The following is a 70553-nucleotide window of genomic DNA, read 5'->3' on the forward strand; positions in this document are numbered from 1 at the left end:
TGAGATTATTGCAAACAAAATGTTTTAGAAAACTGCAAAAAAAATATATATATATAGATATATAAATAAAATAAAATAAAATAAAATAAAAGCTCCTAATTTTATTCTACATTAATTTAAGTGAAAAGGTCAGCATTACCTTTTAACTAACAATGTGTGACCAGTCAGTGGTGAAAGGAATATGGAAGAATGGTACACTCTGAGGAAGTGAGAGCTGAAACTGCCGGTGAAAAAGGGTAACAACTTTGCTAGTCTGTGTATCATTAGGAACACAAACAGAGATAAACAATAAAGTTAATTCTATTGATGCCTATTCTCACCATTCAGATAAAAATAAAATAAAAAATATCTCATAATTATGATACTTTTTTTTTATCTGAGTGGCAGGAATGGGCTTCCGTATATTTCAGCAGGACTGTCAGCGCGCTGCTGAGAGGAACGGAGCTGAGATGAGGATCCAACGCGGAGCAGGAAAACAGGCAGACAGGTGAGCACATTCAAAGGGTTTTAATACTGAAGCACGCTGGACAATGAAACAATGATCCGACACAGTACAAAGAACAGACAGGGTTTAAATACAGGAGGGTTGGGAGCTAAGGTGATTGGGAAACGAGAGGCAGGTGGGTGTAATCAACGAGACACAAGGCTGAACTAAACGGGGAGACATGACCGGGTGTGACAGTACCCCCCCCTCAAGGGGCGGATCCCAGACGCCCACAGGAACGAGGAGCAGGGTGGGAGGAGGGGAACCAGGAGGAAGGGCCCAGAGGAACAGAGGGACCAGCAGAGGGGCAGAGGAGGAGGCGACGATAGGCTCTTGGAGGCCGGCGTCTGAGGCAGAGGAGGAGACGACGAGCTCTGGGGGCCGGCGTCTGAGGCAGAGGAGGAGACGACGAGCACTGGAAGGCCGGCGTCTGAGGCAGAGGAGGAGACGACGGGCCCTTGGAGGCCGGCGCCTGCGGCAGATGAGGAGGCGACGGGCCCTTGGAGGCCGGCGCCTGCGGCAGATGAGGAGGCGACGGGCCCTTGGAGGCCGGCGCCTGCGGCAGATGAGGAGGCGACGGGCCCTTGGAGGCCGGCGCCTGCGGCAGATGAGGAGGCGACGGGCCCTTGGAGGCCGGCGCCTGCGGCAGATGAGGAGGCGACGGGCCCTTCGAGGCCGGCGCCTGCGGCAGATGAGGAGGCGACGGGCCCTTCGAGGCCAGCGCCTGCGGCAGATGAGGAGGCGACGGGCCCTTCGAGGCCGGCGCCTGCGGCAGATGAGGAGGCGACGGGCCCTTCGAGGCCGGCGCCTGCGGCAGATGAGGAGGCGACGGGCCCTTCGAGGCCGGCGCCTGCGGCAGGAGAGGAGCTCTGCAGGTTGGGCCAGCGACAAAGTCACTGCAGGCTGGGCCGGCGACAAAGTCACTGCAGGCTGGGCCGGCGACAAAGTCACTGCAGGCTGGGCCGGCGACAAAGTCACTGCAGGCTGGGCCGGCGACAAAGTCACTGCAGGCTGGGCCGGCGTTGCCCTCAAAACCACCATCGGAACCGGAGACCGTGGAGACGCCGGGCTGGATGGAGCGTCGGCCTCTTGAGTGCAAAGAGCATCCCCAGACGAGGCAGCGGCGATGTCATCGGACGAGCCGACTTCAGAGGACGAGGCAGCGGCGATGTCATCAGACGAGCCGACTTCAGAGGACGAGGCAGCGGCGATGTCATCAGACGAGCCGACTTCAGAGGACGAGGCAGCGGCGATGTCATCAGACGAGCCGACTTCAGAGGACGAGGCAGCGGCGATGTCATCAGACGAGCTGACTTCAGAGGACGAGGCAGCGGCGATGTCATCAGACGAGCTGACTTCGGGGACGTCATCAGAGGAGGCGGCGACGTCATCAGACGAGCCGACTTCGGGGACGTCATCAGAGGAGGCGGCGACGTCGTCAGACGAGCCGACTTCGGGGACGTCATCAGAGGAGGCGGCGACGTCGTCAGACGAGCCGACTTCGGGGACGTCATCAGAGGAGGAGGCGATGTCGTCAGACGAGCCGACTTCGGGGACGTCGTCAGACGGGGCGTCATCGGACGTGGCGGCGACGTCATCAGACGGGACGTCATCAGACGTGGCGGCGACGTCATCAGACGGGACGTCATCAGAGGAGGAGGCGACGTCATCAGATGGGACGTCATCAGAGGAGGAGGCGACGTCATCAGAGGAGGAGGCGTCGTCATCAGAGGAGGAGGCGACGACTTCGGACACGTCGTCATCAGAGGAGGAGGCGACGACTTCGGACACGTCGTCATCAGAGGAGGAGGCGACGACTTCAGACACGTCGTCATCAGGGGCGACGACTTCGGACACGTCGTCATCAGGGGCGACGACTTCGGACACGACGTCATCAGAGGCGTCGACTTCTGGACAGGCGACGTCATCAGAGGCGTCGACTTCTGGACAGGCGACGTCATCAGAGGCGTCGACTTCTGGACAGGCGACGTCATCAGAGGCGTCGACTTCAGAACACGAGGAAGAGGCGTCAACTTCAGAACACGAGGAAGAGGCGTCGACCTCAGAACACGAGGAAGAGGCGTCAACCTCAGAACACGAGGAAGAGGCGTCGACCTCAGAACACGAGGAAGAGGCGTCGACCTCAGAACACGAGGAAGAGGCGTCGACCTCAGAACACGAGGAAGAGGCGTCGACCTCAGAACACGAGGAAGAGGCATCGACCTCAGAACACGAGGAAGAGGCGTCGACTTCAGAACACGAGGAAGAGGCGTCGGCCACAGGACTGGCAGGGGCGTCGGCCACAGGACTGGCAGGGGCGTCGGCCACAGGACTGGCAGGGGCGTCGGCCACAGGACTGGCAGGGGCGTCGGCCACAGGACTGGCAGGGGCGTCGGCCACAGGACCCTGGACCGTCGACCTCTGGACCATCGACTTCTGGACCGTCGACTTCTGGACCGTCGACTTCTGGACCGTCGACTTCTGGACCGTCGACTTCTGGTCAGTCGACTTCTGGTCCGTCGACTTCTGTTCCGTCGACTTCTGGTCCGGGGGCGTCGACTTCTGGTCCGGGGGCGTCGACTGCTGGACCGCCGACTGCTGGGGCCGACCCGTCCGCTTCGGGGCCAGAACCGGAACCGTCTGCTTCTGGGCCCATCCCTTCTGCTTCTGAGCCCGTCCCTTCTGCTTCTGGGCCCTCTGGAGTGGAGGCGAGGCAGCTGCAGGAGGGGCTGCCTGGACAGGCTGGACTGGAAGTGGTGGAACTGGTAGGGCTGGAAGCCGTGAGAGCAGGGGGGACAGCCCGTCCAGCTGAAGCTCCTGGAGGTTGAGGGTTCAATGGAGCTGGGCCAGGTCAGCCCGGAGACCAGCGAGCTCCGCTGGGTGGACGGGCTCACTCCTCTCCTGGCGGTTCGGGGAGGATAGAGTGTCCAGGTGACTCTCCTGGAGGCTGACGAGCTGGCGGATCCGGTCAAGCTCCGCCTGGAGCTCCATCAGCTGGGCTGTGGGCGTGGTTCCTCCGCCTGCAGATGACGAAGGCGCTAGTTGGACCGGAGACGGGACTGCTGGTCTGACTGGGGGCGTGTCCAAGTTGGCGCACTGAGCCAGAACTGCAGCGAGCTCGCGGCTCCGTCCAGGGACCAGCCGCTGCGGTGGAGCCCGGCATGCCTCCCCACGCCGTGGGCCAACTCCCGGGGAGCACACAGCCAGGCGGGTGCCCACGAAGCTGGAGCGATCTGGAAGCGGCTCCCGGTCCGACCCCTCGTCCGGTTCCGGGAGAGCAGCGAGGATTGCTGCGGCTGATGGCCGAGGACGGCGTTTTCGGCGAGGCAGAACTGAAGCAGGGGAAGGCGATGGAGAAGCTGGGTGGTGGCTCGGAGTGAGCCACTGAAGCAGGTGCTCCCACGGGAGAATCTCCTCGCTGGATCTCACAACGGGTTTGGGTCGGATCATTCTGTCAGCGCGCTGCTGAGAGGAACGGAGCTGAGATGAGGATCCAACGCGGAGCAGGAAAACAGGCAGACAGGTGAGCACATTCAAAGGGTTTTAATACTGAAGCACGCTGGACAATGAAACAATGATCTGACACAGTACAAAGAACAGACAGGGTTTAAATACAGGAGGGTTGGGAGCTAAGGTGATTGGGAAACGAGAGGCAGGTGGGTATAATCAACGAGACACAAGGCTGAACTAAACGGGGAGACATGACCGGGTGTGACAAGGACTAAGAGAGAAAACAATGAACTTGGTGATTTCACAACTATTTGGTGTACACATGAGTTCAGTTTCTAAAAACACGACCAGAGCCAACTAAGCTACCATAGCAAGCGTTACCATGACAACGAACAGCTTTCTGGCTCGTGCACTCATCGGGACAAACTCAAAGATGAAACCAGTTTCTATGCAGCTGTTTTTCTGCACAATAGTCATTTTTGTGCAGAGCTGATTTGAGACAAAAAGAAAGTCACAAAAGCACCGTCGCGTAGCCAGGAATGTCGTCCAAATATAAAAAACTGGACACATTTTTCTGAGTAATCCTCTGCCTCCCTGGAGCTGAAGTGCCCCATAAAGTCGCCGATGCTGAAAGTGAAAAGAAGAGCTGTTTCTTTGGGTATTAATATCACCCCTAGGAGGTAGGGAGCACTAAACGGGAGACGATGTTTCTGTGGAGGGAGTCTTCATTCAGCAGAGGGCAGTAAATCAACTCATGCTGGAGGCAGAATCCAGAGAGACTGTTGCATCTCCTCTTAACTCTTGGTCGTAACCTGTCACTCTCAGCTCAGTCCGTCTACCTGTCACCACCTTTAATTCACCTGTCTCCCTTTTTATTCAAGCAGCCTAGCTGCAGCCTTTTTTTCTTCTTCTCATATCATCACAAGGCTTCCAGCTCAAGCATTAGTTATCTCATATCTTCCTTCAAAAACCCTTATTTTTGTATTTTGTCATCACCAGCTGCTTTCCTCCAACATCCACAGCTCCCTCAAGTTCAGTCTTCTCTTCTCGCCTCCTGCATGTGAGCTCACTCACTGGAGATACAGAAAAGGAGGTCAGCTTTGTCACACAGCACAGAGTTGAGGCTTTCAGGGTTTGGGATGGATGTTTGAGGGTTTTTTGTGGCAGAAATAATTATTGTGAACATGTTCACAAGAAAGGCAAAGACAGTCAGGTAAAAGATAAACGTCAATCTGTTCAAATAATGACAGTACATTTTAGTATTATTCTATCTTCCTTATCACTACAGATCTAGTATTTACTCTATTTAAGGTTTATTCTAATCTCCTGAAGAGATAATTGGACCATTTAAGTTGCTAAAAGCTTCACTGCCTCATCGCTGTAGCTTGTTGTTTGGAAGGGAACATTTTATGGAAAATGGTTTATTGGGTCTATCAAAGAAACAATGTCAGGACAATGTCTTGATCTTTTTCATGAAGGGGGCAGAACCTGTTGCTTCCATGACCCAACTTTTAATAATCAGAAAGAAATGGATGGATTGATGATGAGTGGGTGGATAGGTGTATGGGTGTATGGGTGTATGGTTGGATGGATGGATGAATGGGTGGGTGGGTGGGTTGGTGGGTTGTGGGATTGATTGATGGATAGATGGATGGCTGGATGCATGCATGTATGGATGGCTAGAAGGATGGATGGATGGATGGATGGATGGGTGGGTAGGTGGGTGTATGGATGGCTGGATGGATGTAAGGATGGATGGGTGGGTGGGTTGTATGGATGGCTGGATGGATGTAAGGATGGGTGGGTGGGTGGGTGGGTTGTGGGATGGATAGATGGATGGCTAGATGCATGCATGAATGGATGGCTAGAAAAATGGATGGATGGATGATGGATGGATGGATGGATGGATGGGTGGGTGGGTGGGTTGGTGGGATGGATGGATGGATAGATGGATGGCTGGATGCATGCATGTATGGATGGCTAGAAGGATGAATATATGGATGGATGGATGGATGCTTGCTTGAATCGATGGCTAGATGAATGGACTCCGTAATTTTCTCTGGCCCCCTACCTGATCGGACCAGTGACAACACGTTTAGCCGCATGCTGTCCTTCAACTGCTGGTTGTCTCGGACGTGTCCTGAAAACAACGTGGGCTACATTGATAATTGGAAAACCTTTGGGGGAAAATCTGGTCCGATGCAAAGAGACAGCATCCATCCCTCTTTGGATGGAGCAGCTCTTCTTTCGAGGAACATGGCCAATTTTATTAGTCCTCCATGACAACCCAGGGTCCAGACCAGGAAGCAGAGTCGCAGTTTAATACACCCCTCCGCAGCTTCTGTACTGTTACCCACCCACTACCCCACTGAGACAGTGTCCTGCCCACTGTCCAAACCACACAGATTAAATATCAGGCTTAATACAGCAAGTCATGGAAATCTCATAAATATTTGAACAAATGTAACTGAGCAGAAAACTAGAAAAAATAAATGTGGGTTATTGAACATTAGGTATATTTTTTCTAAGACTTTGCTAGTTAATGACTTGATTTGTGATCATCAGATTTCTTTGCTCTCTCTCACAGAATCCTGGTTGCAGCAAGATGACTATGTTAGTTTAAACGAGTTGACTTCTTCTAATTATTTAGATCATCATATTGCTCCAAGTACAGGGCGAGGAGGAGGAGTAGCAACCATTTTTCATTCAGACCTACTAATCAATCCCTTACCAATTAATAGTTACAGTTCTTTTGAACATCTTATTCTTAGTTTTCCTATTCCAGATTGCAAAACTGTAAAACCACTCGTTTGTAGTTTTGTATTGTCCACCAGGCCCTTACTCTGATACTCTGAGTTTTTGGATCATATCTCTGATTTTTTTTTATCTAATTTGGTGCTAAATACTGATAAGGTCATTGTAGTGGGGGATTTTGACATTCATGTGGACATTGAAAATGATAGCCTCAATGTAGCCTTTAGTAATATCTTAGACTCAATTGGTTTTACCCAAAGAATACATAGCTCCACCCACTCCTGGCATTATAAATTAGACCTTGTGCTGACTTAAAGCATAGAGTGTGAGGAAATAACAATATTTCCACATAATCCAGTCCTCTCGGACCACTTTTTGATAACCTTTCAGATTTTTATAACAGAGTTTTCGAGACATGAAAATAAATTTCACTATAGTCGGTCTCTATCTGACAATGTTGTTGCATCTTTTAAATCAACTGTTCCATCTTTACTATCTTCAGCATCTCAGAGGAATGTAGCAGAAGGCAATATTTTTATGTCTAGCCTCTCACAAATTGATGCTTTAGTTCATCATGTTACATCCTCTTTACGTATGGCATTAGATGATGTTACCCCTTTTAAAAAGAAGGTAATTAGGGACAGGAAGTTGGCTCCCTGGTTTAATTGTCATTTATGAACTTCAAAACAAAACTCTAGGAAATTGGAGAGAACATGGCGCTCTACACACCAGGAGGAGCCCTACTTATCATGGAAAAATAGTCTTGTGCTTTATAAAAATAAGCTTCAACAAGCTAGAACTGCTTATTTGTCGTTGCTAATTGAAGAGTATAAGAATAATCCCAAATTTCTTTTCAGTACAGTTGCCAAACTTACACAGAATCATAGCTCTGAACCATCCATTCCCTTAGCCCTCAGCAGCAACGACTTTATGGAATTTTTCACAAGTAAAATTAATTCTGTTAGAAAGAAAATCATTAGCATCCTCCCTAATGCAATTTCTTCTTCCTCAGAAAGTGAGGCAGCATCTGAGGTAACTGCAGAACCTCATCTGTGTTTGAACCGATTTGATCCAGTTGAGCTTTCAGAGTTATCAAAAATATAAGCTTAATCCAAACCTTCAACTTGCATTTTAGATCCAATCCCAACCAAATTACTTAAAGATGCATTTCCTTTGGTTACTCACCCCATTGTAGATATAATCAATCCATCCTTGGTAAATGGATACCTACCACAGGATTTTAAGGTTGCTGTAATCAAACCTTTACTTGAGAAGCCTACTCTGGATCCAGATGACCCAAATGAATTATAGGCCAACATCTAACCTTCCATTTTTATCCAAAGTCCTGGAGAAAATAGTGGCCATCCAAGTATGTGAGCATTTAAACATTAATGATCTGTTTGAGGAATTTCATTCTGGTTTTAGAGAGTATCACAGCACTGAAACTGCATTAGTGAGAGTTACAAATGATATCCTCATGGCCTCAGATAAGAATCTTGTGTCTGTTCGAGTCTTGTTAGATCTCAGTGCTCCTTTTGACACAGTTGACCACAATGTTCTTTTAGAACATGTTGTAGGGATCAAAGGAACAGCACTAGGCTGGTTTAAATCCTACCTGTCTGAGAGATACCATTTTGTAAATGTACATGACTAATCTTCTTCATACTCCAGGGCTACTTGTGGAGTACCACAGGGTTCAGTGCTTGGACCAATTATTTTTACTATATATGCTCCCAATTGGTTAAATTATTAGACAGCATGGGATAAACTTCCACTGTTATGCTGATGATACTCAGTTATATCTATCCATTACCCCTGATGAACCTAATTGGTTAGTTAGATTACAGGCTTGTTTTGAAGACATAAAAAATTGGATGACTCAAAACTTTTTGATTTTAAATCAAGACAAGACAGAAGTTCTCATCGTTGGACCTTAAATTCAGAAAAAGAAATTGCTTAGTCAATCACCTGACCTGAATGGCATTACATTAATCTCCGAGAAAAAAGTAAGGAACCTTGGTGTTATCTTTGACCAGGACATGTAATTTAAATCCCACGTTAAATATATTTGTAGGATTTCCCTTTTCTACCTTCGGAATATTGCTAAGATTAGATGCATCCTTTCCAGGAGTGATGCTAAAAAACTAGTTCATGCATTTATTACATCAAGACTGGATTACTGTAATTCATTACTCTCAGGAAGTCCACAGAATGTAGTTAAAAGTCTTCAGCTTGTCCAAAATGCTGCAGCTAGAGTTCTGATGAGAAAAAAAGAGAGATCATATCTCTTCTGTCTTAGCTTCCCTACATTGACTACCTGTTAAATTCAGAATAGTTTTTAAGATCCTCCTTCTCACATCTAAAGCTCTTAATAATCAAGCTCCATCATACATCAGTGACCTGATTGTTCCATATGTTCCTAACCGAGCACATCGCTCTCAGACTGCAGGTTTACTGGTGGTTCCCAGAATATCTAAAAATAGGATGGGAGGCAGATCTTTTAGTTATCAGGCTCCTCTCTTGTGGAACCAACTCCCAGCTTTAGTCTGTGAGGAAGACACCTTGTCTACTTTTAATACTAGGCTTAAAACATTTTTATTTGATAGGGCTTATGGTTAAAAGTTGATGTTAGCCTAGATCTGGACAAGTGGGGGAGTAGAGGGAGATGAAGTGTACAGTCGGTAAAGACGACTCTCCCTTGCCCTGCCTCCAACATGCCTCCATCTAAAAGGCTACTGTAACCTATAGGTTATCCAGAGTTATCTCTGTAGTTCTGCTGCTATTGGCTTCGACTGCTGGAGGACACACTGACCACTTTCCACACTCTACTACTTTCTTCTACAATCTGCTCTTTAACTGTACTATTTCCTGCAATTTCAGCTGTTAACTTTATTTTTTCTCTGTTTTTTCTCCCCAGAAGAAGCTAAAATGATGTTCTGCTGAGCTGTGGTAGCCTAATGGAAGGGCCATCGTCTTGAACACTGTTGCAAACCACTTAATCATTCTCCCTCTCCATATAATAACACTTTTCTTTACTTGACATTGAATGTGCCACCACTAGTTTACCCGTTTAATTATAGATTCACTAGGATGAGTACAATAAAGTTTATCTCTCACCAAACAGAATATTTACTAAGAAATCGCAATGTAACCATAGAAACATGACTTGGTGTGTGTGTGTGTGTGTGTGTGTGTGTGTGTGTGTGTGTGTGTGTGTGTGTGTGTGTGTGTGTGTGTGTCTGCTCTGTCTTCTCAATCCCCAGTGAGTCGTGGAGGATGGCTGCTTATACTGAGCCAGGATTATCTGGAGGTTTCTTCCTGTTAAAAGGGAGTTTTCCTCTCCACTGTCACTTCATGCTTTCTTAGTATGAGGATTGCTGTAAAGTCACTGACACTAGTCAGTGACTCGATGCAATTTGCTGGGTTCCTTATTTAGGAAACTTTTTTCTGATTGGCATAATGAATTGACCTGTATTGGAATGTTTATTATGTGAAGTGCCTAGAGACTCTTGTTGTGATTTGGCGCTATATAAATAAACTTGAAAAAACTTGGATGGATGGATGGATGCTTGTGTGAATGGATGGCTAGATGAATGGATGCATGGATAAATGGGTGGATGGATGGATGCATGGGTGGGTGGATGCATGGATGGATGGATGGATGAACAGGTGGATGAATGATTGGATGGATGGAGGTTTAGCAGAATTCATAAGCTTATTATACAGCACCCATCAGCTTTAACCCTGACATTTCTCTCACTTCCTGTCCTGATTTTTTACCAGAATGTTTAGAGCTGACACAAATAAATAATCTGAGTTCTTTGGTGCTTTTAAGGAGTCATAATGATGCAGATGAATCTTACATAATAATACATGTGACACCCAACTGTCAGACTCAGCAGCTTTAGCTAAATCAGTCTCTAGACCTAAAAACATCCAACAAAAAGACACCAACAGCTTTTGCTGCTGTAGTTTAACCACTAATCAGGTCATCTATGTGCTTGTCGAACGTTGAGCAACAGTGTGAGGCTTTCTGACCGCCACACTTCAGCTGCAGCCAGGGAGAGAGAAGTGTCGGTAATGCACTTACAAACACGAAGATGATTGGCCGGGTGGGCGGAGACCCTCAGTGTTCTCACTGTCTCAGTCACTGCCTGCTGTAGACACAACAGAGCAGTGATGGGAGTAATGCCGTTTAAAATAACCGCGTTACTAAAAAAAATATTTTTTTCAGTAATGAGCAATCTAATTAATTACCGTCTTCCTTTATCAAAAGAAAATGTGTGCATTAAGCAGCGTGGTGTGTTGAAGCTGTCATCAACTGATCAGGAGCTAAAGAGGCAGATGTTTTCATCCAAACGCATCAAGAACGAGGAAGATGTGATGAATATTCTACGGCTACTTGTGTGTGTTTACCACCCAGCTTCAGCTCTTCTGTGGTTGGGTCTGACCCAAGTTAGTAAATGTGAATCCTCCATCAGGCTTGTGCCTCTTCTAGTGTTATTTTAGAGGATTTTATTTATTTATTTAACCATTACTAGATTAGCAGAAACAGAAATGCTACTAAAACACACAATTATGTGAAGCTGTAAAAGTTAAAATACTGTGCAAAATTACATTTACTTCTGTAATTTAACTAGACTGAGAGACCATTTAAAGGCTCAGGAACCTTTACAGGTGTTTCTATTAGCAATTTTAAATTTTAGCTGATTGGGGTCTTGTTAAACATTACACAGTGACCTTTTAATGGATGTAAATTCAAAGAGTCTGAGTACCCGGCCCGGAGGGTTACGGGGTCCCACCCTGGAGCCAGGCCTGGGGTTGGGGCCCGTGAGTGAGCACCTGGTGGCCGGGCTTTCGCCCATGGGGCCCGGCCGGGCCCAGCCCGAACCGGATACATGGGCTCATCCAACTGTGGACCCACCACCCACAGGAGGAACATGAAGGGTCCGGTGCAGTGTGGTTCGGGTGGCAGACCAAGGCGGGAGCCTTGGCGGTCCGATCCCCGGACAAGGAAACTGGTTTTTGGGACATAAAACGTCACCTCGCTGGTGGGGAAACAGCAGGAGCTTGTGGCAGAAGTTGAGCAGTACCGGCTAGATATAGTCGGACTCACCTTGACACATAGCATTGGCTCTGGAACCCAAGTCCTTGAGAGGTGTTGGACACTCTCTGCTGGAGTTGTTCCGGGTGAGAGGCAGAGGGCTGGGGTTGGCTTTTTGTTAGCCCCAAGCAGTGTTAATTTTGACAGGAAATTTTAATTTTATTTTAGTCTTAGTCTTTTGACTAAAAATTAATTTTAGTCTTAGTCCAATTTTAGTCATTAGATTTATTTTAGTTTTAGTCCCATTTTAGTCGATGAAAATAACAAGTAATTTTAGTCGATTAAAATAAGCAATTTTAGTCAACAAAATGCATAAATTTTTTCTAATGAAGTAATTTCCTACTTCTGAATAGAGCACGGAAAAACTAGTGTAATTTAATACACAGGGTCCAAACTCTTAACCACCACTGATCAGATATAGCACACACAGCTAAGAACATAGAATATTTGAATTAAAAAAAAACACTTCACATGTTTATTTCTACACGTGCGCCTTATAGTCGTGAAATTACGGTACTTCCGCAATTTTATCCCAACTTGACAGAGTTGATACATTTTTATTTGCCTGCATATTACTTTTTGGGTCGCCACGTGTACAACATTTAAGTGGATTTACCTCGGAGAAAATGGCGAAGTGGCCAGTCTGTAGATGCCTCTTCAGATTCGTTGTGTTCTTTCCTCGGAACAACAGTCCACACTCTCGGCATGTAGTTTTGGTAGCAATGTCACCGGGAGCTTGTTTTAAATGGTAGGCCTAGCGTCACCTCTAAACAAAGCGGACTCAGATTGGTTCTCTTCTCACCTAGTCCCGCCTGTTCAATTTGTTGATTGGTCCTTTTATTTGCCTCATGCATCTTTCCTGTCTTCTGAACAATGTTCAGCATACCGCGCATACCTGCCACTTTGTACTATTCGGGGTCTGTCTTCGCTCACGCCACGCCCCTTGTCTTCTACTATGTTCGCGTCTCACAACAACACAATAGGCGCACCGCACCATAGAGCGCCGTGTAGAGCATCATCGTGGATTTTTGTCTCGTCTTTCATTCGTTGACTAAAAGTTTCAATCAATTTAATTATCGTCTTCGTCTTTTTCCAAGCTTTTATTTTGAAATTTTGTTTCATTTTCGTCTGTAAATATATTTTTGTGACGAAAAAAAAAAGACGAAAACATTTTGTCAACAAAATTAACACTGGCCCCAAGACTCTCTGCCTGTGTGTTGGGGTTTACCCCGGGGGACGAGAGGGTAGCTTCCCTGCGCCTTCGGGTCGGGGAATGGGTCCTGACCTTTGTTTGTTTTTCTGGGCCAAATATCAGTTCAGAGTACCCACACTTTTTGGAGTCCCTGGGATGAGTACTAGACAGTGCTCCATCAGGGGACTCCATTGTCCTGCTGGAGGACTTCAATGCTCACATGGGCAATGACAGCTTGACCTGGAGGGGTGTGATTGGGAGGAACAGCCCGCCTGATCTGAACTTGAGTGGTTCTTCATTATTGGACTTCTGTGCAAGCCGCAGTTTGGTCATAACGAACACCATGTTTGAACATAAGGATGCCCATCGGTACACTTGGTACCAGGGCAGCCTAGGTCGCAGGTCGATGATAGATTTTGTAGTCATATCATCTGACCTGCGGCCATATGTTTTGGACAACCGAGTGAAGAGAGGAGCGGAGCTGTCAACTGATCACCACCTGGTGGTGAGTTGGATCAGATGGCAGGGGAAGATGCCGCGTGGACCTGGCAGACCAAAATGCATAGTGAGGGTCTGCTGGGAACGTCTGGCAGAAGAGCCTGTCAAGACGGTCTTCAACTCCCACCTCTGGCAGAGCTTTGACCGCGTCCCGAGAGCAGTGGGGGACATTGACTCTGAGTGGGCCTTGTTCCACTCTGCGATTGTTGAGGTGGCTGTTGCTAGCTGTGGTCGCAAGGTGGCCGGTGCCAGTCGTGATGGAAACCCCCGTACCCGCTGGTGGACACCAGAGGTTGGGGGAGCCGTCAGGCTGAAGAAGGAGGCCTACAGGGTGTGGCTGGTCTGTGGGTCTCCGGAGGCAGCACACAAGTACCGGATAGCCAAGCGGGGTGCAGCAATGGCAGTTGCCGAGGCAAAATCTCAGGGGTGAGAGGAGTTTGGTGAGGCCATGGAGAAAGACTATCGATCGGCTCAAAAGAGGTTCTGGCAAACTGTTCGGCACCTCAGGAGAGGAAGGCAGCAACTCGCTCACGCTGTTTACAGTGGGGATGGGGAGCTGCTGACGTCAACTGGGGCTATAGTCGGGAGGTGGAAGGAATACTTTGAGGAGCTCCTCAATCCCACCTACGCGCATTCCGAGGAGGAACCAGAGCTGGGAGACCTGGGGATGAACTGTCCAATCTCGGGGGCAAAAGTTGCTGAGGTAGTCAAATAACTACACAGCGGCGGAGCCCCGGGGGCGGATGAGATTTGTCCTGGGTATCTCAAGGCTATGGATATTGTAGGGCTGTCGTGGTTGACACGTCTTTGCAACATTGCGTGGTCATCGGGGGCAGTTCCTGTGGAGTGGCAGACCGGGGTGGTGGTCCCCATCTTTAAGAAGGATGACCTGAGGGTGTGTTCTATAGGGGTCACACTCCTCAGCCTCCCTGAAAAGGTCTACTCCAAGTTACTGGAGAGGAGGGTCCGATCGATAGTTGAATCCCAGATTGAGGAGGAGCAATGTGGTTTTCGTCCTGGCCGTGGAACTGTGGACCAGCTCTATACCCTTGCAAGGATGATGGAGGGCACATTGGAGTTTGCCCAACCAATCCACATGTGTTTTGTGGATTTGGAGAAGGCTTATGACCGTGTCCCCAGGGGCACCCTCTGGGGGACGCTCCAGGAGTATGGGGTGGGTGGCTTTCTGTTAAGGGCCATTCAGTCCCTTTACCAGAGGAGCGTGAGTTTGGTCCGCATAGCCAGTAGTAAGTCGGACCTGTTCCCGGTGAGGGCTGGACTCCGCCAGTGCTGCCCTTTGTCACTGGTTCTGTTCATTACCTTTAGGGACAGAATTTCTAGGCGCAGCCGTGGTGTGGAGTGTGTCGAGTTTGGTGGCAGGAGAATCCCGTCTCTGCTTTTTGCGGATGATGTGGTCCTCCTAGCTTCATCCAGCTTTGACCTTCAACTCTTGCTGGGTAGGTTCGCGGCCGAGTGTGAAGCGGCTGGAATGAGAATCAGCAACTCCAAATCTGAGACCATGGTTCTTGACTGGAAAAGGGTGGCTTGCCAACTCCGGGTCGGGGGAGAAGTCCTACCTCAAGCGGAGGAGTTTAAGTATCTCGGGGTCTTGTTCACGAGTGAGGGTAGGAGGGATCGGGAGATCGACAGACGGATTGGTTCAGCATCTGCAGTGATGCGGACGATGAGCCGATCTGTCGTGGTGAAGAGGGAGCTGAGCCAGAAAGCCAGGCTCTCGATTTACCGGTCGATCTACGTCCCAATCCTCACCTATGGTCATGAGCTTTGGGTAATGACCGAAAGTACGAGATCGCGGATACAAGCGGCCGAAATGAGTTTCCTCCGTAGGGTGGCCGGGCTCAGCCTTAGAGATAGGGTGAGGAGCTTGGACATTCGGGAGGGACTCGGAGTATAACTGCTGCTCCTCCGGATTGAAAGGAATCAGTTGAGGTGGTTTGGGCATCTGGTCAGGATGCCTCCTGGACCCCTCCCTGGGGAGGTGTTTCGGGCATGTCCTGCCGGCAGGAGGCCCCCGGGTCGACCCAGGACACGTTGGAGAGGGTACAGCTCCAATCTGGTCCCGGAATGCCTTGGGGTCCTGCCGGAGGAGCTGGTGGAGGTGGCCGGGGAGAGGACGGTCTGGAGCTCCCTAGTTGGGATGCTGCCCCCGCGACCCGGACCTGGATAAGCAGAGGAAAACGACAACGACGACCTTTCAATAGTCTAGATTAGTGTAATGTTCCTGTTAGTAGTTCCTCCTGTTAAGTGCTTATTTATTTAAATTATTCAGGTTTATAAAACATTTGGACATACATTTTATTATGTTCCAGTCATTAGTCATTTACTTTTCCCTATTGTAGTAGTTTATAGTAAATTAAGTAAGTTTAATTAAGAGGGGAACCCATTTTTCTTGCATTCTTTAATGAAAAAAGTAACCAAGTAGTTATTTTTCTTGGTAATTAGTTACTTTTATAATCTCGTGACTCTGTTAGTAACTGAGTTACTTTTTTGACAAAGTAATCAGTAACTATAACTAATTACCTTTTTAAAGTAATGTTCCCAACACTGCCTGGGGGCAGAAACATCAATCGTTTGTTACTTTTGGAGGTTTTAACCTAATTGAAGCTTGTAAAAAAGAAGAGGCAGCACACAATGCCACCATTGCTGTGAATGGAAATAATGAGGGATGTCTATGGGATGTTTTCTCCTTTTTTTTTTTACTTCTTCTGATTTAGTCTGATTATTCGCTCTATCTCTGAAAAAGAGAGAGCATGCACCAGCGACATAATGGGATAAGACGTGGGAAATGATGAGAGTGAGGATGTGATGGAGTTTGAGTGAATGAGATTATTGGAGTTTGGACATTTTTAAACAACGCTGATGAATGTGCATGCAGTTTAGCACGTTCAGGTATGTGTTAGGTTTCTGTGCACGTGTGTGTTCATGATGTGATTCAGCACGACATGAGCAGAAGGACAACAGGATCAAGGGTGCACTCAGCGTGGAGAGGGGGTTCTCGTTTGCATGAGCTGCAGAGCAACAAAAGTAGAGGAGATAAAGTGCTCCCACTCACGAAGTCTGTTGTTAAATGGGATTTTACTCCAGTTGGGGAAATGTTTTAAAATAACACTAACATTTATTATGTAATAGAATATAACTGTTAGCCAAAAACATTTCAATAAAAAAAAATCTGATTTTTCTTTTATTCTATTTTTCAGATTGATTAGTTAATGTGTTTTCAGTTCAATTTTAAATGTCTCAGATCCATTTTTGTGTTTTATAAACATCTAAACTCTCGAATCAAAACAATTATTATTATATGACACTGATTTTAACTTTAGGAAAGGTAGCTGTATTTATGCAGCACATTTCATACACGGAGGCAATTCTATGTGCTTTCCAGGATCAAGAATTGCAAGAACATTAAAATCAATGTGACAGAACAATTTAAAAAAACACAAATTAATTTAGACCAACGTAGTTTCAGAGTTAAATATCAGAAAAACGACAGCAGATATAGCACAGAAGGTGCAGCATAAGAAACAAAGGCTGATGAATAATCATTTTTTACTAGCAATATAATTATAGAAATTTCTATTTGCTGGTGTAAAAATGAAATATTTCATAAACAGAGACTGGCTTGAACCTCTCATATTACTGATTATTCCAGTAGCACAATCAGTTTATGAGATTTATCTGTGAATGATAGCAAGAAAAGACAAGCTCCTGAAAAAAATAACAGAAAAAATAAAGAATATGTACACAAAGGAAACAAGGAAACCCTCACTGAGAGCATTACGAAACAATTGATGAGAAAATAAGTTGTTAGGTATGCAAAACTAGAAAGCTTAAAATGAAAACAAGCAGATTTAGCAAAACAGCTGTGGTAGAAAAGTAAACAAAATGTGTTCGGGACATTAAATTGTTCATTCTGTGAGTCTAATTTCTTCAGTGCTAATTTGGTTATTGGTTGTACATTTTATCCAATAAACACTGCATCAGAAAGATTATATATTATATTTTATATGCAATTATGATCAAAAACATATATTGTGGTTGTTATAAAAGTTTAGCATTTTATTGAAGATAAACATAATAGCAATACCTTTGAAACAGGAACAAACCAAAACTTTAGAGGTTCTTCACTGAGAAACCAGGCTGAACATGAAAATAGTCTCCTACACCTATCATCTGCATTAGCCTCTGATAGAAAACTCAGTGAAACTCTAGGATTTGAAAAGTCTACGCAGATCTACGTCACTTTGTCACTTATACAACAGTTAGTTCCGACCGAGTGATTTGATTGGTCAAGAGACTGTCCAAGAGTGCTGATATTGGACAATAACATCACTGGGATTGTTTACAAACAGTATCACTTCGCTGTGCGCAGGTGACTTTGCACAGCAAAGATGGACATATTTCCTCAGATAACATTCGATCTACAGTATGAATGGTCATCAGACTCTGACACTGAAGGGAAGGAAAGCGGACCGAATAGATCAATGCAAACCAGGTGTGCTGACATGTCAACAGCGCACCTCGACGAATTAGAGAAGAGCAAAAAGGAAGTCAACACTGTGAGGTAGACAGCCTGGGCTCTGAACTGCTTTCAGACTTGGCTCAGTCTCTAAAATATCCAAGTGAACTTTCAGCAAGTTAAGAAGGCTGAACACAGTGTTAGGGGAGTTTTAGGGATCCATCCGGACAGCTAAAGGGGAGCTCTACAGCATCAGCAGCTACCTCGGACTTTGGGCAGGATTGGAGCCGCTGGTGAGCCTATCTGCGGCCTCGTGCCTACGACCGAATCACACCAGTGCTATATTCAGCAACAACGCACTCCCTCTCGTGTGATATTGCTTAATTAACATTCATCCATTCACCCATCTTGACTCACGACAAGGAAGGCTGTTGGGTTAGCGTCCAGGATACGGCAGAGATTGTCTCAACTAGAAGAAGCTAACTGCTAGCATTATCAACACCACCAAACAGCAGAACTCTTTCAGGCTTATTTTTTAGATAAAAACATCAGGGTTGCAGAGCAAACTGAGTCAATGGTAGAGTCATGTCGCTGCTAGCCAATCAGAGGCGAGATGTCCAAACATCATGAGTCCAAAACCTTCTGTCTGAAGCTAATTTATTCTCTGGCTGAATTCTCCATGCTGAAACAGGCGCACCAGAGCTTTTTTTCCCCAGTGTACAACTTACAAGGCAATCATTCATATTATAAACAATTGCAACTGTATTAAAAATGAGTGAATGACCTCTTTAATGTATTGAAGTGTTTTAAGTGGGAAACCTTAACACATACTGATATTTCTTTTCCAGATTAAAAGGTAAAAATATAAATAGATTCACAGGTCTTGTTCAGATGGATACAGAACAGCCCAAGTATGTAAACTTCTAATTATGGTCTAAACTTGTGGAGAGATTTTGAGTTTATTTGAACTTTGCAGCTTTGTAATGCAAATATGTGGGTGCTAGCTAATGTGACAGGTAATTACAACTATCCTGCTCATAGTAACACTGTTTTTAAAGCAGCTAGCTTTCCTCTGGCACATGATAAACACTTTGTTGTAGGTGGGTGAGAGGGTTAAAACGGACAGAAACAACCAATTATAAAGAAGTAAAATCACCCAAAATGCACAAAAATACAGCCTTGAATACGACAATCAATTTGATATAGCTCAGAGTGATGACAAGTGAAGAATTCAGCCCAGAAGTGGTGCTTCCAGCTGCTGGTCAGTGAATGCACCTGCAGGTAGTGCCTCTGCAGGGATTGTGGTGGTTGAAGACCAGCAGAGACCCTTCACCAGTTTAATCCCCACACAAAAGAACAAACCACCTTACAAGTCATAAGTCCTGTCAAAGTGCACTTGACCAAGAAATATAGCTTCCTTTAATTTGGATGAGAGCGTCTGTGAAGGACAGGAAAATCCAACACGACTATAGACGGAGTGTGAAGCCATCTTGTTATTGGAGTGTTTAGTATGCAAAGAAGGAACAACTTAAGGTTCAGACTGAGAGGGGTGAACAGCTTGTCACCAAACTCTCTCTCTCTCTCTCTCTCTCTCTCTCTCACACACACACACACACACACACACACACACACACACACACACACACACACACACACACACACACACACACACACACACACACAGACACACACACACACACACACACACACACACACACACACACACACACACACACAGACACACACACACACACACACATGCACACACACACACACAAAGAGACACACTAGAGGCAATGTTGGCTAATTACTGACTGAGAAATTCTCTTGAGGGAAGCAGAACTGAGAGATGCCCCTTTGCATCCTGGGTCCTGCAGTTCCCTGCAGCATATTTAGACCTGCAGCTCTTCGATTCGGTCACCGCTGTTGCTGCTGCTGCTGCTGTCTGGTCACATGATCAGAGAAGAAGTAGGCCATAACCAAGGAGCAAGGCAGAGCTGTCAGTGTGTGACAGCGAGCTGTGCGAGGCAAGTTAAAGAAGTAAGTGAAAAAGTAAAAAGGGGGACTTTATTAGCATCCTCAGACTTCAACCACATACATAATACTCACAGACACTTACGCACGCACACACACACACACACACACACACACACGCACACACACACACACACACACACACACACACACACACACACACACACACACACACACACACACACACACACACACACACACACACACACTAAATACACACACAAACAAGGGGAACCTGCCAAGTCTCAGATGATAAGATGAACAGCCTGAGGATTTAGCAGGGTGAGTCAACATACACACACAAAGATACACACACACATTTTAGAGGACAATAGTTTGACTTGTATTAATATTCTGGAAACACACCCTAATTTGCACCCTATCTCTAACCGATAATCTAAATCTAACTTGGATTTAACCTTCAAACAAGTCCTGGGTTTAAATAAAAACATAATGTCCCCCAAAAACCCATTATGTGCCTGAAGTGAAAAGATAATGTCCTCACAAGTTGAGTAAAGCAAGGACACACACTTTCTTCAGCTGCAGTCTAAAGCCTGTTTCAGATCCTTCTGGATTATTTCATCTCCATTTCCAGTTTGCGTTCATGGATTTTTACAAAGGTTTATACAAAACCATGCCCTCTAACTCTGATCTAATCTCTGCATGCACACAGACGTTTTACAGCTGAAAGAAAATCGACGCGTCCCTCAGACACATCAGACTACGACAACAACAAAGAGCCGAGCTGCAGCTTGTTGTTCTGAACAAGTCGTCTATTTGCTCTGATGAGTCATTCTCTGACTTCATTTAAATCAGATAGTTGGAAATGTTGATGCAGCAACTGTCAAATGTTTTTTACTTGGAGTTTGTGGAATTTTTAGAAAATCTGCAGCAACATGAAAAAACTTTGGATTTGATTTAGAGCTTCAATAACATTCAGAGATCCAGGCTTTAAACACAGAGACCTTTTAAACTCTAAACAGCATCAGGTCATTTATGAATCCAACTTTCTATCACACGTCCATCCATCTGTCCATCTTCTTTGCATTTATTCACCCATCCATCCATCCATCCATCTATCCATCCATCCCTCCATCCATCCATCCATCTCTTTTGCATCCATCTGTCCATCCATCATCTTTGCATCCATCCAACCATCTAACTTCCATCCATCCATCCATCTTCTTTGCATTTATTCATCCATCCATCTGCCCAGCCATCATGTTTGCATCCATCCAACCATCTAACATCCATCCATCCATCCATCCATCCATCCATCCATCTCTTTTGCATCCATCTGTCCATCCATCATCTTTGCATCCATCCAACCATCTAACATCCATCCATGCATCCATCTTCTTTCCAACCATCAATCTTCTTTGTATAATTCATTCATCCATCCATCATCTTTGCATCCATCCATCCATCTCCTTTGCATCTATCCATCTTCTGTGCATCCATTCAAACATCAATCCATCCATCCATCCATCCACCCATTCACCCATTTGTCAATCTTCTTTCATCCATCCATCCATCCTTCCATATACCCAACTAGTGATAAAAGCCCATCTTTCTCCTCCCAGTGGGATGTGTCCAGAGACCTCCAGAAAGATTTCACCTGGAGGGATACTAATAAGACCCCAAGCCCCCTAAGATAGCCTCTTTCAAAGAAGAGCAACTCTTCTCCTCCAAGTTTCCAACAGGTTTTGGTGCTTACATTCTATCTCCAAGTTTCAGCACAGCTTATGCAGAGGAAGCTGAATACAGTCACTTGTTTCCAGAATCTTCCTCTTTTGGTCACACTCTAAATATCAAGACCATCATCATCACCTTTATTTATCAAAGCACCTTACAGACATATATCATGTCACCAAGGTGCTGCACGAGACTAAACTAAAAAGATAAAAACAAGAATATATAGGAACCCAATAAAAAAATTAAAAACAGCAAAATACAAAACATCAGTTAACACACATTTAAAAGCCAGATTATAACAATGGGTCTTCAGCGCCTTCTTAAAAACCTCTACTGACGTGGAGAGTCGCACAGATAATGGAAGATCATTCCATAATTTTGGGCCTGCTACCGAAAAAGCCCTGTCTCCTCTTGTTTTGAGCCTAGTTGAGGGGACTAGAAGCATATGGTGACTCTCTGAGCGGAGCAAATGACTAGGTATATATTGCTGTAGCAAGTCAGATAAATATTCTGGTGCCATCCCATTCAATGCCTTAAAAACCAATAAAAGAATTTTAAAACACACTCTAAAAACGACCGGTAACCAGTGCAGATCTGCCAGGATGGGTGTCACATGATCATATTTCCTTTTCCCTTCTAGGAATCTTGCCGCGGCGTTTTGCACAAGCTGCAGACGAGCTACTGCACTTTGTCTCACCCCAATTAAGACAGAGTTACAGTAGTCTAAACGAGAGGTGATGAATGCATGCACAACAGTCTCGAGGTCCTTTCTAGTTAAAAAAGACTTCACTTTGGCCAGACGTCGCAAGTGGTAAAAAGAGGACGATACAACCGCACCCACATGTGCATCAAAGGTGAAAGCGTTATCTAATGTCTGTGAGGCTCTGTGTGTATGTGTGTGTGTGTGGATCCTCACCTGTTCTCCTCAGGTGTGACAGGCAGGCTGCACCAGGTGCCATCAATCAGAGGCTATTAAGGTGGAGCACTTAAAAGCAGGCCGGAGGAGGAAATCAGATGCCAGAAATGTGATTATTGTGGAGAAGACGAAACTATAGTTCATGTTATATTACAATGTCAGAAATATCAGGCGGAAAGAAGGACAATGGTTCACAATCTTAGTTAGATGAAAATGAAACTGGATTTTGTTGATTTATTGAGACAGAATTCAAAAAGTGACTGTTTTCAGATTTTATTTCGGTTTTTGAAAGAGATAAGGATGTTTGGGAGACTTTGAGGTTGTTTTTTTTTCCCCTGTTTGGTTTTGTTTTGTGAACGCTGTTCCAGACCACACTCCATACTAGTTGGTGGCGGTAATGCACCATTCGTTGTTTGCCAACCGCCAATAAAACACCAAAAGAAGAAGAAGAAATCAGATGCCAGATGATTAAGCCACACATCTTGGTAATCAGGTCAGCTCTGTGCTTCCTTGTGCTTCCCAGTGTTCTTCTCACCAGTGATGTTTTGTCTCACAGCTGTCCCAACCTTCTGAGTTCCCAGACCTAAGGATCTCCCAGCGTCTTCCCTGAACCGCGGTGTCTGCTTCACCCTGGCTGCAGTGCTCCAGCTCTGTCATCTATGCCCTGTTGGATCCTCCTCTTCTCCACCTGCCTGTCCTCCCTCGAGCCTCCAGCGCTCCTAGGAGATCTCAACCACAGCCTGCCACACTCCCACACTAGACCTCACCTCCCCTCCAAACGCTCCTCGCCACGCAGACCAGTAAGCTCTTCCCCTTCATTCTATTGTCAGAACACAGCCTCCTTGCTCCTCGACTCACCTTGTTTCCCCTTCAGAGCCGCCTCTGCGAACCCCTCCAGAGTTCTTCAACCACACGAGAGCCTGCTGAACTTTTAATAAAACTGTTAAACTTTCTCCTGTGTCCGGGTGTGTTCGCTCCAGAGTCTCCTAGAGAACATGACAATGTCACTCCTAAGTTGACCGCCGAAGAACGTAGGTAGGCATTCGTATCCCTACAATCTAGTTTTGATTGCTCTAAATCACGTAACCCAAACAGCACTGCCTCAGTTTTGCTTTCATTCAGACATAAAAAATTGTCCGTCAATCATGACTTAACTTCAGTTAGACAGTGCATTAAGGTAATAATGGGACAGTCGCTTCTATAATCCAAGGGTAAGTAAAGTTGGCAATCGTCAGCATACATATGAAATCAAATTCCATACTTCCTCATGATGTCCCCCAGTGGCAATATGTAAATCAAAAACAACAGTGGTCCTAATATTGAACCCTGTGGGACCCCCCTCTGCAGGTGTGTGAATCCAGAACTAAACCCGCCCATCCTTACACTTATGGGCCATTCCCATCTGTACCGGGTCGGCCCGGGCCGGGTAGTGTAGGTTGTTTACATATCTGGGTGGCCTGGTATTTTTCCGGGCCAACCAAGGCTCATTCTCAGCCCTCTTCTCGAGGGGGTTTGCTTCAGGCTGACCAGGGCCAACACACCCACTGCTGACATCAAATTCACACCTTCCATTAGAGCAAGCCTCTGATTGGTGGGTAGAATCAGCCCACATGGGCTTAAGACAAGGATGTGTGGAATCAATCGGGCCAGGCTTGGGCCGACTGGGGCTACCCGGCCTGGGCCGACCCGGTACAGATGGGAATGGCCCATTACAGTCCTATCCTTCAAATAAGATCTGAACCAGTCTAAGGCCAGACCAGAGATTCCAACATTATACTCTAAATGATGGAGCAACACTTCGTGGTCCACAGTGTCGAACGCAGCTGTAAGGTCCAACAAAACAAGTAGCACAGGATTTCCCCTATCAGTTTCCAACAATGTTATTTAATGCCTTTATCAGTGCCATTTCTGTACAACGAAAAGCTTTAAAGCCAGACTGAAAAGTTTCCTTAATGTTAGACTCTTCTAGGAAATCCATTAACTGAGTATAGACACATTTTTCCAGAAATTTACTCATAAAAGGGAGCTTTGCAATCGGCTGTTAGTTGCAAGGCTGCATACCATCTAACCCCGATCTCTTTAACATTGGGTTAATAACCGTCTTTTTAAAATAAATTGGGACATAGCCAGAGACCAAACTGCTATTAATAACTTTCAATATTAATGGTGCTATTCCATGAAGGACTTCCTTAAACAGCCATGGTGGTATGATGTCTTCAGGAGATCCACTCGGTTTAATTATGTCCACCAACTTAACTAAGTCATCCATAGAAGACCATAGAAGGAACAAACCCCTTGTTTTGTTGGTCCAATTCTCACACTATCTCTAGAAACTTGAACTTCTCTACTTGAGGAAAAGACACACTTCATTCCAGGTATTGAGCTAAAATGTGTTGTGTTTGCATCCGAGAGTCCATTACATCACATACTCTGAGTGCTCGAATATTGCTTAGTCCTGTGAGATTATGCATGATATATTTCAATCATTTTTCAAGATAAACTGATGCTAGTTTCAATCTCTGGCATTAACAGTTCCTGCACATGCAATCAGGGAAAGTACCAACAAACTTAACATCAGTGTTCAGCCCCTAAAAAAGGTCTTCTTAGGATACATATGCAGTTAGGTGAGAAATAAACTTTCTTTTCCCTCGGTAGTTGTTGAATTCATCAAGATGTTTAGTTCTGAGCAGGTGGTATGAGATGAGTTGCTGTATTGTCTTTTATTGTTTTAGCTGAAAACCGCAGCCTGCAGCAGCTTGGAATAATGCTGAAACAGCACTTAGAGTGAACAAACACACTAAAACTAATTAAGATGGAAAACACAAACAGGGCTGAGGAGGGTTGAGAAGGTGAAGATGATTGTTTTTCAGTAGAAATGACCCTCTTCACATTATACAATCCCATTTGATCCACTTTGAATGCTAAAATAATCGCAATGCAGCTGAAGACACACACCTCTGTGTTTACTCATCATATCATGTTCTGTGTGGAGCTAAATGGCAATTGTAGCTACTTCTAAAGCCTGTTTGGGTTTCCTTATGGCACGTAAATAGGATAAATGAGTTTGTGATCTCATTAATTACTTCTCAAATCATTTTCTAGAGTTTTATAACCACAAATCTCACTTTCTCACCTCATTAAGGTCACCCTAATTTCAGCAGTAATGGGGGAAACCCAGGACAGGACACAGCTATTCACACACTTACTCACAGATAGGGGCAAGAGTCTTCACGTAACCTAAACATTCCTGTTTTCCGTCTGTGAGAGGAAACTGTAATACCAGGAAAAGACCCACATATGCATGGGAAGAACATGCCAACTCTGCAGGAAGGCTGCATGCAGCTGGGATTCAAACTGACCTTCTCACTTAGAACAACAGTGCTTCCAAGTTTCTCAACCATATGACACAAATCTGCACAAGATCAAGTAAAAAAACAAACAAAAAAATTCATGAAAGCATTTAATTTAATTTGTACATCATTTTAAACTTGCTGCACAAAACCCCCATTTTTCCAGTTTTTTCTTTTATTTTAATAGTCAACAATACATAATATAATATAACGTTTTCTATTTGTGAGTCAGCTCTTAACCTCAACAACCATGTGCACCATACACATTAACCGTTTAGCAACATATGTATACACATACATACATACATACATACATACATACATACATACATACATACATATATACAGTACAGGCCAAAAGTTTGGACACACGCGTCTCATTCAATGTGTTTTCTTTATTTTCATGATTCTCTCTGAAGGCATCAAAAGTATGAATGAACACATGTGGAGTTATGTACCGTACTTAACCAAAAAAGGTGAAATAACTTAAAATATATTTTATATTCTATTTCCTTTAAAATAGCCACCCTTTGCTTTGATTTACACACTCTTGGCATTTTCTTGATGAGCTTCAGGAGGTAGTCACCTGAAATGGTTTTCCAACAGTCTTGAAGGACTTCCCAGAGTTGTTTAGCACTTGTTGGCCTCTTTGTAAATGGTCATGAAAATAAAGAAAACACATTGATTGAGAAGGTGTGTCCAAACTTTTGACTTGTACTGTATATATATATATATATATATATATATATATATATATACATACATATATATACATACATATATATGTGTGTGTGTGTGTGTGTGTGTGTGTGTGTGTGTGTGTGTGTGTGTGTGTCACTGAAAAAGCTTTTTTAATCATTATTTCTGACTATGACTGGTCACTCTGAGTTTTTCATGCAGGCTGAACATGAAGATAGTCTCCTACACCTGTTTCCTGCATTAGCTTCTGATAGAAAATAGACGATGAAAGTCTAGTATCTGAAAAACCTGATAGATCTATGTCACATTGTCACATAACATTCATGGGCGCTTGGCTCATGACGGGGAAGACTTGTTGTTTTAGCTTCTAGGAAACTGCAGATAATGCCTTGGCTAGTAGAAACTGACCATTATCATTAGCAACTTCACCACACAGCAGAACTCCTTCAGGCTTGAGTCATATCTGGAGATAAAACATGACCCCCCCACCCCCACCCCCACCCCACCCCCCGCAGTTGTCTCTAGTAGACATTCATTCCTACAAGAGACAACTGCGAATGTATTGATTAAACAAGTAAACCACATATTTAAGCTTTCAGTTAGGATTTACATCCATTACAGACAGAAAAACGTTAATTTGATGATTTCCTATCTGCTAAGAAGAGTTCAATGCTTCGGCTGCACACTTTACTGTGAATCAAAATGTTTGGTTACTTTATGGATGCCATGGCATGGTTTGCAGAGGGACAGACGAAGGTATCAGATGTTATTTATTAATTCTGAACATGAAATCCCATCTGCAGGGCTGGAATATATCAAGGCTTACAGAATATTATTATTTCTCATTTTAGTGAAAGAACGCTGTAGCACAAAAAGCTTTGGAAGGAGGGAGAGAGGCTAAACAATTATGTTTAAATAAAAACGTCCAAGACCTTTTTCCTCCAGAGGTCACAAAATGTAATAAAGTGTGTACATGCGCACATGTATGTGTGTGTGTGAGTGCGCTTGTGAGTTTGTCCGTGTGTGTGTGTGTGTGTGTGTGTGTGTGTGTGTGTGTGTTTGTGTGTGTGTGCGAGCATATGTGCATGTGTATGTGTGCATGCATATTTGCATTCTTAATATGAAAAATTACTGGTTGTTTTACATTGACAAAAATGTTTTAAAACCTTAAATTCCAAAGTTTTCCACTTTTATTCATGCAAAAAATAATGAATTTTTTAAGAATTCAAACAAGAATGCAGCATATTTGTCCAAGCAGCAAAACATTTGAGAGCAATAACAGTTTTAAGGGAAAACAGAGCTTCAGCAAGTGTGAGCAGAAAAAAATGGAGAGTTTACACTCCCCCGTCATGAGATTAAACATTTCCATATTTGTTCCTACTTGGTGCTCCGCAGAATGACAGTTTGTCATTAAGATTAAATCAGAGTCTTATTATTTCATCAGTCCATCATAAAGTCAACAACGTCACCACCTGCTGGTGATCAGCATGACAAGTGTCGGAGAACTCAGCCTCTGCATTCAGATTATGTCCACACAAATTAGAATCAATCCTCTAATATTCTTGCCTGACCCATGCACTCACACAAACATGCACACAAACACACAGTTACACAGAAGAAAAAGCAGAAATACACATTAATCTGCAGGTTCATTACAAACATGTTCAACGAACGACCTAAAGTTTACAGATTCTATAAGCTTCTGAGTAAATCAATTACAGGGAGAATAAAACACATAAGAACTCTCTCTCTCTCTCACACACACACACACACACACACACACACACACACACACACACACACACACACATGCACACACACACACGCGCACACACACACGCACACACTAGTGTAAGATCAATATCCAATCTGAGACAACTGTCACCTTCTAAAGCTTTGCAGAGCGAAGCAGAACCACCAGTGACCTTCACCTGCAAACTGAGTTGTGAGTCGCCTGTAACTATTTTCAATCAGCGGAACGCACAATAGTCATTTCTTTGCGGTTTGTTTTTTGGGTTTTCACATGCAAGTTCTGTCTTGTTCTGTGTCTCTCTGTCCCCCGCTTCCTTCTGCTCTCCTCCAGGTTCTCCTGCTTTGTTCTTTCCCCATTTAGTTTATGGAATGCACCTGCCTTCCCTCCAGATCTCACTCACACCTGTCACCTGTTCCTCTGATCACCTCCCTCTGTGTTTAAAAGCCCTGTCTTGTCCCTCAGTGTTTGTCGGGTCCATTGTTGTGTCAGCGTTGTTTTGTCCCCTCGTCATGTTCTAGTCTTTGTACTCATAATTGAGCTTTTGTTTTTTGGCTTCCTCATTTTCAGTTTTCCGGATTACTCTTGCATCTCTAAGTGATTTTGTGTTGCCACCTTAATAAAAGGATTTAACCATTTTTCAACTGCTCTTGCCTCGAGTCATTCTGGACTTCTGCATTTTGGGTCCTACCTCCTGCTGCTTAGCATGACAGAATGGACCGACCAACACCTGGGCCCAGCAGAAACCTGGACTCCTCCAAAAGCACTTCACTACAGGTACTGTGGAGACCCTGAGACTTGCCGTACCTACATCGAAGCCTGCGCTCGTTACCTGGACCTGGCTTCCTCGGAGCATGACAAGGTCTTCTTCATGGTGTCTAATTTGGGTGGTAGCGCCCTGGTGTGGGCCATGGACTATCTTTCAGTACGTCCATCCAGATCGGTGTCCTTCTGGGAGTTTGCTAGGCATCTGCAGGAGACCTTTGGCCTTGGTTCATCTCCTGTTCATGCCTTCGACTCCACACCCCAGGGACACAAGGTCACCTCTTCCATATCTACTCTGTCGGCCCAGAGTCATCATTACCCTCCTGCTACCATCAAATCCAGTTTCCCCTCCTCTTTCCCTGTTCCTGTTGATGCTGTCTCAACCTCCACACGACAACGACGCCGTAACCGTCTCCAGCAGCCTCAGTCCAAGCACCACCCACCAGCTCCACATCCAGGCCCCGCGGTGGCCCCAGAGGACGCTCCACATCCAGTTCCGGTGGGGGTCCCAGAGGACGTTCCGCATCCAGGTCCTGCGGTGGTCCCAGAGGACGCTCCACACCTCGTTCCGGTGGTGGTCCCAGAGGATGCTCCACATCCATGATCAGCGGTGGTTCCAGAGGACGCTCCGCATCCCGTTCCGGTGGTGGTCTCAGAGGACGCTCCGCATCCCGTTCCGGTGGTGGTCCCAGAGGACGCTCCGCATCCAGCTTCAATGGTGGTCCCAGAGGACGCTCTGCATCCTGGTCCCGTGGCGGTTCCAGAGGATGCTCCACATCCAGTTCCGGTGGTGGTCCCAGAGGACGCTTCGCAGCCAGTTCCAGCGGTGGTTCCAGAGGTCGCACCGCATCCTCAACTAGCGGCGGTCCCGGTCCAGCCTGTCCAAGAGGCGCCGCCTCTAGTCCGATCAGTGCCATGTCGGGCGCCTTCGTCCACGCCTGCTCCTCAGTCTCCAGAGTCTTCGTCCCCGCCAGAGTCTTTGTCCCTTCAGCCTCATGTGTCTCCCTCTCCTCTGACTCCAGGCCGGTCATCAGCAGCCATCGCCGCCGGTCCGGTCCTCGCCCATCGCCGTCGGACCCCCAGACTCCTGCAGTCCCGGCTCCTGGTTCCCTGTCGCTGGCCCCCCAGACTCCCGCAGTCCCGGCACCTGGTTCCCCGTCGCCGGCCCCCCAGACTCCAGTTCCCGGCCTCTCCTGTGTTTTGTCCCCCCTCGTCTGCCCTGTGGTTTCTGATATTATGTTTGTCCTTGTCTTGTGTTTGTGGTTTGTCCTTGTGTTTTTTGTGCGTCTGGTATCCGCCCTTGGGGTGGGGGGGTTCTGTCATGTTCTGTGTCCCTCTGTCCCCAGCCTCCTCCTGCTCTCCTCCAGGTTCTCCTGCTTAGTTCTTTCCCCATTTAGTTTATGGAATGTACCTGCCTTCCCTCCAGATCTCACTCACACCTGTCACCTGTTCCTCTGACCACCTCCCTCTGTGTTTAAAAGCCCTGTCCTGTCCCTCAGTGTTTGTCGGGTCCATTGTTGTGAGTAAGCGTTGTTTTGTCCCCTCATCATGTTCTAGTCTTTGAGCTCATAACTGAGCTTTTGTTTTTTAGCGTGACAAGTTCATTTAAATATGCAACTTAACAGAAAAAAACAAAAGTGTAGCAGCAGGAGAAGCTGTAGCTGAGAAATGCATCTCATTTGTGGAAAACACTTTTTGCTTTTGCGTAATTGGACGTGTCTCTGGACAAATCCTTGGAAATTCTGGAGAAATTGGTGCCTAATGGAGCAGGGAATGTGCAGTTGGCTTTAAAGTTTCACCATTTTTTTTATTATTATTTCTTACTTTTAACAAGAATTAAAATGCTTGTGTTTCTTGAAGGAGAATGGCCTGTCAGCATTAACACCAAAATTTTAAACCAAGAAAAAAAATATCGTTTTTATGCTTTTTTTTTCTCAAATCAACTTTAATGGGATGACTAGTGACACTCTGTCTTTGGTACGCTGACAGAACTGGGCTGCATCAGGGTGTTATCACAGATTTCTGATTCTACATAAATTTTTGCTGCCATGACGGTCTGTCTTCTGTGTCTTTGTGATGGACTGGAGACCTGTTCAGGGTCCCCCCCTCCCACCCCTGGACTGGTGACGGTGACCCTGAAGAGGATAAAGTTGATACAGCATGAATAAATGATGCAGAGGTCTTCTCAGGATGATTCTTTTTCTCCCTCATGAAGGTCATATTTGTGCAGCTTCAAGCACACAGACAAAACCAGCTGGAAAACTCGAGAATCTGTTAGATCATTCTGACAAATGTTTGCAGACAAACACATACTCTGATTGCTTTTCACCTACAAGAAGTTCTTTGACACCTGAACTTCTATTTGATTGTTTAACAATTACTTGAATGAAAAAAAAACCACTACTTGAAATATAAATTTTAAGACTGAGCTACTCTTATTTATGGACTCTAACCTCCGGTTAGAGGGGAGCAGCCCTGTTGTCTATGTCCAGGGGGAGGGGTCAGCAGCAATCTGTCGGTCCCACCTCAAGGCCCTAGATGTATACGGATCCTCGAGGAGAGGGCAGCTTGAAGCCAATCATCAACTCAGCAGAAGTGATGACTCACTTTTGGTGAGAATGGAACTGATGATGAAATGCACCATTATGCATGAAGATATATATATATATATAGGTATGTATATATATAAACATATATATGTCAAAAAAAAATATATATATATTATGTATTGATTAATTACTTAATTTTTATTTTTTATTTTTTTGTGAATCAGTTCAAAATTTTGTACTTAAAAATTCACATTGTCTATGGATCTAATGGCTGATGAGCAAAGCAACATAATACTCACAACTTTGTTTTGGGGGAAAATATAAAAAGAAATTCATTTTCCACCCTTGAAAACAGGAATGTGTGGCTGAGAAACCAATTGCGGCTAGATGTGACCTCCTCCAGTGCCTTTACCAGCTCAGTGGCCTAGTGGTATGAGCGTCTGCCCTGAAACTGGGAGATGAAGGGTTCAAATCCATGGTTGGGTCATACCGGAGTTCCTTAAGGCTCTGGATGTTGTGGGGCTGTGTTGACTGACGCGGCTCTGCAATATTGCGTGGACATCGGGGGCAGTCACACTGGACTGACAGACTGGGGTGGTGGTCCCCTTATTTAAAGAGGGGGACCGCAGGGTGTGTTCCAACTACAGGGGGATCACACCCCTGAGCCTTCCTGGTAAGGTCTATTCAGGGGTTCTGGAGAGAAGGGTCCGTCAGATTGTTGACCCTCAGATTCAGGAGGAACAATGTGGTTTTCGTCCTGGCTGTGGAACACTGGACCAGCTTTATACCCTTAGGGGGATCCTGGAGGGTGCGTGGGAATTTGCCCAACCAGTCTACATGTGTTTTGTGGATTTGGAGAAGGCGTTTGACCGCGTCCCTCGTGGGGCCCTGTGGGGGTACTCTGGGAGTATGGGGTACCAGGCCCTCTGATACGGGCTGTTAGGTCCCTGTATGACCGGTGTCAGAGCTTGGTCCGCATTGCTGGCAGTAAGTCGGGCTCGTTCCCAGTGAGAGTTGGACTCCGCCAAGGCTGCCCTTTGTCACCGATTCTGTTCATAACCTTTATGGACAGGATTTCTAGGTGCAGCCAAGGTGTGGAGGGCATCCATTTTGGTGGCCTGAGGATCAGGTCTCTGCTTTTTGCAGATGATGTGGTCCTGTTGGCTTCATCAGAACGTGATCTTCAGCTTTCGCTGGAGCGGTTTGTAGCTGAGTGTGAAGCAGCTGGGATGAGAATCATCTCCTCTAAATCTGAGACCATGGTCTTGATTCGGAAAAGGGTAGAATGCCTTCTCCGGGTCAGGGATGAGGTCCTGCCCCAAGTGGAGGAGTTTAAGTATGTCGGGGTCTTGTTCACGAGTGAGGGAAAACTGGAGCATGAGATCGATAGGCAGATTGGTGCTGCATCTTCGGTGATGCAGGCATTGTACCGATCTGTCATGGTGAAGAGAGAGCTGAGTCAGAAGGTGACGCTCTCGATTTACCGGTCGATCTACGTTCCTACCCTCACCTATGGCCATGAGCTTTGGGTAGCGACCGAAAGAACGAGATCACGGATACAAGCAGCCGAAATGAGTTTTCTCCGAAGAGTGGCTGGGCTCTCCCTTACAGATAGGGTGAGAAGCTTGGTCATTCAGGAGGGGCTCGGAGTAGACTCGCTGCTCCTCCACATCGAGAGGAGCCAGTTGAGGTGGCTCCGGCATCTGGTCAGTATGCCTCCTGGACGCCTCCCTGGTGAGGTTTTCCGGGCACGTCCAAACAGGAGGAGACCTAAAAGTAGACCCAGGACATGGTGGAGTGACTATGTCTCTCACCTGGCCAGGGAACGCCTTGGGATTCCCCCGAAGGAGCTGGCCCAAGTGGCTGGGGACAGGGAAGTCTGGGCTTCTCACCTTGGGCTACTGCCCCCGTGACCTGACTCCAGATAAGCGGATGAAAATGGATGGATGGATGGGTCATACCAAAGACTCAAAGGGACTCGATGTTGGATTGGAGGGACCACCAAACAGTTCCCAAGCACAGCCGTGTCTGCAGCTCACTACTCCCTCAGGGAATAGGTCAAATGCAGATATAGCAGGTGGCACCACAAGGTGTCACTGTGGCCCTGTAGGTGAGAACCCTTTAAAAGGGAACTGGCTGGCTGCCAGTAAGATGTGTCAGTTTCCTCTGGGAGGCCAGGGTGCGGCTGGTCCCATGTCGTTTGTCTGTGTGGCAATTTGTTGGGTAAGTCCACTTTGACCTTGTTGTAGATCTTTTTAATGTAGCATGGATATTGACTTTTATGGTATGATCTGCTGACAGGGTCGCAGAGTTTTAAGGTCAGGTGGCCAGATGAGACGCTGACTGAAAGAAGCAGTGTGTGAGGTGTTTGCAAGACACAAGTACAATGTTTTAAGTTTGTTTTTAGTGGATATATTAAACATTGGTACATTTAATGGCTTGATGGCAATTGTGTATTTCTGTTTTTACAATAATTCATTGCTACCTGCTGTCCTTGTTTGGTTGTTTTGTTTGTTTATTTCTTTTGTAATTGTTAGTCTGCCCAACTAGCTTTTTGTTGTCTTAAGGCAGTTGGGGGAACGTGTAAGGGTGGACTAACATTTACTCTTATCTATATTATTTGTTTGGTCACCTCCTATTTTACCTTTGCTGAACTGCCACTGCTAATTAGTCCAGTCTGTAATCCCAGCAGGAGGCAGTGTCAGTAATCTTAAACCACTGGGAAAATAAAGATTGTTAACTTTATGTTGAATCTGCCTGTTTCTTCAGTCACACAACACAGAGGAATCACTTCACCAGTGTGTCATGGCTGATGGTAAATGGCCTGTATTTGTATAGTGCCTTCTCAGGGTTTTACAACCCCTCAAGGCACTTCACAACAGTCATTCACCCATTCATACACTTAAAGGGATGAGCATCAATGCAGCTACAGCCGCCCTGGAGCACCCTGACAGAGGCAAGGCTGGCAGAGCACTGGTCCCTCCGACCACCACCAGCAGGCAAGTGTCTTGCCTAAGGACACAGCAGCAGCTTTCTCTGGTCAGAACCGTGATCGAACCTACAACCTTCCGGTTACTGGACAACCCGCTCTACCTCCTGAGCTATCTGTTGTGGGGACTGACTAATGGGACTTAACATAAAATTCTGAAACAAACACTCGGGAGTGATTTGTGTCTGTGTGATAATATGATTTCCACGACACAACCATTTCTGTCAAAACGATATTGCATCTATCTGGACTGGTCTTCACATCATTCTTTAATAACAGCAACGTTTGTCGTTTGCTCTGAAACAAAACGGAACCGCCACCGGTTTACAGACAATATTCACAACCCAAGTCTCTTCTGTTCGTCGTGAAAAGTTTTGCTTGTGATAACCTCGGCTGCTGGAATGGATATCTATGGCATTCTTTCTAACTGAATATTGTCCCACGTAGAATATTTGTATTGCAGAATGATTGAATTTACTGAGGATGATTGGCTTGATTCAATTTGTGCTCAGGATTGCCCAGACGGCTCTGCGAGCAGCAGCTTACACCGGTGGTGAATGAATCCTTAAGTGACTGATCGAGAAGAAAAGCCTTTGCTTCTGAGCAGCGTCTGCAAAATCGTGTGCATGTCTGAAGCATCTGAAGAGTTTGGCTTTGATGTGGGTGTAAATTCAAGTGTGTGTCCCCAGCTCTGTTGGCTTTCCCCTCCTCAGTGCCGCATGGATTTGCATCTCATTGACAAAGTTTATCAGCAGAAGGAGCCTCTCTCTCTCAAGTTGCGCCGATAAAGCCTCCGTAACGGCCCATTTCAACCACATTCAGAGCTTCTATTGCCCAAATTATTCTTCTTGCATTGAAGCAAATTGAAGATAAGTAATTAAACAAGAAACACTCATTGTACTAAACATTTCACTGGCTGGCACTCTGTGAGGGAGCATTATCTCTGAAAACGTATTAAAAACAACAACCTAATGGTTTGTTTGGACTCTAAAAAAATCTGACTTCGTAAAACCTTGAAGCAATCCCAAATATAAAAGTTTGTCAGCATCTTTTATAGGTCCCACACCAGCAACTGTTGCCAAAGTTTGACAGATTAGTGGATCCCATCGGTCCGAATGATTGATGAGAAGCATTAACCTTGCAAGGTGCAGACAAATGGCGCACGCGCGTGCACACACACACACACACACACAAACTTGATGTGCACGCACACACATTTGTGATAGATACAAGGTGTTTAACTCTGAGGTTTCACACATCAGGATTCAATTAAACAAGTTCTTTTAACCAGCTTTTAAAATGAGGCCAATCCTCCTTCAGACAAACAGCAACTCTTGACATATTCATCCATCTATTAATTTGCTGTTCCCGGTTTGTCCCATTCAGGGTCACGAAGGAGCCGGAGCGCGTCCCAGCTGTCATCAGGTGAGAAGATATTACATTGTGTCAGTATTTATTTTACAAAACGAAGCCAAAATGCAGAAAATCTAAGTGCACCCCAAAATGCAAAAGCTTGCTGAACCACTTTTAGTAGCAGTAGCTTGATGTAATCATGTGCTGTGTGACCTTTCCAGTCTGTTGTGGAGGACTTTTGTCTTTTACAACATTACATAGGTTCGCTGAGGTTTGTGAGTATTTTTTATGTGCAGCTCTGCCACAGAATTTCAATCAGACACGAGTCTGGACTCTGATGTCTTATTGCATGGTCCAATTTGGACCCAACTTCAGCTGTCAGACAAATGGCCAAACATGGTTCTAGAGTGGTGTGCAGAGAAGGCCCAAATCATCATCTCTCCACACCATACTTCATAATGTATTATCATGTTTGTTTTATTAAAATATAATGCTGTGGTTATGACCATGCATCACTCCTGTCCAAAAGGCACGACTCTGGATGTCATTTGGTACGTTCAGAAGCAAATTTGCAAACTATTGTCACAGAGACAAACAAAAAGAGATTTCTAATACATCATCATTTGAAAACTTTAACAACGTTTAACGTTAAGAGACTCCTGCAGAGAGTCTGAAATAAAGCTCCAGGGGGTGCATTTAATCTATGGACATCACAAAATATAACATTAGAATTTGATAATCAGAAACATGATTAAAGTATTAATAAAATAAGAAAATGTCAAATTGTTTTGACCAATTTGCACAAAAACACACAACTAAATAAATTAGACTTCTGAAAGTCTAATAATTTGTAGATACTGCCATCCAGATATCTTTCATTTTATAAAATTATTATTGTTATTGTTATTATTATTATTATTGTTATTATTATTACTGATTGCAATTATACAGAACAAATCTGGTTAACCTCAGCTATAAATCCAAGACTTTAAATAATTTTAAATAATCTGCCTGCAGGTTTTTCTTGATCTCCCACCACTGCAGACACTAAGAGAGGGATAAAAACTGGATAATGAGTCTGACGACTTCAGGTAAGATCCTCAAGACTGCATGAATCACAACGTGGATCAGATCACAAGCAATCACATTTCTATGTCTCACTGTGAATTTGCATTCGTAGCCTCGCCCACTCTGGCTTGCACCCTCACAGGAAAGCTTTTTTAAAACAATTTTTTTGCAGCGATGAAAAAAGTAAAGTGTCTTGGTGATATTGACGTTGCATCATGGGTGAGCGTGTTCTGTTAGCCAATCAGAAGCTATGTGTGTGCAGATCATTAATAAGAATGAGCAATCCTGTGTTTTCAGTCCATCTCTGCACTGAATAGGAGCATCATAGCTTTCTTTAAATGACTCATAGGGCATTAATTTACACTGGAGAACACTGCAAATGTATTGAATAAATGAGTTAACCACACCATTAACTCTCTGGAGGCAGGTGTTGCAGATTTGCTACGTTAAAACCTACCTGGTTACTCCACATACGTATATCATGAGCATGTTTTAACTCAGAAGTGCCCCTGAAGGACTTAGTTGTTCGTCCTTTTTTCAAAACTTATTTTGAGCCTGAGAGGGTTAAGAACTGATTCACTGCCACAAAGCAGTAATAGAAAATACTGCTTATCAAATAATTTTTCCAATAAAGTCTTAAATGTCTTGCACATCCTTTAATGATTACAGTTGGATTTATCTCTGAGGAATTGTGTTCCAGAGACGTGATTTAGGGTTTTATATTAAAGTGATGTGTTAAAGGAGCCTTAGAATAAGTTAAAATAAAGAAAAATGTCTTCTAGGCTATTCAGCCTAATAATTCACAATGAATTTCAATCACATTCAAATCATAACAAATGGAGTTTGAAGTGTTATACTAGTCAAATACAGTGAATAAATCTGGTTAAATGCTTCTAATTTAACAAGCATGGATGAGAATAAGGAATGCCTGCTCTACCTGCCAAAGTTTAAGGCCCAATTACTGATTAAGTAATCCGATCAAGTTCAGCTGCCTTTTTCCTCCATCATCCATTCATTTTTCACCACATCACCAGGGTGAAATCAGGCAGGCTGGCTAGAGGCTTTAATATACAGAGTGGATCGATAACAGGGGAACAATCGTTGCATCCCATGGTACCTGTGGATGAGCTGGCTTCTCTCCAAGGTGCTGATCCTCCCAACAAAAACAAACTCTAATGTTATTTATCCTGAATGCACAATGTAGTGGAAAAGAAAACAAATTAAAAATCCCTGGGCTATAATTATATTAGGATGACACACCTGTCACCAGACTTTACCTCCTCCACACGCCTCACACTCGTGGAAAAACTGAGGTCTGCATTCTTGCTTTTGCTGATACCAGGCCTTCAGCATCCAATTATTTCACTCCTTTAAATGCCTCCACAGCAAAACGACTTCAAAGGCCCGTTCATTCGTTTTCTCAATGTAGGACGGGATTTTATTCTTTTATTTCTTTGTGGTTCTTCTTCTGCAGTCGGCGGCGTTGCCCAGAAAGCAATTCACACTCTCTAAATGTATCCCTGCCTCTTTTCTCTGATTATTCTAATCCGAATGTCTAATGCTGCAGGACAGGTAAAACTAATGGGGGGAAAAGGTCACGTGGTGCCGAGACCCGTCTCCTGGCAAATGGAACTTTGTGAACGATATTCTTCCAAATCTGATCGTCCTGTGGCTGCTGGACATCACTCGCTGAAGAGTCCCTGAAGAGGAAGATTCAGCCACTTATCTCCATCCATCCTTTTTAGTTCTTTCAAAATCTTTTGTGTGTGTAATCTTTTGAGAGCAAATTGGTTGCGGCCATTGTGTCTGTTTGTGCAGCTAAAAGCCCCAAAGGTGACTACGTAATTCCATTTAATCAAAATAGAATTTCCTATTTAGAATTTATTTTCTGCTCATTGCAGTAAAATAAAAAAAATAAAACTAGAAGAAACCAAAAGGGAATCCTAAATTCTGGGTCTGGTTAATTCATTTCACATTCATTGAGGTAATTTGTGTCTGCTCAACTCTGATGCTGCTGGATTTCCGGTTTAATAGAATGTTAAAAGCATAATTTTATGCCTGGTTTACCCCATTCTTTTTATTTTTTTTAGATATAGACAAAGTTGGATGTATGTTTTCTGTTAGATTTCTGGATAACACTTTCCAATGAGGGTCACTTTATTATCCCTTTAATGTTATTTAGTGCATTATGAATCACTAAACTATTAAAGTATTAACAATTGCATAACCATATTATATAATGTATTAGCAAGAATTTTGTCCTAACCTTAAGGACACATTATAGTTAACAGTAATGGTAATGTTAATAAAGGGAACCTTTTATTGTAAAGAATGACCAAATTTGGTTGTACTGAGCTCATCTGAATACCACAAGTGCCACAGAGAAAAAATACAAACAGGGAGTTCTTTTGCAGGATCCCACAAATGGTTATTACAAAAAGTAACTCAGGATCATGCAAACTTAACTTGGGATCCTGCAAAAGTAACTTGGATCCGACAGAGTAACTTGGGATCCTGCAAAAGTAACTTGGATCCAACAGAGTAACTTGGGATCCTGCAAAAGTAACTTGGATCCGACAGAGTAACTTGGGATCCTGCAAAAGTAACTCAGATCCTTCATAAGTAACTTGGGATCCTGCAAAAGTAATACAGCATAATACAAAGGTAACTCGTAGTCATGCAAGATGTCATGATTTTGAGTTGGTTGCAATAGGACCCAAACGAAGGTGAGCAGGAAGCCTAGCCGTTAAAATAACTGTTGAATGACGGTAGGGAAAATGATAAAACAGGAAGACAAGACGGGGATTTAAATACATGTGTGTAATCAGGAATCAGCTGGGTAGGATAACAAGGGACAAGTGAGTCCAATAAATTTCTTTGGTGTGTTCTTGCTGTGTTCAGTTTCAAATTCCATCCTTCAGTTCAGAAAGGTGGAGTCCAATAAATACTTAATAGGGGAGACAGACATGTCAGAGGGAGAAGGAGCAGATCCTGACACAAAGGAAATTTGTAATCATGCAGAAGTAACTTGTGGTCATGCAAAAAAATAACTTGTAATTCTGCTAAAGTAACTTGTTGTAATATAAAATTAACCTGTAATCCTGCAAAAGTAACTGGTGGTCATGTAAATGTAACCCGTGATCCTGCAAAGGTAACTTGTAATCCTGAAAAAGTAACGCAAGGTCATGCAAAAGTTACTTGTGGTCATGTAAAATATCTTGCAACACTGCTAAAGGAACACGGAGGTTTTGAGAGATCTAAAATCTAAAAAATATTGCATTGTCTTGCAAAAGTAACACGGGATTTTAAAACATTTTCAGAGATTTCCCCCAAATAATTTGGACTTGGCTACAGTAACCTGAAATGTGTCAAAGCTTTTTTGGATCTCACAAAATCTAAGTTTGGACCTCGCAAATGTTTTTCCGCATATCCTAAAAAGCATAGTTACTAGACAAATACAACCATCATGAGCCAAAGTATCAGGATTTTTTAATCTATTTCAAATGCTGGTTACAATATTGTCAAGAAAATTCTGTTTTGATAAGTGTGTGTGGTCTTAATAAGCTATTCATGCAGTTTACAGACACACCAAGAGGCACGAAACATTGTTCAATAATGTCAAATAACATGGATGAGTGAACAAACAAGCATAACAGGTCTAAGGTTGCTTCAGTGACGCACGTATATACATTAAATAACTTGGTGTAACTAAGCACTGAGCAGATAAAAGCATCCTTCTCAAGGGTTTAAGATGTGAAAATACGTTTTTCTCCTACACTAAATGGTAACATGGTTGAGAAATCTTATTTATAAAAAAAATCTTCCCAAAACTGCAAACTACAAGAAATGCGGAAGAGTTCTAACATAAATACATTTGAACATTGAGGCACATATACATGGAACCAACTAGCACAAGATTAATGTTCACTATTGGTAAAACTATAAGAAAGAATTTGCTGTAGAAATATGAAAGACTGGTTTAAATCAAGAGACAGGATTAATCTCAGGGAGTAAATTCAGCCCTTTTTACAACAGAAAACAGCTCATTTCAATCAAAGTGTTTCTGTGAGCTGCAGAGTTTCCACTGCAGGTTTTAAATGTTTAACTATACTTTTATTAGTTTAACACCAGAGCCTGGCCAATAACAGCTTCTATAAGGTAATATGGCTGTAATAATGAAAGTATTAATGACTCAAACTCATCCAGTTTGTTATGTTCAGAAGCTCCTGAATTTAAATCACACACCTATTCTTGGTTTAAAAAATTCCAACCAGAACAGGAAAGGAAATTTGCCAGTTTGACCCAAAACAGCTTTGGGAGTTGTTTACATTTCTGCTTAAATCCCAGACGTGCTTGTTTTGGTCAAAGATGCTGGAGCTCAGTTATGCTCAGATCATGTTTTACACTTTTAAAGCAAACACTGCAGGAAGGACTGCTGCTGTGCAGAATCTGACTCCATTGTTGGAGAAGACTGTGTTCTGTATCAGTCAGGCTAAACTAAAGACTGTATAACACACAGTGTACCATGGGGATGTGTGTGAATGAAACTCTACCAGCAGTGATTGTCACCAACACTAATCCTGAGAAGTGCATGAAATAAGGGAAGAAAAGACATCAATTTCTTTTTGGTGGATTCATTGAAAAAAAATAAAATAAACATAAAAAATAACAAAGTCGATGTTTCCCAAAGCTTAGACACACAGACCTGTGCGGAAATGTTGAGCCACTTTTCATTTCTTTATAATTTAGCTTCAGAAGATCATAAAGAAACAGAAGGTGACTCTGAACATTTACACCAAGAAACACATTAGTATCTTAAATCTCAGCAAAAGGTAAAGTTCAAGGCCTGTCAGCGGTCTGGAGTACAAAAATATATATCAACTTGAAATGTCAGCTTTGGAGCCTGAAGCTGTGTGATATTCATCTGTGAACACAACTCAAGGCACCTGTGTGTGATACCGTCGGTTAGTGTGGTTCGATAAAGGGAGAAAATACAAAAATACAAATTTCCAAACACTGAAAGTCTCCCCCCACACACACCGGCTGAAAGTTTTATATAAGAAAACTAATATCAGTTGTTTTAATCCTGAAAATGTAAATCAGGTGTGACGAAAAGCTTTAATGTGACTCAAAAAACAATAAAAATTAAGGCTTTTATTCTGATGAATGTTTTATAAATAATGGATCCTTATAAAAGGAGTCATAGCAACTGATCTGTGTGTATGTGACCATCTAACACCACACAAAATACACCAAAAAACGTGTCCACGCATGTTGCCATGTAACAGAAACAATAAAGCTGCAGCGGTCTGTCTGAGGACAGATTTATAGTCTTTCAGAGGTGATGATGCTTCTGTCTGCTGCTAGTCTCATTCAGGTAAAACTTATCCAAACATGAAGGAGGCTGATCGGATGGCCAGCAGATCCCGCTTTCCGTTTTTTAGAGAATTAAGATCACACTTCTTCAAAGAAGGCCATCTGAGACATGTACGCAGAGTTTCGCTGCAAAACGAGAGTCAGAGGATAAAACATTGTAAACGTGTTTTCATCTGAAGGTTCTAGGATAAAATCTAAAGACTGTTTTGTAATTGTGAATGCTCTGGAATACGATTAAGCCAAAGAAAATTACGTATTTTTCTGCAATATTCTGTAAAAAAAAACAAAAAAACTACTAGAACAATTTAAAATTAGGGAATTGTTGCTCATAATTATCTAATAGCAGGAAATACCGTAAATCCTCTAATATTAGCATGTATTTAATTAACTGCCGGGTATCATATTTTGGCCGGTGTTGGAGTCGGCGGAGGTGAATAATGGCCGTTTTTTTATTGTGGCCGGGTGGAATGTGGTAACAAGCAAATACGGGGGGCGGTTGTGTCATCCGTCTCACCTTTGATTTGCCAGTGATAGACCGCGAGGGTAACTTTAACCGTGCTGAGACGAAGAGGAGGCGAAAATTTGATATCAAGTTCAAAGAGAACATGCTGATTATGCTGCAGAACACTCTGGGGAGCAGTAGCAGGGGTTGTATGAACTAGTCACTAGTCGACTTCACCGCTCTGTAATGACTTTTTATGCCTGTCATCGACTAGTCGCTGTCACGTGATAATGACCGGCAAGATGCAGTCCACGGAAAAGACAGCAGCCTGCTGTCTGCAGGTGACAAGCTCCTGCGCATCGGGAGGCAACGCGCTGTGCCAGAGCGTCGGCACTGACACCCGCCGTAAAACGGACATTTAACCAAATTGTGACCAATTTAACCTTCCCCTCACCCCCATCCTAACCTTAACCAGCTTGTGCATGCAAAGCTCTGATTGTTGACGCGCTCCAGACATCTGCGTCCTGAGCACGGCCACAGTAACATTATCCAATCAGGTGTCGCCACCTCAAAAACTAATTTAACATGCGATCGATCATATCGGCTCATTTCCTTTTATGTTTTTTGTTTTTTTATTCTTTTATTTGTGCCTGATGCGTTTCGCTGCTGTGGATCGGGCGCATCATCTGTTTTGTCCTCAGGGACGCACCTAACTGATGTGGCCGGCGAGCACTCCGCTGTTTTTGCGGTCGGTAGATCTTTTAGAACTGCAGTTCAAAGGTAACTCATGAGGTGAATATATATGAACCCAGGTAGCAGTTTCTCTTTAGGATTGAGAGGAGATGCAGGAAGATAATAAACAGGCAGGACAGAAAAATAGTCAAATAAAAACAAGTTAGTTTTTGTACCTGGTGGTTGCAACAAACAGACACCATTGAAGGTAATAAGAAGTGAGGAACAGAAAATGAAATAATTATTTTAATGTTTAGAGCAGCAGGAACTCAGAGAGGCTGCAGGTGCATCAGTGAGTTTGCGGCTGCTGCGCAGGGGGAGTGGGGAAGAGGGCTGAAGCAGAAACTACCGTTGTTAAAAAAATGTGTTTAACTTTGAAAATGTGGGCGCAATTTTAAGTGTCAAAAACTCCAGTGAACCATTAGTTCATTTTGCTCAAATAGAAATAGAGGCCTGCCTCTAATTCTGGCCCTCCTTCCAATAAAGGCCTGGAGCTTGGTGAGCTTGAGTCAAATACAGGCCCGGGCCTGTATTAGAGGATTTACGGTATCTTGAGTTCCACTTTTAAAGCCACTGATAATAGTAAAAACAGTCATCTATGGTGTTATTAGAACACTCACGTTGCTGTGAGGTATGTAGACAGGTTCTTGGACGTATCCTCTGGCCTCACCGTGGAGGCCGTACACGCCGGCCTGTTGCTGTTGCTCCTCCAGCTTCAGAGACTCAATCTCCGATTTCAGCTCTTTCAGCTGGTCCTGCAGGTGTTTGCTCTTCTCCATGTACTCCAGCCTGCATTTGTGCACACAAACATCAGCAAACGCACCTAAACTCACCGTCTCACAGGGGTCGTAATCACAATCTCACCTCTCCCTCTCAATCTCCATCGACAGTCTCTTCATGTCGGAGTCCTTGAAGTCGAGACGTTGATTTGCAGACGCTGATTCACAGCTGAAGTCAGCTGGTTCAGGAGGAGCAGGGGGGGTGGAGTAGGCGGCTATGAGCTGGAGGAAAGGCAGCATGTGTCAAGATGCTTAAAATAAAAAAGGGTCACACTCGACACACCACTCAAAGCTTGAATTAATGCACATTACTGGTGTGTCATCATATTAAACCTGTCACTACCATTTAACAGCTCCAAGGCTGATGAAGACACACAAATACCAGCTAACTATTTAAACGCTTAAGAAAAGTTAAGAACTGCATTAATCCACATAAAAAGCAACATGGCAGCATCCTCATGATAACAGTACGGGGTATGTTGTCTTGGTGATCTCCAGCAGCTTCTGCTTGGCTCTTCGTTCGGCATCTTTAGCTTCTGTTAGGTCCTGCTTCAGGTGATCAGCCTCCTTCAGCCTGGAAACACAGACTTAGTTAGTTTAATTCTAACGGAGGAGTAAAGTCAGAACTTTATGTTGACAAAATACATTTTTAAAATGTGTAACTGCAGAAAAGTTTTGGACTGGAGGAGAAACAGAGAAATGGTTATTTTTTATTTAATTGCTGCGTAAATAATGACGTATAAACTTGAATGGCTATCCTCATTAGCACAGCCTGCTGATATAATTAATTTAAACATCCTAAATGAAAAAGAACCTCAGACCTTAAATAAAAAGTAATCAGCGATTAAACTATATCTAATCAGTCTGGTTTGCTGCAGATGCACCAGCTGAATCTAGTATTAGACTAATTACAGGTAATTAAAGGATAGCAAAGACCATGATCTTTGTTCTAATTTTAAAAAATAGCACAAATATTTTAAATCTAATTGACAAAATAGTTTGTGTCAATTGTAAAAATGCCTTTTATTAATGTTTGTTCATCTGAACTGAACCCATAATTGAGCCAGTCCTCTTATGGCATTCACATCTGGGTCAGCCCGTCCCCACACGACCAGATTTTGCTCACACAGCCATCTCAGGATTTCTCTGAGAACGTGGGTGGGGTAAAAGGGGTGCGGAGAAGTCTGTGGTGTCTTCTTTAAGTTAGTATACAAAGGCGTGAGCGGTGTTGCTTTTGGAGACTCTGATTTGAAGCACACAGCTTCCTACTCTCTCACTGAGCAGCAATGCTGCCGTGGGCTCTTCTCACAGCAGACGGCTGGTCTTCACGCTCCCACAGCCAGAGCGTTCGGTCAGAGAAGACGTTTACCCCATTGCATCCAGACTGATAATGAATCGTGCATGCAGGAAGCCACCTCTACCTGATTCTACCTGCCAATCAGAAGCTCCCTCCAGTAGGTAGGCGTGAACTTCAGCCGGCTAATCAGTCGGTGTGTTAGGTCGGCTCCGCATCAAGCTGACTGCCAAAAACGCAGATTACCCAGATGTGAACACAATTACCCTCATTGGGCTAGACCGGGTCAACCCATATCTGAAAGCTTTGGTTGTTTCTGTTCTTTAAATCTTGCGATCTCAAATGGCATCAACTTTTACTTTAACTTGTCTGATTCTCAGGTCTTATTATCTGAATTTGTCAGGATTGACAAGAGAAAAAAGCAGTCTTGTATTTAGAAAAAAGGACTGGCTCGCTCTGCTACACCGTTTTGCTGCCGTTCACCGTGAAACTATTAACTCAGTAATAAAACCAGATCAGTGATGTACTCTCAAAAACGCCCCACCGCATGTTCAGCTGTGATTAACAGCACTTAATCATTGTTTTTGTATCATTTGTGCCACTTAAACTTTAATGCATCGAGCAATCCACACATAAGATCAATGTGACATAATGAAAAGCTACTTGTAAAGATCATTTCAGACCTTCTCTCAGACTGCTCCACCAGTTTTACAGCCAGCTGCTCTGCCTCTCTCATCTTCTGCTCCATCAGTCTTTTCTCCTCTTTGGTTTTCATGGCCGTGACCTCTAACCTCTGCCTTTCTTGCTCAGCGTCTGCAGCTTTGTGAGCTAAAAGTTTGGCCTCCTCCTCAGCGATCTGAGCCTTCTCAGCCAGCAGATCTGCCGTCTCCTCAGATCTCAGCTGCGTCGTAACATCCAAGAAGCATTTTTGTCCAAAAAATAAATAAAATTAATGAATTATGAGGAAAATCTTTAAAATACAATGATTTTTCTTTCATTAAAAATCTCACCAGCGCCTCGTTGGCGAGTCGCGCCTCGTCCTGCAGCTGGAAAAGCCTTCGCTCCATTTCCTCTTTTGCTCGTTCTGCATCCTCCCTCATCTGCTTCTCCCGTGCCAGGATCTGTCGCTCCATCTACAGGCCAAGAAAAGTTACCAAACCAAATGTGTACATATTGTCCATCCAGATGACCAAATGAGACCAACCTTTTTGCGCGCCTTCTCCTCTTTAGCTTGAGCCTTCATCTGCTGCACTTCAATTGTGTCCACCTTCCTCCTCCTCATGAACAGATCGTGGTTCCCGATGCAGAGCTGCAGGATCTGGACACAGAGGAGGACTAAACTGTTGATTTTTGCTTACTTAACTACGAAGTATCTCCACATCCAAACAGGCAAACCCACCAACTTGTTGACGCGCAGCTGAGATGAGTAGAATTTGAAAACGTCATTTTTTTTCTCTAGAGGTTTGATTGTAAACTGCAAGAAGAGAAAATGGAAACTTTTTGTCTAGTTTTTGCTTCAAAAACACTAAACAGTAATTATTTAGCTAAGATGGCAAATGGGATTCAAATTCAGAAAGAAAATTTGATAAAACTAGCCCAAGTCACAAGTTTTCATTTGCTTTTGCCAACCTCCTTCTCACTGTAGGAGATATTACGGATCCCGCTCCAAGGGAAGGACTTTTTGGGATTGAGTTTGCTGTTGGGGCTGTATATGTGAAGACCCTGAGCATCAACACCAAGTAGCAGGTCTGTGTCCCTTTTATTTTGCTGTGACAAGACACAATATTAATGTTAAAGGTTGAACTTTGAATGACAGCACGTAAATTGTAGCATCATAGTCAGCAACACTCACAGTGATGGCAAAGTAGCTGACGCCATACATTTCAAGGTCCTGAGCAATTTTTAGGTATTCCATCTCAGCTTCGTCCCTGTCAAGAGAGAACAGAACACCTTTAATTATAGAGGTAGGGCCACACCTTTTAGTGAAGCTTTAAATCTTGGTGCGAGTACCTGGCAATGCCTCTGTGTTCAGCATACCAAGCTGTGATCTTCTCCTCCCACATGACGGTTGTCATTTGGTACTGCATCAGAACCTGGGAAATGAAAACAAGGTCACTAAACACACAGACTAACAACAAATTAATGCTTTTTTTCTTTAAGGAATCTGAATGTAACCCTACACCCCTACACTTTTTGGCAACAGCTCATCCTGTGCAAGGAAACCTAGCTTGTGAAAGTTTGGGTCGTAGTCCCCGTACTGAGGAAAAGAAAGAAAGAAAGAAATTGATTAAAAAGACTTAAAAATGGGTTGTTATTGACATTTGTTACCTACAGGAACCCCAAGCCTTAGCTGGTTGTCTCACCTTTGCCTGGACGGCGTAGGACGCCAAAAGAACAGATGCTTCAGGAGAGCAGAAGATCTCTTCATCTAATATCTGCTTTTTCACCTAAAGCAGAGATGCGTGTGGATTAAGTTACACAGTCATTTTCTTTACTAGTTTATTTTAACCAAGAGGATAAAAACTCCCTCAAAACCTTAATCTATCTAACAAAAGATGAACTTGGTTGTTGTAAAATGCATTCTACCTGTAAGAAGAAGAGGTGTTGGGTAATTTCTTGAACCAGTTCCTCTTCTACTTTTTCAGGGAAGAACTTGGCTTGGAAGTGAAATGTTATGGGAGAGTCTTTGGGAACCTCCTGGTCCAGAACCTTGTTGAACAAACAATTGAAGAGCTTAATAAACTCAGACTTTTCCCACAACATCATGCAAACAGTCAGTGCAACTAGCAGCCAGAAAATGTAAATTAATAATGTATCAACAGTTTAAACTGAACTGTTTAGCATTCAGATTTCACTCTTGGTATATTTTTGCATCTTTATTTACTCATTTGAAATCACACACAGCTCTTCACTTACCTTTTTCTCTAATTTCAGCCAGGCATGGGTGTCCTTCACGGTGTACCTGAGTCCAAAAAACCAGGTCTCTCTCAAACCAACAGTGCGACACACCAGGTCAAAAAGGTCTTTCCCTTTCCATTTAACCTGAAAAAAAAGTACAACAGTAAAGAAAACCAATAAGTCGCCACGGATGTTTAAATGTTCATAATTTAATGTTCATATTTCAGTCACTTCATGCAAGTAGCACTGTTGCCCCCTACTGGGAGTCTTGGGGTCAATCAGCAGCATTTAGGCGCATAATTCCAATTTCAATATTAGTTTTTCACAACTACTGTTAAACACTTTTGGTAACACACACTAAATCTAAACAATATTTTTATTTCTCTGAGGAAACATCATTAAATCTAAAAATTAGACACAATCGCTCTTCCTGCGTTTCTCCTCTCCACGATCTCAGAAATACACACTTATAAATACATTTAAGTCAGAGACTGAAGTCTTCTTTTTTTTTCCCCAACAGGAGACCGACAGCTGATTTCTGAGCTTCCCCTCTCCAGCAACAAGACCTGACTAGAATGGGACATGAAGGGCTGTGCGACCTGAATCTTAAATCTCATTTACACAAACTGTTGGGTGTTTCACCTGACCAAAGAAGGAGAAACAAGTTCACTGGGTCATCCAAGCAACACATTTTAGTAGCACTGCTTCCAAATATTGTCAAAGAAATAAATGATAGAGATAAACGATTCCAGTACAAGGCTCTAGTTAAAAACTTGACAATACTTTCTCTCTTTTTGCATGATGGAAAGTCTGACTGATGAGTGAAGCTACTTTCAGACTGTGAACTTTCTGACTTAATTGATCACAGACCAGTCAGGACCACAGTTATCCATTAAACAGCAAACCTAATGTTTATCCAAGATGACTGTCATTTTTCAGAAGGTATGTGTATTTGATTGGAGCTACATTGATAAGCTTTTTTTATTCTTTACTGGATGTAGTGCAAGAATGGAAAATTCTGCACATCATGATAAACAAAGATAAAAAAAGGGGTTGATTCAGGCTTTGTTTTAGCTGTTTTTGTTAACTTGAGTCAGATTCCATAGAGCCTATTAAACCGTCACTTTAAACGATTGAACCATTAAAATGCTCTAAAAAATAAATGTCAAAGTGCATTACACAAAAAGGAAACGATTCATACCTCACAACTAAACTCCATTTCAGCATCCATAGTGATGACTTTAACTTTGAAAGTCTTTGGCTGTTTCTTCTTTAATCCCAAGATAGACATTGTGTTGTTTCCAATAAAAAAAACTGGAACAAAAGAGCTGTTTATAGAAAAATAATGATAAAAACACTGTTTATACACCTTCATAGTATAAGAACAAGTACAAAACAAAGTAGCCTCCAACTCAACTCTGGTTTCTGAACTATAAACATAATTATTTTATCGAATTACTTTACATATACACAAAAAAGGACATTGCTTCTTTAAGATTTGTTGACTTGGGCCATTACCAGGGAGTAAGTTTAAAAGTTCTGCCGTCCAAAAACGTTCAGAAGTGGTTGGCTAATGCTAAGCGAACTCCGCTAACTTTAGCGTTTTTTCCCAGCTATGACACAAAAACAGACTCAAACGTGCTGTTCAAAACGAGGGTCTTTTGGGACACTTCCATACTGAAATGTACCAAATAACTTCGATGAAAGTTACACTTGTATCAACTATTACGACGCTGTCGGTTGCTATGAGTATAACTAGCTTGCTATTAAAATTCAAAACGACTTTCCAGAAGATTTTTGTTTTGACTCCACAGGTGGGAACATGTATAACTTGGGAATACTGCGAATGCGCATGTGCAAGAAAACACTCGAATGCCTACTTCAGGACGTGTCGGAAACATTAATTAACACTGTTTTTACTTCTTTTTTTTAGGATGTTAGTTGTCAGCGAACAAAACCTGTGTCGAACTGATTTTAGGAAGAAACTATTTCTGCCTCTCTGTGTAAAATAAAAGTGCAAGAAAACAAAGCGTTTCAGACAGCAAATAACTGGGTTAGATGTGTTGAAACAAACATAGTTTTGAGAAGGCATCGCTCCTGACAGACATGACTGAGGGAATTGTGAACCCACGCCACTCTTTCTACCTCTTCCTGGATCACTTGGTTTATTGTAGCGAATATGTTGTCTGGTGTTCAGTGACTACGTTAAAAAGAAAATATTTATAAAAATAACTAACTAACGAGATTACTGTTGGTAAATACGTTATTTTGCTGTCTGTGCAGTTTGACAAGGTATTTGTAGAAGGAAGCTGAACGAACCACAATTTAAGTAGACAAGTGAACGGTAAAAAGAAAAGTCACTTGGATTTAATGTCAAATAATTTGCTTATCAGTAGTTTAAATGGCATTAGTTAACTAGAATTGGTTTGGTTAGTGTAAACATTCCAATCTACTTTGGCAAATATTTTAAAAAGCACTACCTAAAAACTGCAATCTGCCAGTGTTTTTGACTATCCTTTTTAAACAGGGTTAAATATCATGTCTGCTGACAGAAACACATTTGAAAACGTGAAAGCAGTTATTTTATCAGCTCATAAAGGCGCCACAACAAAAGAAAAGGTCAGCTTCTACAACACCTGGGCAGATAATTATGATCAGGTAAGGAAAATTAAATTAGATCAGATCAAAAAATATGCTATTTTGTGTTTCATGTTGATAAAGTAATCCCAGAGCCACATATTGTTTCATAAATAATAAATGAAATGTTGTCAGGGTTTTCCATAAAAAACAAAACTGCTATGAGGAGTTCATGCAAATAAAAATGTTTAAATATCAGCGTATGTTTGTCACTTTCTTGTATTTTGATTAGGATGTGGCTGTCTTGGACTATCGTGCACCACGTCTGGCAGCAGATCGCATCTCATCTTGTTTCAGTGGAGTGAGAGAAGAAGCTACCGTGTTGGATGTGGCCTGTGGGACAGGACTGGTGGCTAAACAGGTAACTGATCCAAATATTGGACTTTGAATAAATGCGGATGGACGCGGTCAGACGAACACAATCACTTTCAGTTTGATTGATAACTATTTTGATTCTTTTTGTTGCACAGATGAAAAAACATGGATTTAGACATTTTGTGGGTGTTGATGGAAGTGAGGCCATGCTGGAAAAGGCCAGGGAGAGTGGGCTGTACCAGGAACTGAAGCAGTCCATGCTGGGGGAGGATTCATTATCTGAAGTGTGGGGTAATTAAATCTGCATTAGCTTTTCTGTGTCATCAATTAATTTGCACATCATACACTGTATTTTTGACTGTTTCAAATCGAATGATCTTATTGAATGCTTTTTAAATTATTGGTCTTACCAATCATTTTATGAATGATAATCACTGACTTTTGACTGAAGCCATTTATCTCCTTCTCACCTGCAGCAGGTTCCTTTGATGTGGTTCTGATAGTGGGAGCACTAAGTGTTGGCCAGGTCTCCATTAATGTGATCAGAGAACTCTGCAATGTCACCAAATCAGGTCAATATTCCCTTTGTACTTATTTTGCTTCATCTTGACCAGTTTAATGTTTATAGTCTCTGCTTCATCTTTCCACTAGGTGGCTGTGTTTGCATGACGACTAGAAGTAACCATGACAACTTGGAATATAAAGCTGCTCTTGAGCATGAGCTGAAGCAGATGGAGGAAGAAGGACTCTGGACTTGTTTAGAGGTTACAGAGGTGCAAGACTGGGAGAGGGCTGTGACAGAGCAGGAGGATGGATACATATCTGGAGCTGTTTACATCTATAAGAAACTCTTAACACTACCAGGAAGTAGGCAAAACACTGTTTAAGGATGTGCATACGTTTAGGTGTTTACATGTCTGAAGAAAGTTGTTTTTCAAGTGCTATTGGTCTTATGTTGCCAGAACCACGCTGAAATGTTCCAACAGATAAGATTTATATTAAAACTTTTAAGGTTAAAATATCTGGTTATAATGTTAAACCAATCTGACAAAAGTGAAGTCAACACAAAAGTGAAAACAAATTCTAGTTCCCACCTCATCCAATCAGGGTTGGCACCAAAAAGGAGCAAGTTCCCATTGACTTACATGTTAAAATGCCAACTTCACAGCAGAAAAAAAAAAGTTTGCAGACTGATACAAAAAACATTTTAGGGTTAAAGCTGTTAAGGCGAATCTACAAATAAGCTAGGTTTTCAACGCAAACAATCCTCCCTTCGGACATCTTCCCAGGATTCACTTCCACTGGAACCAGAAACCCACATTGCCAGAGGAAACAAGAGAGCGCTAAACACTAGTTGCCGTTTTCTCTGTCCAAATGTCTTTTGTTGTGCGTGACTGCTAATTATGATTTTCTTTCTAGTACTCTGGTAGTTTGTCTTAAAGTTGAAGTGGTAGCAGCCGGCTGTTCCTCCATCTCTGATGTCTATGAGCAAAGAACCTCTCACACCAGAGGTGTTGTGTTGTGAACCACACAAGTGCTTTATGAACGGAGGACCCAGGGAAGTGCAGCGGTTCAGCTAGACCAGTGGTCCTCAATAGACAGCCCGCGGGCCCCCTCTTTTTGGCCCCTGCACGCGCACCCCCCCTCCCCTGGATGACGGGCTGTCACATAGGGGGCTGGTCACACAGCCGAGGTGGAGGGGAAGGAACAGGTGTTGTTCTTTACAATGTAAGCTTTTGTGTTATGTGCATTACAGCCTGCAATCCAAACAGCGGAACATCGCCCCCCACCCCCATCCCGGTCCGGACCTCTTGCTTCTGGGTTAAGATCAGTAAATCAGTGCTCAGTGAACACCCCCTGAAACAGTCGCTGACCAAAACAGTTTACTTAGGGAGACACCGGCAGTACACGGGCCATCGCATGTCACTCAGAAACCTCACTCCAGTGTTGGTTCATCGATATGAGAGAGAGAGAGAGAGAGAGAGAGAGAGAGAGAGAGAGAGAGAGAGAGAGAGAGAGAGAGAGAGAGAGAGAGAGAGAGAGAGAGAGAGAGAGAGAGAGAGAGAGAGAGAGAGAGAGAGAGAGAGAGAGAGAGAGAGAGAGAGAGAGAGAGAGAGAGAGAGAGAGAGAGAGAGAGAGAGAGAGAGAGAGAGAGAGAGAGAGAGAGAGAGAGAGAGAGAGAGAGAGAGAGAGAGAGAGAGAGAGAGAGAGAGAGTCAGGCAACAGAAGTGGGTTGATTACTGCTTTGCATATTTTCGGCATTCTCTCGATGAGCTTCAAGAGGTAGTCATCTGAAATGTTGTTCCAACAGTCTTGAAGGACTACATCTTGAAGCTCATCCAAATGACAGTGGGTGTGTCAACCCTCTTCAACTCTAGAAGACCGCCTTGGGAATGGGGCTGAAAAGACGTCCGGTTGCGTGCAGGATGAGAACAAAATTCAAGACTACCCGGGTGGGAATGCTCTATACCGACTCCAGGTGGAGTCTGGAGCTGAGGCTAGTGTAGAAGCTCTATTAGAAAAATTGAGCAGACATACCTGGTGCTGCAGTCTGCTTCCAACACATTCCCTGCATGTTTTTGATCATGAACACGGCTGGTTTGTTTGATTTAGTGGTGAATCACTCTTGTATACACCAAGGAAAGCTTGGGAGACATTTCAGCTGTTAGATTAAGTGTTAAAAAGACGTTTAAATGCTCAGGAGCTTTCGCAAGCAAGACAAAACTGCATGCCTAGTTCCTCTTCAACAGGACGATTTACATAACATATTCAGTTATTTGTTTAAATATACCTTCAATATATATGTTACTCTCTGGCTCATATAGACTACATAAAGGTTCCAAATAAAATTTAGCAATTGGACCGCTTTTTAAAGTCTAGGTTTGGAGAAATAGAGATTCGTTTTGATCATATTGACAGGCTAACTAGTAGTCTGATCAGGGACCAAGACCAAACTTAAATAGTGGATTAAACTCCATGAATCCCAACATGAAGTTATCTGAAGAGTAATTTAGATTTGATTAGATTTTTATATGAAAATAAGTATTATTTAAGTCTGTTGATATCTTCATCGCACTGGTTTGCTTGTTTATCTCCGTCTCCGTAACTTTTATAAAATTAAAGATTCTTTTACGTTTTGGAAAACAACATTATCTGACATTATGGAAAATTATACAATTTTTGTTCTAAAAAAACCTGAAAATATTCCCCAATTATTCACTGAAACTAAATGTGGAATCCTCCGCCAACAAATGGCTTCCTTCTGCAACAATAGCCTTTGCTGTGATCAGACTCTCTGTTAAACCAGTTTGTCCAGTCACCTGCAAAAGCCAGAAAGAGGAGTATAAACCCAGGAGATTTCTGAAAAACACACATTTAAAATGTTTTTATTAAAGAAAGAAATGTATCTCCAGGTCATCAGATTTTAGCAATTTATTGTAAAATCAAGTTTACATATGTTACCAAAGATCTGCTTAACTAAGATAAAATAAAAATAAATGCCAGTCAAAGATGTCCTCTCAGGCAGTGCAGTAACTAAACAGCATTTTTAAGTGTTGCAAAATAGTAAAAAAAATAACACAGTACAAATCAGTTTAACCTTCCTTCATTTTTTTTCTAAAAGTCTGAGGTAAAAATTATCAAAATTCAATCCTTCATATTTTTCAGTGCATTTGAACATGAAGATTACAGCAGATTCCAGTGGAATAGTTCACATTAAGAGCAATAAAAAATAACAATCCCTAACATGTTCCTTTTTAGTCTGTTTAGATGCCTTTTTTAATAATTAATGTTGCCTTTTTATTATTTAATTTAAATGTTCTTGAAAATAAAACATGAAAGAATAAAGTGAAGCTTAAACAAAACCTTAGCAGATGTGATTAGCAGTGAGATATTACAGAATGGTTAACCCTCTAAGCAGGCGTTGCAGATTTGCAACGTTAAAACCTACCAACCTGGTTACTCCACATACGTATTTCATGAGCATTTTTTAGCTCAGAAGTGCCCCTGAAGGACTTAGTTGTTCGTCCTTTTATCAAAACTTATTTTGAGCCAGAGAGGTTTAAACATCTACTTCTAAAAAACCGTTATTTACAACAAACTTGGATTAGTATGAAAGCTTCTGTTTGTGCTGATGTTACAGGTATGTTTTTGGTGGGTCTGACGAAGTCTCGTCTTTTTCATTGATGGCTGCTAAAGTCTCTTCCATCTCAGCTTTTAGCAGCTGAGACTTTGACGACGGAGCATCGCTGCGTTCAGACATGGCTGACTCCAGTCTTTTAAGCTGAGACTTGGTTGATAGTGCTTTGCTGCATTCAGATGTGGAAGAGTCTGGCCTTCTCATCCATGATCTTTCTGAGCCCCCTCTTGATATCTGCTCCAGTCCGTTGTCCCATGGAGTCCTTGAATATGGCTGAGACTGTGTGCTTTGGGGTTTGGAGGACAGGAGTCGAATGGGCTGAGCCATGGCAGTGGGCGCCCTGCTTCGATGAGAACCAGCATGGATCGAACTTTTGGAGGAACGGACCACCACGTAACGAACAGAGGGGCTCTTGTTCGTGTCATGATCTTTGATTGGGCACGCTGAATGGATGAAAAAAATGCCCCCCAAAACAAGCAAGATGGCCGCCCCCCAGCCGATGTAAAGACAAGCTCCGAGTTCCCTCCGTTGAGAATCCACGGAGGTGCTGTAGAAATCCCTCACCACTGTTCCAGCTGCCCATGTTGAGGCTATCAGACAGAGCACCCCTGTAGAAATCAACACTGCTCCTGCTGCTATAGCCAACTTGCTCTTGGTCCCACGACTTTCTTCATCCAGGAACCGAGTGCACTTTCCTCCAACAAAGGCAAGAATGAGACCTGCGCCTCCCGTAGCAATGGCAATGACCATGAGAGCCCTGGCAGCCTGCAGGTCATAGGTGAGAGCCAGCATGGAGTCGTACACTTTACACTGCATATGTCCTGTGCTTTCAACCACACAGGACATCCAGATACCCTCCCAAATTAGTTGCGAAGTCACAATGTTGGTACCAACAAAAGCGGACACCCTCCACATAGGGAGTACACAGCTGAAGATGACCCCAGCCCAGCCAAGGAGGCACAGGGCGCTGGCCAACAATTGGATTCCCATCGAAGACATGGTGGAAAGGTAAAGATCTTTGAAGCTGCTGATAAATCCACACAGACCTTTAGGGAGTCCAGCTGGTTCTTTGATTCTGGGGTGCTTCGTAGGCCCTTGTTGAAGTTCTTTGTTAGTTTTCTCTTTCCATGTCAATCCTTCTCAATATAGACCCACATTTCCACACACCTCCGTAGCTGTGCAGCGGTTTTGTTACTGTGTTAGCAATGTTCTTTGCCGCGGGAACGAAGAGCTCTGACAGTTTCTGTTTATTGTCTTTCCTCTTGCACCCTTTCACTGCACAGCAGGTGTGTCTGAGTTGAGCAGCTCCCAATTTGTTTGCAGGCTGTTTTCATGTCTTTGTCCCTCCCCCTTTTTGAGTCCCTGGTTGCTGCCGTCACTTCCCATGTCCCTTCTCTCTCTCTTTTTTCCTACCTGAGAGAGGCTTTTGTCTCTTATCACCTGAGTGGCAGCTTGTGTGATACTGACAATGTGAAGAAGCACAACACCTACTCTACTGGGAGGAGAAATGGGAGGAGAAAGAGAGAGTATCAATGGTATCCTCTTTTTCCTCCATTGTTATTTTGGAAAAAATAAAGACGAGTTATGAAAGTAAAACACATAGTAAATAAAATTGTAAAAAATGTCTGGTATTGGCATTAGATAATACTTTTTAACAAATTCACAATTTCTCTTTTGTGCATGAACCAATACAGAAATATTTACAACATCCTGGGAGAAAACCACATTGACTTCAGCAGCATTTACTGTGCAGAAAAACTGGTTTGAGCATGTTACTCCGCCCATCTCACATCAAAATAGAAATCTTTGTCCTGTTCGTTTGATGTTGGTACAACTTTATTACTTTTCCAGTATTTCTGCTGATTTTTACTGCTGCAGGTAATAATTAATTCATGGTACATTTAGTGCCAACCAGCGCCCAAGGTAATGTATAAAAACACCTTCATCTAAACTTGTCAAAACTTCTCGGGAGCAAGGGCGGAAATCCCATTTCAATTGGGGGGGGGGGGGGGGGGGGGGGACAACAAACAGTTAAACTTCAGAGAGTAATTTTTTTTGGGGGGGGACATGAAAAAAATGCTCTCTACATGCAACACTGTATGTCCTTATAAGAGACTGACCTGTGACTCTGTGCCTGCGTCTGACAGGCTCTGGCTGCCTGTGCTCAAGTGACTGGACTTTGCCTAATGAAACCATTTAGAAACAATTTCATAGGCATTTCATTTCTTTAGATGTCTTTATCAAAATGCAAGTTTCTACTTACTTGACGTTCTGGAGCATTAAAAACCGACCTGATGTCTGCCGTTTTTCGTTTCTCTGCCATTTCAACTCACCTGGTCTGCTGACAGTTGGACAGCAACACACACACAGATGGGATATTGTCAGAACGGAGCTGGAGGATATTGATCAACATCATCTTGCCAATTTAGTACATCTCCATAAGCATCCTTTCTTTTTGTTTTCATTTCAATAACAAGACTGTGGCCTAAAACGGAATAAGCAAATCAGAATAAAGATTTAAAAGTAGATCGTTAATAGTTGAAGCAACATGTCCTGAAATGACATGGCTATTAGCTGACCAACAGCTACACGTGTGGACGGATGCAAAGCATTCATTTTAAGTACTAAAACATATCTAACTTTTTCACAACAAAGAGAGAGAACAAAAAAAGTCAAATTAAATTTTTTTTAAATCATAACATGAAAGCTACTATCCAAATAGTTCCATATTGATTTTAATATATTTGAAATTTTCCTTCTAAATATGGTTAGAAAAAATAACAAACTTCAAATCAGCTTTCACAAGTCAAGTATCAAAATGACTGAAATCTCTTTAATAAATCATAGAAATGTTTGTAGGCTATTAGAGAATAACTCTGTAATATTTAATAACTTTATCTAAGTCCTACTGAACGAAAATATACACAAAATCTAAAAATATATTCTTGAAATATTTGTTTCATTTTAATAATAAAAATTAAAAGCATTTACTTTACAAATACACTAGACATAATTATACATACTCTATAGTTTATCTTTCAGTTTAATCAATCCCTCACTTTTCTCAGTTTTCATGTGTTTTTGGGTCTGTGTGGCCAACGGGATCTTTAGCTCTATGTTTTACACTGGGAGCTTTGAGCAGCGTGCCTCCAACACACATTTGCTGCAACCAGTTCATCCCTAAGCTGCACGGTGCACCTGCACTTTGACATATTGTAAACAACTGCAGAGCCTGGGGAAGACGTGATAAGAGCGGTTAAATGCTGTGGTATCCAGACATCGGACCAGTTAGTTTTGATTCTACCATATTCATCTGCTCAGGGGCGGATTTAGCAATTTGGGGGCCCAAGGCGAACACAGACATGGGGCCCCTTACACTAAATTTTCGACAATATTGCCTTTAACTGGATTTGCGAAACTCTCCCCTCTTCTGACATGAGTTATTTTCCCTTTTTATTAGTCCTCCTCTTTTTTCCCGTATTTCCCTCCCTTTGAGTGCTTTCAATATTTGCTCTGCTTTCTTTTTTCTGTCAGCGCTCCTGTGCTGTAGCCTTAGTTATTTTTTTTTTCTATTTTCCATTTTGGTCTGTTTTCCTCCCTTTAAACATTTTCCATTGTCTTTCCTTTCTGCCTCCTTTTGATGTTTACATCGAAAAACAACGTCACTTTCAGAAGTGAAGATAAAAGCTTTTATGAAGCAAGCTGCTTCTTTCTCTTATTGGAGCCACTAGGATAACTTCATGTCATGCTTAATGTTTTGACTATCGCTTTGAGTTTGTTACGAATGCTCCCGCCTCTCTTCTTGTTTTTATTTGTGGTCTTATGGCACTTGGCAAACTACAATTTGGTGCATTACTGCCACCAACTGGATTGGAGTGGAATGACTACCAATCACTTCCTGTTTGTGCATCGCAGTCTTAATAACCCTCTTATGACCATAATTATAACAGGGCCACCTGTTTTTTTTAATCTTATGGCTGTAATATTGTAATAAAAGTGCAAATTGTTTGTAACTCTTCTCCTTCTTTCAGAACAACCTCAGCTTTCAGTGTATGGTTTGTATTTCCAAACCACTATAACATTTCACGAAAAGAAACGTGAAGCCGCTTCTCCTCCAGCTTCACTGGCTGCAAGTCAACTTCAGGGTTCATTTCTTAATCCTGGTTCTGGTATAGGGCCTTACATGGACAAGCACCATCTTACATTGGTGATCTTCTTAGTCCCTACACCCCCAGCAGGTCCCTGAGGTCCAGTGATCAAAGCCTACTGGTTGTGCAGCACCCGGCTAAAGACCAAAGGTGACAGATCATTTGCTGCTGTGGCCCCCAGACTCTGGACCTCTCTCCCCCTGAGCCTGAGATCAGTGGACTCAGTGGTTTCCTTTAAAAAGCAGCTGAAGACTCACCTGTTCAAGCTGGCTTTTGTATGACCTTCTTCACCACTCTCTCTTTATTCTGCTCTCCCCACCTATTCCACCTTCCTCACAGATTTCCCTCTTTCCTATTCACTCTCTCTTTCTTAACATTTTTTCTTTTAAATCCCAATTACCTATTTTTGCTCATTTTAAATATAGTTTTAAATATTTTCTAAATGCTTTTTTATATTTATATTTTTGTTTTTGTGAAGCGCCTCGTGATTTTTATCTTGACAGGTGCTGTAGAAATGATATTTTTTTTCTTCTTCTTCTATTTAGAATGTATTTCTATTACAGCCTTTAAAAAATCAGCTTAAAAGTGAAAAAAGCAAAAAACGGATTTGAATTTTTTACAGTTATTACTGAACAGGAACTTCAAAATGACTGGGCAAACAATTTAAACTTTGATCTGTAATGCATCTATTCTTAAAAAAGTTTGAACCTTGGTGTCTTGTAGCAGTTTTTAAGACTTTATTTTTGTAAACTTTCAGACGTTTTTATTTGATGTGGTAGACCTTGAAGCAGTTTCTCTCCAGCTGCAGGCAGAGTCCTGCACACCTCACACCGCCATGGGGTGCTTCTCTGGCACACCGTGCACTGCTATACCAAAAACTTTTGTTTTAGCAAAAATATTATTTATTGTAAAAAGATAAATAATGCTGGAATGATGCTGATCTTACAATTAGCAAATAGTTGAGGGTTGTTCAAATAAAAAAATAAAAAATAAAGACTGAACAAACGTTCATATCCTGGTTCACTGGAGATCTGTCCTTCTTCGTGGTCACTGTCTTCAGATATAAGCCTTCTGGGACACCTAATAGATCGTGTTGATTTTCTTTGAGGCATTTCCATAATTTCTTGCTGGCTTTTTATGCTGATTAGCTTCCCCGTTCCGTTATCCGCTTTCACGAGGCGCTGCGCTCCGTTTCAATCAGGCTGTACAGCAGGATTTCCCCTCGTAGCGATATTTTCCCTAACTCTGATTGCTTGATGCTATAGATCGATGGAAAGCTGCTTTTATGTACTTTTAGGAACCGTTGGAATTTCCTGAATCTGATCAGCCATTCAAAAGTTATACAACGGAGCATTTTGGATGACAAACTCAGCACGTCTCTGAATCTTTGTTGTGATTCGGTGCGCTCAAGACAGGGAATCCCGGTGGCTACCGTAATGTATTGTAAATGCACGGAAAGCCCCATTTTTAATCTTTTCAGCACTTTTGGAATTTTAATGATATCTTGAATGGTTCAGGAATTATGGTAATGAGAAGTGCGCATGTCCAATCCCGTCTGCGGCCACAGGTTGGTAATAAGAATATTGTGGCATTAACAGAGGGGTGCCGGCGGTCACGGCTAGGGGGCCCCCCAACACAAGGGGGCCCCAGGCGGCGGCCTACCTTTGCCTAATGGTAAAACCGCCTCTGCATCTGCTAAACAGGATGAAACGCGAACATTTTCATCGATCTATAAAAGCTCCGCAGATTCCTGGGGCAGACCGTGAAAGCGTACGTGTCCGGAAAAAGGAACTTTTGATCACCTTAGTGAATGGAATAATTATAGCGGAATAATCCTGGAATGACCAGAGAGCATGAAGTGACAACTTTTTTTTTACTGTGGTGGTGGTGGTCTGCCATAGAGGGATCTCCGACCGGTGATCAATATCTAAAGATAATCGATGTCTATGTTTGACATTTTTGACCACATCTGACATACATATTTAAGTTTGTAGAACAAGCGTGTGATAAATGACTTACTGCTGGAAACTGCTGGCTTTTTGATTCCCGCTTCCTGCGAGCCTGCGGGCTGCTGTGAAGCTGTGAGCGGGTCAGAGCCGGCAGCCCCGCCCGCTGGAAACAGCGCGTGTGGACCGACCGTACCAACTTGAGGAATTGGGGGGTGGGGGGGGGGGTGGGGGGCTATAATTTCTCAACAATTAAAAACACATTGTTTTGTATTTGCAGACTAACTTTTACATTGTGGTTTTAGAAGACAATACAGGTTTACTGATAGCACTTATGTGTTTACAATAACTTTTGTGGGGGGGACAACTTTGTGTGAGGGGGGGACGCGTCCCCCCCCCCCCCCGTCCCCCCTGTCCCCCCTGGGATCTCCGCCTATGCTTGGGAGAACCCGTGTGAGTGTGTAAATATGCTTGTGTATAGAGCTCCGGGAGTTGACGTCACTTTTCCCGGCATGCAACAGTTCAAATCGAAACGGCGCCATATTGGCATGCAGAAGCCGGCAGCTGGACTATTTGTTATCGTCAGAAAACTCAATCAAACGGGAAATATGGTAGATTCCTGTTGTGCCCCAGGATGCAGAACAGACGCAGACGACATAAGGAATGAGCCATCTACAGGATTCCCCAAGATCCGGAGCGCCGCAAACGTTGGATCATTGTAATAAAACGCGCTAGTGACCGGGCGAAAATGAAGCTGTGGGATCCCGAGAGTAAAGGTTTTTACTTATGCAGTGACCACTTCATATCAGGTACTTAACCCAACGTTTCCTCAACTGTGTATGGTATTTATTTTAAATGCTTTTATTATGATTCTTAGTGGGTTTCCTAAACTTATTTTGGCGTGGCTTTTTCTGTCTTATTACTCATAGCAACAAGTAAACATCACGTAAAACGTTGCCTCGTGAGTTCTGCGTGCTGCCGTTTCCATGTTTTATGATCACAGCAATTAACCGGCTAAGCTGTGTTTAATTTTTAAGCAATGGTTGATCAATTGTCAGATCACACACCGAGACTACTTACGTGTAAATCTGTTATTTGTCCGTCCATCCATCCATTTTCATCCGCGTATCCGGAGTCGGGTTGCGGGGGCAGTAGCGTGACTTCCCTCTCCCCAGCCGCCGGAGCCAGCTCCTCCGGGTAAATCCCAAGGGGTTCCCCGGTCAGGTCCAGTGTTGTGCCGGTAAGAAGCCCGCTCTGACAGCTTCTGGCGTCGGAGCGGGCAGTAGAGTCGAGAGTCCCAGACCTTCTCCCCAGCTCCTCCGGCCGGGGGAATCCCAAGGGGTTCCCCCGGCCAGGTCCGGTGTTGTGCCGGTAAGAAGTCCGCTCCGACATCTTCTGGCGTTTTTAAAAAGTATCCCAGGGGCACGGTAAGGGTTGGAGATGTTTAGTCTATTTAATTTCTGACTATATAAAACGATTTCTTCTGTTTTAAAGTGTGAAGTAAACTCCGACGAAGTAAAATCCAAGCGGATCCCGTTCATGTTCATGGTTACATCCGTGTTTGTTTACCTTTTTTGCATGCCAAAATGGCGTCCACTAACTGAGAGTCATGTGGGGTCCGGAGCTCTATATAAGGTTTCTCCACAGCATTGTATAATAGTGAGTGTGAGGGGCCACAGGCCTGCCCCCCAAGTCCCCTGAAAGACATGGAGGGAATCCAAGCCCTAAAAATGCAGAGACCCCCGCAGAGTTTGGGAACACCAGGAAGACCACCACCAGAGAAAAGTGGTGAGAAACCCACCCAATATGGCAGCGATGCTGTTACGCTCTCCAGCGCCCAATGGGGCATCTACATATTCATGTCTATGGATGGGATCCATAGCAGCTAGTTAGCATGCTATAAGGTGCTGTATTTCCTTTTACTCTCTCTCTCTCTCTCTCTCTCTCTCTCTCTCTCTCTCTCTCTCTCTCTCTCTCTCTCTCTCTCTCTCTCTCTCTCTCTCTCTCTCTCTCTCTCTCTCTCTCTCTCTCTCATTCATACACGCTCACCATTGATTTATATAGATAAAGCTAAAATAATATGGTTAACTTGCAGTTAAATATAATTATTGGTTCTCATGTCAAGGTTATAATGTTCAAAACAGAATCTAATCTAAGCACAATTTATATTTTGTGTTAGTGTCATCTAGTGGTGGAAGTGAGTATTGCACAGCTTAGGTTGTTAGGTAATTAGGTTTTATTTTAATTGATGTTTTCTCCTATGTAACTGTTACATCTCTGCAACACTGAATATGAATTTCTTTAGTCTCAAAATTATTTTCATCTGTTTTTAAATTTCACGCTTCACAAACCAACAAGACGGCGTCGTCATTCAGTCTGTTTGGTTAGACTTGTTTGAGTTGGCATGACACACACACCTTAAAACCTGTTTGGGTGGATTCTTTCATGACTGAAACAGACCGAACCTCTTTTGTTTTGTCGTTTTGTTGTCGACTGTTCATGAGTTTCAAGACAAAGGAAAAAAAGCCGATAAGATTACACACATTTTATTGTCACATACGCAAATAAAAAAAAAATCCAAGAAAACTTGCAATAAAATTGCTAAAGTTAAAACTTATTTTCAGTTAAAGTATTGACAACAGGTTTTAGAGCAGCAATCACTAAAGAAATCTTCAGACGAGTCCGGTTTTATACACTTCAAAATTTACACAGATCACTTAAAATTGATGTAAGTGGGAAAAACAACTCAAAAGCACTCGACTGAATGTTTTCATAATGGTGTATAAAATTAGAAAATCTCTCTAGATATGATGGAGAATGAAAAACACTACTTATTTTACAATATTCATGACTCTTAGATTCGTTATTTTAAAGACAGATCTATGACTACTCTGCCAACATTTTTGTTGTTTCATCACAATGTTTTACCTAGTGACACCAAACAACAGGCACAACTTATCAAATCTTCCTCTTCTGAGTCCAGATCAGTGCTTGGGGTCTAAACGTAAGCCTTGCTTTCCACAGACTGAGCCTTGGAGTATTTAGCGTCATAGTTATAGTTCTTTTCCTTGGGAGGACAGATGCTGCAGAGGAGACCTCCTCCGATGAACAGCAGCGCAGCGGTGCCCCAGCCAATGTAGAGGGAAGCTCCCAATTCCCTCTTTTGAGCATCGATCAGTGTTGGGTTGTAGAAATCCTGAATGATGGTGTGAGCCGACCAGCAGACGGGAACCAGCACCAGAACTCCTGCAATGATGAACATGACTCCAGCAGCAACGGCCACTCTGCTCTTTGATACTTCATCATCTATGCAATTGGTGCACCTTCCACCTGCCACACCCAGCAAGATGCCAAACAAAGCCGCAATGATGGCTATTACAACCAGAGCTCTGGCAGCCTGCAGGTCTTGAGGTAAAGCCAGCAGAGAGTCGTAGACCTTACACTGCATCTGGCCCGTACTCTGGGTCACACAGTTCATCCACAAGCCTTCCCAAATAACCTGAGCGGTGACGATGTTGGAACCAATAAAGGCCGTGACTTTCCAGGTGGGGAGACCACAGATGATGATAGCCCCCAAAAAGCCGATAATGCCCAGAACAGTCCCCAGAATCTCTTTCCCAGCAGCCACCATGATGAATCTCTGTCGTTGCCTTTACAGATAAAAATAGAAGAAGTGTGTTCCAGAGAGCTAGAGGTGTGTTTCTGTAGAGGTGTGTTTGTTGCTTGCTTGAAAGAAAATCTGACCAGATCACTCTGGCTGGTTTTGATCTAAGGAAGAGGTCAGGGGAGGAGTTTGTCAGTATTGACTCCAGGCTGAAACTAGTATTTATGGAATTCTCACCAAACCGGACCTTTACAGAACAACAGTTTCGGAGAAGTGATAGAGATCCACAAAGACAAGCTTAAAAACAATCCATGTGAAATTAGCAATGTTTTGTTTTTCTTCTTTTCCGATTCTAAATTAATTTGGAAAAATTTCACAAAATCTAAAATGTGTGATGCAACTTATAGGGACAAACCCAATACCAGAACCAATGAGATATGGCTAACTCAGTTTTAGGATGAACTGTTTATCAATTCTTCTAATTTTATCTTAAATCCATAACCAAGAAAGTACTTTAATACATCTATAAAAAATACAGATTTTTTGGTTCCATTCAGGTTGTTATAACTTTTTGTTGTAGATAAATAACAATTGTTTAATCAATACCCGTAACAGCTGTATAGGATTTAAACTGTCACTCTTTCCTGTAAAGGGACTTTCTCATCTCCTTTTTAGGCCACATCCTGCACAGAGCAGCTCATCTATAACCTCTGGTTCTGATCATAAATCAGATTAAAATCATTAAGATTGTACCTCTATGTCTATGTATTATTTTAATTTAAATGTATTTCATTCTATTTTATTTTTCTCCAGGGCAAAACAGAAAAATATAATTTAATGAGCATCTATGTTCCTGGTAATGATCCCCAAATGTTTTTTAAAGCAGATACTGTGACAGAAGAAAGAAAGATAAAATCCAAATAGCATCAGATTCCATGATAATCAGACTTTTCAAAGCTGTCATAGTGAATCTGCAGAAAAGCTAGTTTTTGATTGATAACACTGTCACGGAACGCTCACCCCTCCCCTCGGGTATCTTCCCTGGATCAGCATCCAACGGAACCTAAAACCTGCGATGCCAGAGGAAACAAGATAATGCTAAACACCAGCCGCCATAGCTCCTAACGTCTTTTGCTGTCCATAACTTTAAATAATGTTTTTCTTTTCTGGGACTCAAGTAGTTTGTTCTTAAGTAGAAGTGGTAGCAGTCTGCTGTTTCTCCTTCTCTGATGTTATAGACCAGAGAGCCTCTCACATCGGTGGTGTTCTGTTGCTAAATATGCAAGTAATGAATGGGAAACCCAGGAAAGTGCGGCGGTTCTGTGAGAACGTGCTATTGGCAGAGGTTGTAGACAAATGCAAGAGAACCACTTTATTATTTATTTCTTTGTTAAAATCTCCACAATATAATTATAGCTGTTAGAATGTTGCTAAGAGGCATGAAAAAATTGTTTTCGAAATTAGTTTTAACAGTTTCAACACGATTAGTAAAAATGCAAGTGCATTAAAATGCAGTGTTGTGCCCAAACGCGTTCATTCAACAATCGTTCATGAATTTGTTCATTTTTTTAATGAACGTGAACTGAACTCGTTCGTATTTTGCCTGACGAACGTAAAAGTGAGTGCGTTCATCCTGGCTTGCGTGAATGGGTTTATGAACGTGTTCTTTCGCTGTTCTAGCTCCAGATCTCCACGGAGCTTTTCCGGAGCTAACCCCTAGCTAAAACATCCAGTTAGCCATAGAGTTTATAAAAAGTAGAACCCGCAAATGCGGCCAAACATAGGCAGTAGTGGTTGGTGAGGCGTCTACTCTTCTACGTCTGTGCTGTGTGCAGGAGTCAAAGTTCATTCAGAACAATTGAAAAGGGACTTAACTGAAAGATTATACATTTTTAATGTTTTGCACTTTTAATATTGCACTTTGAGTTTGCTACCTCAGCCTGCTTCCTAAGATTGTTTAATAATTTCCCATAAAAAAAAACTGTTCAAAGAATGTTTTCCTCATGTTATTGAGAATACACTGTAGGGTAAAAGCTGCAGCTGGGTATGAGTGTGGACTGAACGGGTGCCAACTATTGGGAAATTAATTCATTATATATATATATATATATATATATATATATATATATATATATATATATATATATATATATATGCATACCTTTCCACCTGAGTTATCACTAAGTTTGCAGTAGTTTGGTTACCTTTCCACCTGAGTGCACCAACAAATGGAAGAGTAGGTCATGTAGGGCAGACTAAATAATGCAAAGTAACCATAAACATTAACTTTAAAAAGCACCATGAGAAAGAAAATGATCTATAAGATCCTGTGTAACCAATATGCCGCATCAAACCTCAGAGAGGCTGACATCATCTTAGACATTCTCCCTAACAAACGCCACACCCTCAAGCGTCTATCATCCTGACACAAGACACTGGTTCTACAGTGAACCATGCAAACGTTTCTGAGAAGAAAAGCAGGAAAAACAAGGTTTTTGTTCTGAGTGGAAAGTAAATAAAAAGTGGCTTGCCTCAGTTGTGATGTTTTAAACTGTGGTTAGATGGCACTTTGGTCATAAACAGCACACCAATGAATCACAAATAGACACCATGTGAGCGGTCTGACAGCGAAACAAGATCAGTGTGTTAATGGGTTTTGTTGAGCAAGAAATAGCTGAGTTTTTGATTTGAGGCTTTCTCTCAGATTTGTTGGTTTTTAAATGATAAATGATAAATAAAGACAGAAATATGAAAAACTAAGAACTTCCAGCTTTTTAAACTGAACTATGTAATGGCTGATGTTAATCAAACTTATTTATTTATTTATTTTAGTAATCTGTTTTATTTTGTTATCTAATCCAAAACCAATATAACAGTAAAAAAAGAATAAACTTAGCCCTCATCACATGTAGTTCCTCCACCAGAGGGCAGAAGATGTGTAAAGGACTAAATCTATGATAAAAGTACTAATCCTAACACTCCATCTGGACACTTTTAGGCCAGAAGAAGTTTGATGAAAAGTTGCAACAATAATCAACAAAGAGTTAAGAAACATATCATGTTTGAAATCTGGAAAAACATCCAGTGCCGTGTGTTTTCTCACAGCATAAAAGTTTCACACATTAAACATTTTTCTAATCAAAAGCTTTAATGGGATTTTATAAAAATGTGTTAACTCATCTTTTTCCTGATAACTTGCAGAAATCTACAAAGGTTTCTCAGATTTATTGCAAACAGCATTTTTGTTTCATTTGATATGAACAATAAATCCAAACATGCTATTGCTAAACAAAAAATGAGAGATCAAACATGATCATTATTTGCAGTATGTACAAATTCTTCACTAAAAGTCTTTTTTGTGGAGCACATGCAGCAATTTAGAACTGAACATTTCTCTTTAAAAAAATCTTTCAGTAAATTATCTACAGATATGTAAGTTGCTGTGCACTTGCATATGTTACACACAACCTCAGATCAGATCTATTTAGTTCAATAAAAAATGAAATAAATGTAAACACAGAACTATTTCAAAAGAATACAAAAAGTAAAGTCAGTTAAAGGGGACTTCTTTTATCTTCAGTGATTTTTGAGGGTTTATCTGAACAGCTTATGGTTGATCATCCTCAGCATCTGTAGGTGCCACACAAGATCCCACCCCCGATGACTTGGAGAACCCCTGACACCCAACCCACATATATGGATGCTCCCAACTCTCCTTTCATGGAATCCGTGGCCACCGTGCTGTAAAATCTTGTGATGATGATGTATGCATACCAGCAGACAGGAATGATGCACGTGATCCCAGCCAGTATAAACACCGCACCTCCTGCCATGCCTATGTTGGATTTTTTCCTCCTGTCGTAATCAAAGAAGTTGGAGCACCGCAGCCCAACCGTGCTGAGCCCGATTGCTATCACGCCAATGCCGATGGAGGAACAGACCAGGCCCCGAGAGGCCTGTTGGTACTGCTGCAGAGCCAAAACAGAGTCATAGGCTTTACATTGTAGTTGGCCTGTGCTCTGCAGGACACAGTTCATCCACAAACCTTCCCAGTACACCTGAGCGGTGACAATGTTTGCCCCGATGAAGGCTGTCACCTGCCACATAGGCAGACCGCAGATGAGAATGGTTCCAAGAAACCCGATGAGCGCCAAACCAAAACCAACAATCTGAGTTTGCATGTTGACAGATGGTCCGAAGAAGAGGGCAAAGTTGACAGAAAAAATAATATCAACTGTCTGCTCATTCAAAAATCATTTTCAAATGTTTTTTCTTTGCTGTGAAAGTTGCCCCTTGTTACTGCTTGCTCTTGTTCTGCAGGTATGAGAATAGCAGCTGGGAGGGGACTGACTGGTTTGTGGATCCAATTTCCTGCTCAGCTGGAAAAGTATAAACAAAAGTGGTGAACACATCTAAAAGAGTTCTTAAATGTCAGAGAACCAGAATTTATTCTTGAAATGCTTTTTAAAGAAGCAGTGTGTATGACTTCATCTCACACATACTTGACTTGAAAAAGTAGGTGTTCTATTGGGGTGTATTCCTTTCTGCAAGCTTTTAACAGAACTTGCTTCTGAGAGAAACTCCAGGGCTCTCATTTATCAACTGTATTACATACAGATCTGTGCATATATCATGTATTGGAACAATTTTGCACAGTGTGTGGTTTTTAATCATTTCACACTCATGCGTAGAAATGTTCTTGAATATGAGAACAGCATCTAGTGGTAGAACAGGAAAACTACAACCCCAAACTGACCAAGTAGTAATTGTGTCTGTGAAAAATCTGTTTTGTCACATAACTGGTGTTACATCTAAAGACCAAGGCTGACAAGAATTTTACATTGTAGCATGGCTGATCTTGGGTTATTAGATTTGTTAGAGCGTGCACTAGGGAGGGGACAAGTCTTCCAAAAGCGTGTGAATCAGCTTGGCGAGAATACAAAGTGGCTCCTGAGCAGATACCACCTAAGGCATTTGAAACGCTCTGCCAAACCAGTTTCTGGTCCATTTTCATTTTCTGATGTGAACTCATGCAACATGCACATCGCATATTTCATAATTTGCCATGATCAGAAGTCACAGGATGAGTTCTTCCCCCCCCCCCCCCCCAAAATGTT

The 70553-nt window shown here is 42.9% G+C and overlaps 5 protein-coding genes and 1 long non-coding RNA gene across 10 annotated transcripts; 2 read left to right on the forward strand and 4 right to left on the reverse strand.

Annotated features, from left to right (window-relative positions):
* The first annotated feature begins 33884 nt into the window (after window positions 1-33884).
* LOC139072118 (uncharacterized) lies at window positions 33885-37164 on the forward strand. The gene is made up of 3 exons (XR_011521726.1): window positions 33885-33940; window positions 36093-36131; window positions 37077-37164. It is a non-coding gene; the product is annotated as an uncharacterized lncRNA (long non-coding RNA).
* A 5215-nt stretch (window positions 37165-42379) lies between these two features.
* Window positions 42380-50372, reverse strand: nf2b (NF2, moesin-ezrin-radixin like (MERLIN) tumor suppressor b). 2 transcript variants are annotated; one of them, XM_015961518.3, is made up of 17 exons: window positions 50167-50372; window positions 49850-49976; window positions 48667-48792; window positions 48337-48459; window positions 48114-48197; window positions 47939-48007; window positions 47761-47843; window positions 47603-47678; window positions 47380-47517; window positions 47150-47224; window positions 46955-47068; window positions 46761-46883; window positions 46434-46651; window positions 44928-45030; window positions 44542-44678; window positions 44298-44466; window positions 42380-42629 (listed from the first exon to the last, which is right to left on the reverse strand). In XM_015961518.3, the coding sequence occupies exons 2-17, from the start codon at window positions 49937-49939 to the stop codon at window positions 42582-42584; spliced, it is 1776 nt and encodes a 591-aa protein (XP_015817004.2). In that variant the 5' UTR covers window positions 49940-49976; window positions 50167-50372; the 3' UTR covers window positions 42380-42581. The 2 variants fall into 2 exon arrangements, with proteins under 2 accessions (XP_015817004.2, XP_054586745.1); XM_054730770.2 differs by having other exon boundaries at window positions 49850-49962; window positions 50167-50300.
* A 426-nt stretch (window positions 50373-50798) lies between these two features.
* Window positions 50799-52623, forward strand: mettl27 (methyltransferase like 27). 4 transcript variants are annotated; one of them, XM_070555376.1, is made up of 6 exons: window positions 50799-50902; window positions 51176-51306; window positions 51518-51646; window positions 51756-51891; window positions 52077-52172; window positions 52252-52623. In XM_070555376.1, exons 2-6 carry the CDS (start codon window positions 51187-51189, stop codon window positions 52485-52487), a joined length of 717 nt encoding a protein of 238 aa, XP_070411477.1. In that variant the 5' UTR covers window positions 50799-50902; window positions 51176-51186; the 3' UTR covers window positions 52488-52623. The 4 variants fall into 4 exon arrangements, with proteins under 4 accessions (XP_070411477.1, XP_070411476.1, XP_070411474.1 ...); XM_070555375.1 differs by having other exon boundaries at window positions 50819-50940; XM_070555373.1 differs by having other exon boundaries at window positions 50857-50992.
* A 2974-nt stretch (window positions 52624-55597) lies between these two features.
* LOC107386868 (claudin-4) lies at window positions 55598-56884 on the reverse strand. The gene has a single exon (XM_015961523.3). The coding sequence runs from the start codon at window positions 56735-56737 to the stop codon at window positions 55736-55738; it is 1002 nt and encodes a 333-aa protein (XP_015817009.3). The 5' UTR covers window positions 56738-56884; the 3' UTR covers window positions 55598-55735.
* A 7478-nt stretch (window positions 56885-64362) lies between these two features.
* On the reverse strand, window positions 64363-65581 carry LOC107386869 (claudin-4). The gene has a single exon (XM_015961524.3). The coding sequence runs from the start codon at window positions 65461-65463 to the stop codon at window positions 64831-64833; it is 633 nt and encodes a 210-aa protein (XP_015817010.1). The 5' UTR covers window positions 65464-65581; the 3' UTR covers window positions 64363-64830.
* A 2952-nt stretch (window positions 65582-68533) lies between these two features.
* cldn28 (claudin 28) lies at window positions 68534-70523 on the reverse strand. The gene has a single exon (XM_015961525.3). It carries the CDS (start codon window positions 69615-69617, stop codon window positions 69060-69062), a length of 558 nt encoding a protein of 185 aa, XP_015817011.1. The 5' UTR covers window positions 69618-70523; the 3' UTR covers window positions 68534-69059.
* Between the last annotated feature and the right edge of the window lie 30 nt (window positions 70524-70553).

The sequence above is a fragment of the Nothobranchius furzeri genome, chromosome 10 (genome assembly GCF_043380555.1).
Source record: "Nothobranchius furzeri strain GRZ-AD chromosome 10, NfurGRZ-RIMD1, whole genome shotgun sequence".
Classification (NCBI taxonomy): domain Eukaryota; kingdom Metazoa; phylum Chordata; class Actinopteri; order Cyprinodontiformes; family Nothobranchiidae; genus Nothobranchius; species Nothobranchius furzeri.

What these genes read in the sequence shown, in the direction of transcription:
- nf2b (XM_015961518.3), bottom strand. Translation starts at nt 49,939, where the DNA reads ATGTCTATCTTGGGATTAAAGAAGAAACAGCCAAAGACTTTCAAAGTT. An exon ending in AACACCTCTTCTTCTTACAG is followed by an intron (nt 48,198 to 48,336) that starts GTAGAATGCATT and finishes TCTCTGCTTTAG; the next exon opens with GTGAAAAAGCAGATATTAGA. An exon ending in ATGGAGATTGAGAGGGAGAG is followed by an intron (nt 44,467 to 44,541) that starts GTGAGATTGTGA and finishes GCACAAATGCAG; the next exon opens with GCTGGAGTACATGGAGAAGA.
- mettl27 (XM_070555376.1), top strand. Translation starts at nt 51,187, where the DNA reads ATGTCTGCTGACAGAAACACATTTGAAAACGTGAAAGCAGTTATTTTA. An exon ending in TTCATTATCTGAAGTGTGGG is followed by an intron (nt 51,892 to 52,076) that starts GTAATTAAATCT and finishes TCTCACCTGCAG; the next exon opens with CAGGTTCCTTTGATGTGGTT. An exon ending in CTGCAATGTCACCAAATCAG is followed by an intron (nt 52,173 to 52,251) that starts GTCAATATTCCC and finishes TCTTTCCACTAG; the next exon opens with GTGGCTGTGTTTGCATGACG.
- LOC107386868 (XM_015961523.3), bottom strand. Translation starts at nt 56,737, where the DNA reads ATGTCTTCGATGGGAATCCAATTGTTGGCCAGCGCCCTGTGCCTCCTT.
- LOC107386869 (XM_015961524.3), bottom strand. Translation starts at nt 65,463, where the DNA reads ATGGTGGCTGCTGGGAAAGAGATTCTGGGGACTGTTCTGGGCATTATC.
- cldn28 (XM_015961525.3), bottom strand. Translation starts at nt 69,617, where the DNA reads ATGCAAACTCAGATTGTTGGTTTTGGTTTGGCGCTCATCGGGTTTCTT.